Here is a 70,482-nt window from a genome sequence, read left to right on the forward strand (position 1 = left end):
CCCCTCCCCGCTTCCCCCTGGGCCGGGCTCCGGGAGATGTGCCGGGCGGGGGGCCCGGCTTCGCGGAGCCGCCGGAGGAGCGCGCACGGCCGACCCCGAAGCGCCGCTGGACAGGTGAGTGTGCGGGAGTCGCAGGCCACGCCGCACCTGGGCCAGGTGTGCGCGGCGAGAGGGGCGGGGGAGGCACCCTACCCCCGCCCGCCGGGGGCTCGGTGGGGGTGCGGATGGGCGGCCGCAGGGTGCCCTGCAGGGGGAGGGGACCGCGAGTGTGCCCGCGCGTGGCTGCGTGTGCCCGCGCGCGCGCCGGCCTTTGTGGGGAAGCGGCGCGGCGGTGCCTGCGTGTCCCCGGTGCGTGTGCGCGCGGGTGCTTGGCGCCCTGTTTGTGTAGGTGTCTGGGTGTGAGTGGAGAGGGTGCGTGTGCGCGCGGCGCGCGGGCCCCGGCTCCCCAGAGAAGCCATGTCGGGGGGCCGGCACCGCAGGATGCTGGGTTTAGGGTTGTTTTTCTCCGGGAGGCATGGCGCGGGGGGATGGGGAGCGGGCTGTCTGGGTGTCGAGAGGGTTTCAGCCCGGAGGGGCGCCGTGGGCAGGACCGGGTGCAGGCGTGCGGTACCCGGTTAAGCACCGATGGAGGCTGTCAGGTTAGATCTACCCAAACGAGCTCTCCCCTCTTCCAGGTGTTCCTGAAATAGAGCTGTGTGGTTCAGCTGTCATCGTCCAGTTTGAGGGTCCTGGGATGAAAGTCCAGTTCGTGTGTGTGTGTGTGTGTGTGTGTGTGTGTGTGTGTGTGGTGGGAGGGTCGTGTGTACTCCAGCAGTGGCCAGAAAATGCCCTCAATGGCATCACTTCAGTGCGCCCCAGGCACCTATGTGAAGACGGCACCCCGCCGGCAAACAGCCCCTAAGCTCCCACATCCAGCCCCTACACTTCTCGTCTAGGTCGGCTCCCAGCCCTATCCTTGCCCAGCATCTTATATACTGTACCCTCCTGGTCCCCTCACCCCGCCTTCTCGGCCTTGGCATCTTCGTGGGTGTCCCTCCTGTCCCAGTGTGAACCAGATCCCCCTTCTTTCCCAGCCTCTGTGGGACCCAGAGCCAGGGTTTGTCTTCCCATATCCAAACATGTGGTGCGTTTGGGGGAGTTGGGGGAGGGGTTCAAGATGGCCGCCAAGATGGCTGGCAGCCTCTTTATCTCTGTCTGTCTCCCCCTGTCTCTGCTCACCCTCATGCCTCCGATAGAGTGAGGGGTTACCGTGGAGAGGGAGGTGGATGGCGTGGGGACAGGTGTGGAGGACACCTGAGGGTGGATGTCTGTTCTGGGCCTGTTGACCTCCAGTGCTGCTGAGAGACCCATCGGTACCTGTCTCTCTCTCCTGCACCCCAAGGGCAGGAATGACCCGAAGTCCAACTCCATTCTGGCCCCCAACCTGACGGCTCCTTGTGCTCCACCGGCTTCCTAGACCCTGTACTACCCCATCAATCATGGAATGTCAGGGTGTTCCATTGAGGGTCCCCCTAGCATCCTCTTCTCCATCTGCCCACAGTCAGGCGCTGGGGACCTTGGTGTGTGTATGTGTTAGGGGAGGCCGGCTAGGACAGGTCCCAGCTTTGGGGACAGATGACTTCTTCTCCACACCCTGCCCATTAGTGCCGAATTTATTACTTAAAAGTAGGATGGAAACAGGGAAAATAAGAGACAGAATACAACCTTCATTATCATATCGAGAAAATTATCTGTGATTTTCCTAACTAGCAATTTGTCTGCCACGCCGTTCAGATATGACTTGCCCATTAATTACAGAGATGAAAACTCATCTGGAAGGCGGAAAGGGGAACTAATCCCATGGCTGGCGGCCTGGCACCTTTGCACCGAGCCACAGCCACGGACGTGGATGTGTGGGTACTGGCCCTCCTGCTGGTATGCCATCTCCCTCCTCTGGCTTGGGCCACCCTGTTGCTCTGCCTTCTGACGTGCGTCCTGACTCCTGTTTGTGGGGACTGGCATAGTCCACTATCACGTGTGCCGCTGGACACCCTTAGGTGTGGAGATAGCCCCCAGAGTTGGGGGAGGGTGGGGAGCTGGAGACCAGTGCACCTGGGCCACTGAGCCCGGGAGGAGGAGGTGGGAGGCCGGAGACGCGAAGCTAGGCTTCTATTCCCAGCCTGCCCTGGGGAACCCCCTTCTCCTAGGGGGCGCTCTGGAAGCCCCACGAGGGGGGAGGAGCCGCGGACGCCTGGTCCAGGCGGAGTCTGTTTGCATCAGGCCCTCTGGTTTCCACCTGCACGTGGGACTGTCTGCCGCCTGTGTCTCTTGTGTCTGTGTGTCGGCTGTCCCACCAGGCTGGCCAGAGACCCTTTGGTGCATCAGCCTCGGCTTGGGCATCTAACAGGAGAACCCCTGGAGTGTATACCCCTAAAGTGTTGTAGGAGTGGGAGCCGCCTTCCACTGCAGACGGGGAAGCTTCTGGTCTCTGTTCCCGCCCTCTGCCGGTTCTCCAGCCAGACGTGGCCAAGGACACTGAAAGCTCTGGCTTCTGTGTGGGCTGCTCTCAGGGATCAGATTTCCAGTTGCCAGACACTTCCCCTCCTCCAGCTCCTCTGTGGGGATACTGGGGGAGGGGCTGACCAAGGTGGGGGTTCCCTGGTGAGCTGAAGGTGCCCAGCAAGACAGCATGCCTCTCTGCCTGGGATGGAACCAAATGGTTGCTACTGAATACAGAAATTGGGGTCCTGGGGTTGGGGTGGGGGCTCTCCACATCCCGCTGGTTTCCACTTCTGCCTGCATCCGGGTGTGTAGCTTCTTGCCCCTGTGGGTCCGAATGATGCATCCCTTGGTGAGTTTTGCTGAGGGGTGACTCTGGGGCAGCTGTCTGTGTGCACAGGACAGGAGGGCTCTCCTTTGCCCACACCTGCTAGTGTAGGCTCAGCTGTGTGTCCCAGAACTGCTTGGAGCAAGCAGGATTGGCGCTCCTCTCCAAGCAAGCTGCAAATACAAGTGCTTTTTCTGCTGGGTGCCAGGCGTGAGGTACCACTGTGACAGTGGCCACTTCTGTTCCCTTGGCTCACAGCTTGACAAAGAGAAGGTGTGCTCGTGTGTGTGTGTGTGTGTGTGTGTGTGTGTGTGTGTGTGTGTGTGTTCATTCTAGGGAGGATGGCCCTAGACTGCACACAGAGACCCTCACCCCTCAGGCTGCACCTCGGTGTAGAACGTGATGTCACCGCCTCTCACCCCACTCCTTCACATCTACCATGCTCTTGGAAATCCCACCTTCTCAAAGGCAGTTCCGTCCAGGACATGGCCTATGCACTAGGCTTCGAACTGCAGCTCCCACAGCACTCCTGGCTTTCTGTGGAGCCTGTGGCTTTCACACCTCTGTAATTTCCTAATTTATTGCGCCTGTCTGTTTACTGTCTGTCTGCCTGAGTAAGATTCAGAAGTTCGGGGATCTTGTTGCTAGGTGTGCTCTTGGAGCTCGGGGGCCCTGGAAGAACTCTTGGCTGAGCTGCATGTGGTGGTACCAGCCTACCCTCCCAAGACTTGGAGGGCTGAGCATGAATTCAAGGCCAAGCTAGGCTGCAGAGGGAGACATTTTAACAATTGAGAGAGAGAGAGAGAAAGTGAGAGAGAGAGAGAGAGAGAGAGAGAGAGAGAGAGAGAGAGAGAGAGGTGGCTCAGAGATTAAAAGAATGTGCTGCTCTTGTAGAGGACCAGAATTCAGTTTCCAGCACCCACATCAGTTCATAGCTACCCGCCACTCCAGCTCCAAGGGACCTGATGTCTCTAGCATTCACGAGCACCTTCACTCATGCTGTCCCCCGCCCCCCCCCACGTAAACATGATTACAAATAATAAAGACGAGGTTTCTAAGCTGAGGGAGGAAGGAGGGAGTGAGGCAGGTGGACTGGCACTCTTGACTGAACAGGAGGGTTCCTTAGAGCTGGAGAGGAGCCCTGTGTGACAGCTTTGACCTGACCCCCTTTTCAGAAGTAAGGCCTGGGCTGGGTTAGCCATACTACGTTCTTTGCATGCCTGTGCCCACCTGGGGACAGTCTCGCGGTACTCACAGGTACCTTTGTGTGTAAGGTTGTCTTTGTGGGAACATGGATCCAAATTACTGTGTGCTACAGGGGTTAGGTCCTGGAGTGGCAATTCAAGGAATACTTACCCTCCCCAGGGGGCTGGGAGCCCCTGAGTCAAGGTCTGAGCAGTTGCTCCCAAGGTCCCTTGGGCACTGACCCTACTTCTCCCTGAGATGGGGCCTTCCCCATGATTTCGGTTTCTCTGGGCCTTGGGGAGCTAGTAACCAGAATTCTATGTCTTGCTCACCTCCCACTCCAAAGTGTGTGGGGGGAGATAACAATTCAGTCAATAAATTGAAGACTAAAAATAGTTCAGCAACCCCCCCCAGCTAAAAATAAACAGTGACACCCCCCCAGAAGCTAAAAAAAAGCTTAAAAGTCACAAGTGGACTGTGGGCCACTGGTGGCCCAGTGGTGCCCCCGATGTTGGATCCTGATGTGCATGCTAGCTCTTTCTCTCTTGGGCACCCTCTCTCTCCTCCCGGTGTGTCCCAGGCTGGGCACACACCTTCCACTCTCTTGCCTCAGCTTCCTGAGTGCTGGGATGACAGGCTTGGGAACCCACAAGCTCTTCGTGGTGTTTTTTTATGAGACTGCTGTGCAATCTGTAGGGTGCCTAACGACACCTTAGGGCTACCCCTACCCAATGGCAGCAGCATCCCCCCCCCCACACACCACTGCACTACACTCAGTAGCCTCTCCAGACTGACCCCAAGGCAGAATTGCCCAGTTGAGAAGTATATTCTATGGCTCTGAGCCCAGGTTTGGTTACCCCCCTGCCCCAAAAAGCAAGATAGGAATTTCTGTGGGCTTTGTGGAACAGCTCTATTACAAGTTCATCATCCTCTTCACTGTAAAGAGGATGTAAGAAGCCCTTCTTAGCTCACCAAGAACAATAATGGCCCAGAATATCAACTGAGAGGGACCCCCATTTGGGGACCACAAGTGCTTCGGGACTCAGACATAGTCTGGCTGCCTCCCCACTGTTTTGATTTCCTCATTCTCCCTGGACCTGTTCTGTAAACAGGACCTTTGCACAAACCACGGATGGCCTAGAATACTTTTTCCTTCCATGGATTTCTGCGTGACTTAGCTGAAGTGTCGTCTCCAGGTAATTACCCAGAGAGATGGATCAGTGGTTAAGAGCACTGGCTGCTCTTCCTGATGACCTGGGTGCAGTTCCTAGCACCCACATGGCCACTGACAGCAGTCTGTAACTCTAGTGACGGGGTCCCTCACCTTCTCTGGCTTCTGTGGGCACCGAACATGTATGGGACACAGACATACATGCAGGAAAACACACATACATACAGTAAAAAGAAAATGAAAAGGCAAGCCCTCAGGCTCCTCTCGCTGGCATTGTCTTCAGTTGCACTAGCACGTGATCAAATCGACCTCGTTACCACCATCTCCCCTGCCCCAGTGCCTGGCTGACATATGCTAGATGCTCAGGAGAGCAGGAGTAAAGACTGCTTATCTGTCTGTCTGCCTATCTATCTGTCTGTCTATCTATCTATCTATCTATCTATCTATCTATCTATCTTAGGTGGTGGAGACAGGACCCAGGACTTGTGTATGGTGGACAAGTGCTCCACTATGAGATCCTGCAGCCCCAAATCAAATGTTATTTCGAGCCTTACAACCCTATTAAGTCACTGGCTCTGCCCCTGCTGAGAGTCAGAATTCCCAAACTGTGACCTGCATATACATCTTGTCATTAAGCTGGAAGTGTGGACCTCCAGGATTTGAACCTTGGACCCGGGGATGCTATTCTGGGGCTTTGTCCTTTTGCCCTATTGAGAATCCATCTCAGAAATTTCCCTCTCTGGGCTTTGCACTCTCGCCCTGCCAGCATGCATCCATCAGAGGGCCAGGAGCATCCTGTTCACCTCGTCCCGGGGTCTTGGCTTCTAGCACTGATTTCTGCCATGGCATGGGAGGTGAAGCCTGGGTGAACAGGAACACTGGGAGGTGGACCCCGCCACCCTGGTACTAGCTTACCATAGCAGAGAGCAAAGTGGGCAGGCATGTAGGTCAGAGCTTCCTGGAGGAGGGGGCTCCCCAGCTATGGCCTGGAGGAGAAACTGGCTAGAGAGCTTGGAAGGAAGTCCTCCCTAAGGTGAGAAAGACACAGGGCTCATATAAGGAAAGAAAAGGTATTTTGTAGCTGTGGATAGGAAGCTGGGCTGGACCTCGGTGTTGTCAGTTAGGTTTAGAGAGGTCCGGGGTTCACCTGTGGAGTGTAGAGAGGCTCAGCATGAGATCCACTGCCCAGGTCTGGTAGCATTCCTGGACTGAGCAAACTTAGGGTGGGCCTGGCCCAGGGTCAGGGCCCACGTGGGAGGAGTCAGAGCCCTAGGGAATAAAACCCTCATAGCCAAAGGCGTTGGAGTGGGGGCCAGAAGCAGCTAGCTTTTCCTGGCCTCAAGATATGGAAAAGGTGCAGTGGCCTCAGACACAGGGATGAGGTGGCACAGTGGCCTTGAGACCGGGATGAGGTGGTACGGTGGCCTTGAGACCGGGATGAGGTGGTACGGTGGCCTCAGACACAAGGGTGAGGTGGTGCAGTGGCCTTGAGACCGGGATGAGGTGGCGCGGTGTCTCTGGGGCAGAGTTGAGAACACGGTTGATAGGCAGGGAGGGGAGCGGATGGGAAAAATAAGTTCCTAGGTTTGGTGGGGGGTGGGGAAAAGGAAGGAATAGACTGAGGTGCCCCTCCAGTCCCAGGACCACAATCCACACAGTCTACTCTCCAGCGGAGACCTCTGCAGCAGAAGTGAATACCTTTGCAGCAGAGGTAAACATTCACATGACATCTCATTCCTCTTTTGCTTAGAAATGCTTCCACCTCACGCACAGAAAAGGCCAGGGTCATCTCAGAGGCCACAAGTGCCACCTTCAGTCCCCCTTCATTTGCTGACTGCCTGCTGTGTTTCAGCACATTGCTGCCTCAGGACCTTTGCACGTCCCTGACTGCAGTGGCACTCACACATATGCCCCAGTCTTGAATGTCACCTCCACCCCGCGTGCCTGGCTCTTTGCGCCTGTTCTAACAATCACCTACCCTGTGCCCAGGGCTGGGTTTGTGGTAGTTGAAGATAAGACCTTCTTCTCTGAGACCATCAACAACTGGGCTGAGTCCAACTCAGGGAGAAATCAGAGAGACAGTGTGGGAAAGAGGATGAATTACCTTAGGGAGAGACGGGGTCAGGTGTCGGGTTGTCAGAGCTGCATGTATGAGGCGGAGTTGGAGGAAGGCCCTGTGCAGGGCCCCTAACAAATGAGCCTGGCGTGCTATATTAGGTTACAGGGGCAATGGGGAGCCATTGAGAATTGTGGGCAGCAAGTGATATAACTGGGTCTTCACTTTGCAGATATCCTGGACTTAGGGTAGAACCTGGGTATAGGGGAGGGGTAGATTGATAGGAGACTAGAGAAAAGGTGTTCAGGGGTACAGGGTGTTGTGGGTAGCTCTGGCCTCTCTGTAACACAGGGATGCCTGGTGGTCAGCTGGGTACACCCCCAGCCTTTACATTTTTAAAAGTCTATTCATTTATTTATTTTGAAACAGAATATCACAATCTATTTAATCCTGGGTGGCTTGGTTTCACTTTGTAGACCAGGCTAGCCTTGAACTTGTGACACTCCCCTGTCTGCTTCCAGTAGGGCAGCATTCTGAAGCCTTTCTAGTGAATAATTACACATGCAGTTCCTTCCCTGGGTGTTGGGACACAGACTCATACACAGCCCTGCAGAGCCAACCTCTGGTTGGAGAGAGAAGCATGTAATGAAACATCCAGGTTCCTTGACATAAGAACCACAAGGAAATAAAGAAATAAAAGCAGGGTAGAGCACTGGGGTGATGCCATTGACAAGGCCTTCCTGGGCCCTGAGAAAGTGTGAGCAAAGTCCAGTAGACAAGGGTAGCTACGGGGCAAGGGGGCAGTCTGTGCAAAGGTCCTGGGGTAGGGCCATGCAAGGGAGTTCATGTTGCAAGGTTTGGGGGCCTCAGTGAGGTCTGAGGAAGGTGGCAGCCATGGAGTATTCTGAGCAGAAAGACAGAAATGATTCAGCTGCTAGCTGGCTAGCCCTGGCCTCACTGGAGAACGAGGGTAAGAGCCAGGGGTTCAGGGAAGAAGTAACTCCTGAGCAGAGGTGGCCCAGGGACCCAGGACAGCTGTCTGTGGGGCAGGGTCTTGGAAAGGACTAGGCTGCTGTCTGGTGAGTCTGAGGTACTGATGAATATGTAGTGGGAACCCTGTCCTCACCCCCAATCTCTTGGAGAAGGACATGTGCCCAGCACTCTCAGGCACCTGCTCCATCTCTGCAAGACACCCTCGCTAGTTCCCATGTAGGGCCCAGGAGATGGGCCCAAAAGGCCAAAAGCCTGATCAGTTGATCCACTGCAGACTGGCTCTGGCACTGGCCACTGTGTCTACCAGCCCTGGCTTCCTGGAAGTGCAGGCAGAAGTGGGCTCACAGCCAGCAACAGGGGACAAAGGTGCCTAAGGGATGGCTGTTCTAGGGACGGGCAAGCGAGGCCAGGAGGGGCCCAGCGCCCCCTTCTGGTTGCCTACCACCCCTCCTTAGACACTCAGACTCCCACTCACTCAGCATACAGGTTGCCGTGGCAACCGCAGGCTAGGGCAGGCTCCAGGCGCCCCCTCTCCTCCAGCAGCCGCTTCTCCTCCTGTCACACTCCTGTCCCCGCCCTAGGGCACTCGAGGACAGACCCTGCTGCACATGCCCTCTCTAGGCTTAAGGCAACCGTCGGACTCAGACACAAACATAAAGGCAGGTGTGTGGCCCCTGGGGTACACGCCAGGGTCGAGTTCCCACTGAGGGTGAGTCGCCACCCTCGTTTCCCCAGGGTCACATGGTATGAAAAGGAGATGGACACAGGTGTGTGCACACCTGGTTCCTTGAGCTGCCACACTAGTGTCTCATTCTCTCACAACACTTGAGCACAGCTGGAGCCTGGGAGGGGTTTCCTCTTCCTCCTGGCCGCCGCTGTCTCAGTAGGGCACTTTCTGCTCTGGGCCCGGTGTGGGTGCTCAGTGAGGGCTTTAAGCTTTTGGTCTAAGGAAGGTGGGAGCCATGGAGTGTTCTAAGCAAAGGAGGGACAGAAATGATTCAGGTGCTAATGAGCACCCTGTGACCCACAGGGGGTGGGGGCAGGCCGGAGAGAGTGAGGGTAGGAGTCAGGTTCAGGGAGGAGGGGACTGTGCTGGACAGAGATGGCACCCAGGAGGGAAGGGACCCATTCCATAAAATGGGTCCTGCAGCCCCTGGCTCCGTTGGTGGTTAAATGAGATACACGGCAGCCAGGTGTGATAACACACACCCTGTCACCCAGCACTTTGGAGGCAGAGGCAGAGGGATTGCCACAAGCTCAAGGCCAGCCTGAGTTTGAGATCCTAGGTGTGGCAGTGTGTCTCCATAACCCCGGTGAGGACAGGAGGATTGAGGTGTCGGAGTGAGCGAGGAGCTAGCCAGGCACATGAACTCCAGGTTCTGTGAGAGACGCTGCCCTAAAGTAAGATGGAGAGTGAGTGAAGACAGTGTGCTCTACCGTGCCCTGACCTTTTAAAAACTATTCCTTTAAGAACGGGAGAGATGGTTGGTTCACCTGTTGGGGCATGTGTTCTGCTTTCCCAGAGAACCCAAGTTCAGTTCCCAGCACTTACGTCAGTTGCCTCAGGGATCCAGTGCCTCTGGCCTCCCTTGGTATCAGCACTCATGTGTACATACCCTTACACACACACACACACACACACACACACACGGACATAATGAAAATAAAATTTAAATTTATATTTTCAAGACAATATCTTACTATGTAACCCTGGCCTGGGACTCGCTATGTAGAACTGACTGGCCACAAACTCGTGGAGATCTGCCTATCTCTGCTTCCAAAGTACTGAGATTAAAGGTGTGTACCACTGCATGCAGCATAAATTTTATTTTGAAATAATGTCTTAGGTTATCCAGGCTGACCTTGAACTTACTCTGTAGCTCAGAATGGCCTTCAGCTCAAGATCCCCTTGTTTCCCCCCTTTTGCACCCACCACCTCCCTGGAGAGAAGGTTTGGGGAGCTTTTAGTGGATTGCTAAGGTTAAGTGAGATCCTATCATGGGCCTCATGGAGGTGGTGGTGAAAACAGGGCTATGATGTCCTTGTAAGAACGCAGAGATACACAGAGACCTCTCCCCTACACACCCGGGAGGGCTGAGGGAGGACAGGGAGAAGCAGTCTGCGTGCTGGGCAGGGAGCCCTTGACAGAAGCCTGGCTTACAGGCTTCTTGAGCTCATGCCTGGCCCTCAGAGCAATGAGGAAGTTAGTTTCCGCTGCCCAGGACCCCAGATACCACAGTCGGGTGTTAAGACTGTGTGTGAGGGAGTGTGGCATTCCAAGACCCTGCGTGGTCCCTCCTGGACCTGCCCAGGACCCCAGATACCACAGTCGGGTGTTAAGACTGTGTGTGAGGGAGTGTGGCATTCCAAGACCCTGCGTGGTCCCTCCTGGGCCTGCACCGATTGCTGACCCTGCATCAAAGCTATTGAAGACTCAGTAACTAATCGTTAAGGGGATCCAACACCCTTTGTGGGAATCCGCACACACGTGGTATACACACACACACACTCTCACACGCACACTTTATTTATTTTCTTTTGTTCGTTTTTTTAGAGAGCAAGGTCTCACTATTCATCCCTGGCTGTCCTAGAATTTACTCTGTAGCCCAGGCTGGCCTTAAAATCGTAGAGAGATCCGCCTGTCTCTGCCTCCTGTGTGCTGGGATTAAAGGTGTGCGCTAGCATTCCTGGAAAAGTCCTGACGTGTGACTCAGTGTTTGCCCAGCATATGGCTTCCTAAACTTTTCTACTCACAATCCCTTTTTACCTGAGAATTGGACACATGAATCTAGTATGTAGATACACAAATCATACACTAGCTGGTCGTAAACCATAAGGGAATTTCAAAACAATTCTTTGGTATGCATAATAATAATTTCACCATTTTTTAAAGATGAACTCACTGCAGGACACAAAGTCTCCTGTGTTGTCCCCAGTCACTTGGAACAGTTACTTCAGAATCAGTTTCACGTGAATACACAGTTCAAAATGGCAGAAGCATGTTTGGGAGTGTTGAGAACTTGCTGGAAATTCTGACCTAATCTCAAGCCAGTATTCATTCAGTAATTTATTATTTTTAGATTATATGTCTGTGTGTGGGTATGTGCATGTCCATGCAGGTACCCACGGAGGCCAAGAGACATGAGATGCACTGGAATAGAGTTAAGGTGGTTATGAGCCACCTGATATGGGCGCTGGGAACCCAACTCTAGCCTGCTACAGCAGTACACTTTTTTTTTTTTTTTGAGGGGAAGGGGGGTGTCAAGACAGAGTTTCTCTATGTTTCTCTATGTATCCTTGACTGTCTTGGAAATCAATTTATAGACCAGGCTGGCCTGGAACTCACAGAGATCCTCTTGCCTCAGCCTCCAGAATGCTGGGATTAAAGGCATGTGGCCACCATGCCCAGCAGCAGTATACACTTTTAACCACTAAATCATTTTCCCAGCTTCCCCTCAAACAAGTTTAAAAATCAAACAACATAATACAATCCAAAGACATGCTTAGGAATAATAGTAGGAAAATAATAAAAGTTCTTATTTTCCCGTAATTAAACCACTATGTTTTCATAAATGCAGAGAACTTTGTAAGGATGGTCAACACTGCAGAGCACACCTATGGCAGTCTGGTCTGAGAGACAGGCATACGCTGCAAATGCTGTGCCCTTGGAACCAAGGCTCCAGTAAAGTCAGAGTGTAGTAGCCCAGGCTAGCACTGTCAGAAATGCCTCCGATTTGTGATCTATTTGATTTGAATTAGTTTTTGGTCTTTGCACATTCAGACAGTTGATGAAGAGCTAGCAACTTTTTCACTACCCCGACTTCAGTTGTGAGGCTACAACCCATCGTGTGAGAAACTGGCTTCCCTGGCTCGCAGAGCCTTGGTCCATCCTTAGCACTCAAAGGAAGAAGAACCAGGCATGCGCACACAATTCCAGCCTTAAGAAAGCTAGAGTAGCCGGGCGGTGGTGGCACACATCTTTAATTCCAGCACTCGGGAGGCAGAGGCAGGCGATCTCTGAGTTTAAGGCTAGGCTAGTCTACAGAGCAAGTTCCAGGACAGCCAGGGCTACACAGAGAAACCCTGTCTTGAAAAACAAACAAAAAAGAAAGCTAGAAAGGCTGGGTGGGTGTGATTCCTCGGACTGCAGAAGCAGCAGCTGCTGAGGGAGGCTGGCACACTGGCAGGTGTCCGGAGTCCCGGCTAGAGGGAGGCTGAAGCAGGGGTGTCACTTGAGCCCAGGAATTCACAAAATCCTGGACATCAGAGTAGAGCCATGTCACAAGGTAATAGAAACCAGGTGTAGTACACACACTTGCAATCCCAGCTTACGGGAGACTGAGACAGGAGGACTGCTGTGACTGTAAGGCCAGCTTGGGCTACTAAAAACTAAGCCTCAGAGTGACTCTGTAATTAATTCCACTTATTGTACACTTGGGTGGTTTGGGGGCTGGGGGTACAGGTCACAGGTAGAATGAATGCTTAGCATTCGGGAGGTACTAGATTCTATCTGTACACCAGAAGAAAACCCATGCTTTAAGTATGTCATATTTTGTATATATAGGAGTTTCACTCATGTGTTTGTGCACCCTCTCGGTGCCTGATGTTTTTGGGGGTCTGAAGAGGGCACTGGATCCCCTAGATTCGAGTTACAGGTATGGGTGCTGGGAGCTGACCGATCCTGTGCGGGAGCCGGTCCTCTTGACCTTTGAGCCCTCTCTCCAGCCCTATGTTGCAATTAAAAAACAAACAAACAATGATCCCTCTGCCTGCTGGTAGCCTAGAGTATTTGGACAAAAGGGAACCATGGGGACAGACTCCTGCCTCACTCCTGAGCTGGGACAGGGTGAGGAAGAGCAAGCAAGGGTCTGGGGCTTCTGAGATCTGGACCTGGAAGGTGGCTGCCACTGGTGGGTAGGAGGGCTTTTTTGTGGTCTGGTCCTGCTAGAGAGTACACTTGTAGCCTCCTTAGATCATGAGCTGTATGCGGACCCCCTCTGGGGTCTCTGCATCATGGGTGCAGCCTTGGGGAGGAGAGCCCCCCGTAATTACTTCCCACCTGATGAGGTTCTAAGTGGAGGCTGTTGGTCTTACAGCAGTCTAATAGTTTGCCTCCCTGAGGGAGCGGGGCTGGGGAGGTGGCGGAGTACCTATAGGTCTGGCCTAGATTGTTTCAAGCTGACTCAACTTTGGGGACCTGGACCCACATGGGGCAGGCAGGGGCTTCTAGAGCCTCCTGTGAGGGCAGTGAACCAGCCTTTGCGGTTGCATTTCCTCCTGCCTCTGAGGCTAGCTCAGCTGCAAAGAAAGCTCCGGAAGAGGCCGGTGAAAACTGCCGGGACCGCCTGGGATGTAGAGGTGGGTGAGTGCCAGGGAGGTTCCATCTTCAGTACAGAAGTGACCTGCACTGTCCCAGGCCACCCATGTCTGGGCAGGATGAGGGAAGAAGGTGGCTAGATGGTCAGGAGCCTGGCGGTGAGAAGAGAAATGGCCGTGGCTGGCACACAGGGGACCAGACAAACCTTGAGGGGGTTACTGACAGATTGCCACGTGGGAAGGCCACATCAGGGGTGGCTTGTAGCGGGAGTTAAAGGATGAGCGGATGGTGAGTTTATGGCACAGGATCAGGGACAGTTGTCCTCAGTCTGAGCCCCAAGTAAGAAGCCTGTACCTAGGAATCATGGGAGACTGTCCCAGACAGTGCTTGGAAGCTGGGAGCTTCAGGGAGCGGGGGAGGGGCGGGGGGGGCAGAGAGGTGGGGTTAACAGGCCAGCAGGGTGGCACCTGAGGAGTAGAAGGAAGCTGAGCCTGAACCTCATCCCACATCCCTTAGCTCTGGTGGGGGAGGGGCAGAGGGGACCATACACAGAGGTAGACCTGCCTTGGAAGGGAGTGGATAGGTCTGAGATTCAGTCAACAAATAGAATTTCTCAGTATGTAGGGCCTGCTCTAAAAGTTGGGTGTGGTGGTCATGAACCAAGCACTCTAGATCCCCAGATGGGCAGTTTCCTAACCAGATAGACAGTTACATCTGAGCAAAAGGACAGCCAGCCCTGTGGATAACTCAGGAGCTGAAGCTGCAGCAGAGGGAAGGACACATGAAAGGCTGGGCAGGGCCCAGGCGGAGCAGAATGGGATGGGTCGTTGGTAGGTGGTTTCTCAAAGACTTTAAAATGGGAGGAACAGGACGGAGGCTGTGCTGGGGGATCCCAGACGGGAAAAGAAGAGACTTGGAACATACTGGATTGGAGTGGAAGGGGCAGGCTAGGTGACAGTGGTGGGGTGAGGGTACGACATGGTGCTTCCGCTATTATCAGGTGAGGTAGTAGGCCCTGAGAATGCAGAGGGGGGGGGGGGGGACAGCAAGTCAGAACTGAGGTCCTGGGAGAAGCTCATGACACCATGACCCCAACTTCCTCTCCTCAGCACTCCTCCCACTCCGCCTGCCTGTCTCCAGCTCACCCCGAGAGTCCCCTAGAAAGGAAAGAGGGGACTTGGGTGTCCCTGATCCCCTATCGGTGGCGCCAGCCAGCTGGATTCTAATTAGCTGCCAGAGCGGAGAGACAGGAAGCAGAGGCTAGGGGCGGGGCTGGATCCCTGCCCGAAGCCAAGGCTGAAATCAAATTGGACACCCCTCGCCCTCCTTGAGGGATGAAGATCTTGGTGGTGGAGAGGAGTGGGCGGGGCAGGGTTTAGGGGTGAGGGCTGAAGCAGCTTTGGTGTGGGTGGGTGCATGGCAGCCATGCTGACCTGTCAAGCTGCCCCCGGGGAGGTTGGAGAAGAGGGACCAGAGCTGGTTAGAGTGACCCCAGAACAGGGCAGTGTGCACCCCAGTCCAGGAAGCAGAAGACAGACTCCCACTGGGCTTGCTGAGGTCAGCTCCTGCCCAGTATCACTCCGCTGTCCTCCCTCAGGCTGGTGGGCCAGGCCGTGGTACCCTGGTGATGCGGGGCGAGGCCCCCCCCACAGTCCGCTGAGAGCCCTGCCCCCGCCCCTGGCCTTCGCCATGGCCCGCTTGGCCGCAGCACTCTGGAGCCTGTGTGTCACCACAGTCCTCGTCACCTCTGCTACCCAAGGTAGGTGCTGTCTGGGCCGGGGAAGGGCTGGGTCTCCAAACCCAGATGGAAGGTGGGAAACATGAATTCTCTGGACCACAGCCTCCACTCCAGATGAAGCTGGACCAGGCCAGAGGGAACCTGGTGATGCCACCCTTGGCAGGCACCACTGAGGGGTGTTGAACTCCCAGCAGGCCAGTGCACTGGGTGCTGTCTTGCTTGGGGACCCCTAGGACTAAGACAGGCCTTCGGGGGGGCCAGCTATCTTTCTCTATCTCTCCCTCCCCCCGTCATTCATCACATCTCTGAGGCTCACTGGGACCAAGGCTTAATTAAAGCATGCCTGCTGACGTTTATTTAAAAACAACTAATTACCCAGCTCCGGCCTGGGATCCTGCACATGCCACAATTAGTGCCCTGAGCCTGCTGCCCACTGTTGACATTACCTAGTTACCATCCCCAGGTTGGGCACCAGCTGTGTGCAGGACAACAGAAGCTAAGAAGGGGTCTGCTGCCTGGCCCCTTCCTAGAGGGCTCCCCTCCCCACCTTGCCGGGCCCATCCTCTGGAGAGTCACTGGGATATTGTCAGCCTTGTTCTGAAGCCTTGTCAGGGTCCTGCTGGCCAGTGACCCAATCTTTCTAGTGCCCAAGTTCCAGGCCCAGCCCCTGCAGGCCAGGAGGGGCTGCCTCCACCCCCAGCCCCATGTGAGCCAGCCCTCCACCCCCGGCCTCCCTCCCTGACAAGGAAAGCTAAAATTAGGGGAGGAAGCAGATGGTACGACAGGAGCACATGGGAAACTTTTTCTCAACTGGGGCTCTGCTCACCCCCAGAAACCCGAAGGCCTGGCTGCTAGAACCCCTGGGGACCCTGTCTCTGAAGAGGGGCTGACTTGGCTCTGCACCTTAGTACAAACACCTTTCACAGCACTTAGCTTACTCCCAGCTGTGGCCCTCCCCCAGACATCTGTAGCTTCTACCTTCCTGTACCCTGTGTGGCTGGGCTGCAACCAGTATCCCAAAGTGGTTGCCAGGGCAGCCTGGCACATGTCAACCCTGGATCCTGAGAAATACCCATAACAAAAAAACGAGCATCTCGTCAGCACATTAGTAGGTATTAACTGTAGATTAACCTCTGCGGTAGCAGAGAGACCAGGGACCCAATAGGTGCCTTGGAGCCATCAGCCAGGCCAGGGAGCAGCAGAGCTGGGACTCAGAGCTATACTGTGTAGCTCTGATTGTCATAGGGGGTCCCCTCATGTGAAGCATGCTGCTGCACCTGGGGATGGAGTGGGAGGATCAGGAGTTTAGGGCTAACCTTGGCTGCTTAGACTGTGAGACCACCTAACTATGTGTGATCCTGTCTCAAAAACCAAAACAGGCCGGGCGGTGGTGGCACACGCCTTTAATCCCAGCACTCGGGAGGCAGAGGCAGAGGCAGGTGGATCTCTGTGAGTTCGAGGCCAGCCTGGTCTACAGAGCGAGATCCAGGAAAGGCGCAAAGCTACACAGAGAAACCCTGTCTCGAAAAAAAAAACAAAAAACAAAAACAACAACAACAAAAAAGCAAAACAGAAAGATTCCTTTGGTTTAGAATCCCTGCTGTCTGGTCCTGACCTGTGGGTGAGTGCCCATTTTACAGCTCGGGAAAACAAGGCCTGGGAAAGCTACCACCAGTAGTTATCTGAACTTAAGCATGCAAAAGTTAGACATGGTGGCACATGCTTGTAACCTCAGAATTTGGGGGAGGCTGAGGCAAGAGGACACCAAGTTTCAAGCCAGGCTGGGCTACACAGCAAGACCCTGCTCCCAGTAAACAAACAACAGGCAGGTATAGCTCATGGTAGAATTGTTGCCTGGGTTCCATCCACTCCTTGTGTGGTGTGTGGTGGTGGTAGGAGGTCTCCAGACCACTCCCACTTGTGACAAGGACTAGCAGCACCCACAGACGCTACTGTACTTAGGGACAGCTTTTTGCAATGGGAAGACAGATTCAGCCCAGTCTGGTGAAGGTGTTTGACATGGAAGAGTAAAGTTCTGTGCGGTTCTGCTATGACAGTATGTCCTGGTGTCCCCAGTCTCAGAAGTCCCATCGTAGACTTGATTGATGGCCTTCACGGCAGCCACCCGCCCCTGCAGAGGCCCTAAGTTCTGTCGTCAGGGCACTTGTCTGCTAAAACTGCCACAGCCTTTGTCCCACCAGTGAGGACAACAAAGGCCCGCCGTCGTGGTACCAACCCAGCTGGCTCCTGCCGAGGTCTCCTCGGCCTGCTGGGTTCCCCCCCCACGTCTGCGCACAGTCTACCTGGATGACACTGTGTCGGACCCCCTCTGTAGTGCAGAGTGACGGCCCAGCCCCAGCGTCCTAGCTGTTCAGGAGGCTGAAGCGGGACCACAGTTCCAAGGACAACCTAAGCCACTCAGTAAGATGCCGTCTCAGAAGGAAAGGCGTGGTAGAGCACTTCCCGAAGGTGTGTGTAGCCTCAGCTCTGTTACCAGTATTGCAACAGTAACAATAAAATACACCCTAAATGCTCCCTTTTGTTAGGACCCTAGCCAGACTGCATCAAGGCCCTTTGACCCCTCATTTTTAAATTGATCTCCACTGTAAAAAAAAAAAAAAGTCATCTCCAAGCCAGATGGGGTTGTGCACACCTCTCATCCCAGCGCTTGTGAGGCTGGGGCAGGGAGGAAGATCATTGTAGGGTTGTGGCCAGCCTAGGCTACCTAGTGAGTTCAAGGTCAGCATAGGCTACATTGAGACCTTCAGAGGAGGAAAATTTGTGTGTGTGCGCTGGGTGTGTTGGCACGTGCCTATAGTCCTAGGGAGGTAGATGCAGGAGAATCAGTTCAAGGCTATGTTGCAAGTTTGAGGCTAGCCTAGGCCACATGAGACCCTTGCCTTAGTTGGGGGTTGGGAGAGAAAAAAATCCAAAAGACACTATCTCCAAGTACAGTCACTTGTGAAGTACTGGGGCTTAGTTCTTCAATTCAGCATAAGATTTTGGGGGACAGGGCTAGTGAGATAGCTCAGGGGAGCTAAGGTGTTTGCCACCAAGCCTGTCCTGAGTTTAGTCACCAGTATCATTGGCAAAAGGTACAAGTGACCTCCACATGCCCACCCTCAAACAGACAAAATAAATGTAGAAGGTTACTTTGAAAGGATTTGGGGTTACACAGTTGTGACTGGCCCACAACATCCAGGGTGGTGTTCACTCTTACCAGGCAAGGCATTCATTACAGGATGAAGAAGGGTCAGCTCTCTCTGAGCCAGGTTACTCCTTCCTCCACAGGGGTTAAAACTCTGTGCCACTTTATAGCCGAGTAGTCCTGAAACTCCCATAACCAGCTTCCCAGCCTGGCTAAGCCAGCAGGTCTTTTCTTCCCTGGTGACTGTGACACTGTCCCCAACTGTTCTGCAGGCCTGAGTCGTGCCGGGCTCCCATTTGGATTGATGCGCCGGGAGTTAGCATGTGAAGGCTACCCCATCGAGCTGCGGTGCCCAGGCAGCGACGTCATCATGGTGGAGAATGCTAACTACGGGCGCACGGATGACAAGATCTGCGATGCCGACCCTTTCCAGATGGAGAATGTGCAGTGCTACCTGCCCGACGCCTTCAAAATCATGTCACAGAGGTGAGCCTGCTCCAGCTCCACAGGCCTCACGTCGGCCCCTGAACACAGACAGCAAAGCGAGACTGAGCTGCTCCCACGGACAGTGTCCCCCAACTCACTCACCCCCAGAGAGCAGTGGTTCTCCATCTTTCTGATGTTGCGACCCTGTAATACAGTTCCTCGGGTTGTGGTGACCCCCAACCATAAAATTATTTTGTTGCTACTTCATAACTGTGATTTTGCTGTTATGAGTTGTAATGTAAATGTCCGACATGCACACCCCCTCTTGGGGTCTCAGCCCATGGGTTGAGAACCACTGCCATAGACCTTGCTCATCCCTCTGCTACCTCCAGAGACTTATTCAAGACTGTTGGTGGCGGGTGGGAGCTTGCAGAATCAAAGCAAAGGTATGCTTCCCAAAGAGAGACAGCTACTCATAACTTACAGAAGTGTGTGTGTGTCTGTCTGTCTGTCTGTCTGTGGCAAGGTGCTTTGGTGTGCAAAGTTGTCCTTGTGCATGTTGCGGGTATATAACTGTACAGAGTGTGATTTCGTGTCTGAATATGTGTGTCTCTGAGCAGCTGTGGGTGTGAATAAGGGTGTACTTGTGTGACTAAGGAGGTGTCCCAGGCTGGGGCAGCCCACATAGGAAGCTGCATAACCTACTCGAATAGTCTGTCTAGAGCCTTCAGGTTCTCCTCCACAAGCACCCCTCCGTGGCACAGGGCCCCCTGCCTGCTCTCCTTGCCTCCACCTTGTCCCTTATAGTCCATTCTTCCTACATGGCAGGCATCAGTGAACACCTGAGTCAGATCCTTTCCCTCTGTTAGAACGTTCTCAGGTTCCCACCTTCTTGTGAAAGCCAGAGCCTTCCTGAGGCTAGACCTGCCTGTGTGACCTGCCTTGACAACTGGCCCTCCTTTCCTGTGGGCTCAGTTCCAGCCTTGCAAGGCAGCTCGCTGTGGAGTGTTGCCTGGGCTCAGTCCTTAGACTGTAGATACTTGAGCATGCATCAGAATCTGCATCCTGGTAGCCCAAAGGCTCCCAGTCTCCGGTTCTGCTCTGTCACACCCTGATAGGGTCTATGGGCCACAGCTAAGTGGCAAAGCCAACCTCTGGGTTTTTCTAGAAACATGAGCCTATCCCTGCATTCCTTCTGCCTTAAATGCTGTCCCTGGGATCCAAGTGGCTGTTCTTATACTTCTTTGTGGCTGTCTACCTAACTTTCACACACTCTGAAATTGCAGGCCCCCTTCCCTCCTCCTGACCCCTTCAGGGCCCTGCCTTCCATCCACATTTCCATCAGATATTTTGTGCTTGGTATTTTATCCTGTGTCCTCCCGACCCTAACCCATTGGCCCTACAGGAACAACAAGCCTTTGTCCCTCACCACTGTGGCTATAGCCAGGTCTACAGCAGGCATTCACTGGATGTTTGATGCCTGAGAGGTCAGAGTTCAGGGCCCGCTCCCTGGCCTGTAGCATGGGAGGAGGAAGGGGAGGCAAGAGCTTCATAGGACATCGGGGAGGCGGGGTGGTTCAAAGTGTGCAGGGTCAGAGCTGCCTTGCCTCCTTCCTCCATTTCTCCTGACACCTCATCCAGCCTTCCAGCCCTGACAGGCCCCACCCCCTTCCTTGGTCCCACAGTCTCCACAGCAGCTAAAACAGTCATGTCTGCACACCTCTACACAGGAGGCTGTGTGTGCAGTTGCTGGGCCAGGGAGCGAGATGAGACCTCAGGAGCCTTGTGGGGTAGGGCTTGGGGGCCCTTAGCCCTGCTGCTTCTCCTAATGCTCCCAGTCTTGAAGATCTCTGTGTCTATCAGGGTCACAGCTAAGCTGCTGGTGACAGATACCACCACTGGGTAGTTGTCCCCAACCTTCGCTGGACTTAGTGTTTCCACCTCCTTCAAATCCCACCCCTTAAAGACAGATGCCACGCCTACAGCTCCAGGGGAGTCGGGGTGCAAAGCTGGGGTGCTGAGGGCCTTGCACATTCTAGATGAGCACTCTGCTACTGGACCACACTCATCCCTGAAATTAGTGACATTTTGTGCATTTACCAGCTCAGCTTAGTTGCAGAGCATTCCATCACTCCAAAAGGAGACTCCATAATCTTCACAATCTCCTGTTGTCCTGCTCTGTGTTCTCTGCCCAGAGGTTTGCCTAGACTCTCTCTCCATGCCCACCAGTATGCCCTGTGCAGCCTTTTCATACACTTGTTACATTGTGGGTCAGCCACCATGTCCTTTTTCCTGGCCAGATAGCGTTCCATCACGTGGGCAGGCCACATTTTACCAACATACCATCAATATCTCAAAACAGACCATGTTTTGTTCTGCCATTCCTCATGGGCAGACTTTTGGGTTCTCTCCCCCTGTTGGTGGATGTGGGCAATGCAGCAGTGAACATGTGTGTTCAGTAATTGTTCACACTTGCTATAAATTCTAGGGCACATTGCTGAGGACCAGGATTGCTGAGTTGCGTGAGGCCCCTGTGTGGTTTTTTGTTTGTTTGTTGTGGTGATTGGTTTTGGTTTTGGTTTTGGTTTCTTTGAGACAGGGTTCTCTGTGTTAGCCCTGGTTGTCCTGGAACTCTGTAGACCAGGCTGGCCTCGAACTCGCAGATCCGCCTGCCTGTTTACTCCCAGCCTCCTGCTGTTTTCCTCTTTGCACTTCCTGGTCCCGGGAAGAACTGAGGCAGATTCAAGGTACTTACCACTTGTCCACACCTTGTCTGCCACTCCAAGGACCTGGGATGATGTTGGCTGCATTTCTTGTCTCTGATCGTGACCAAACACTTGATAGAAACAACGTAGGGAGGAAGGGTTCATTTTGGCTCTTGGTTTCAGAGTTCCGTCCATTGGAGCAGGAGTGTGCGTGAGTGTGTGCGTGAGTGTGCGCGTGTGTGTGCGCGAGTGTGCACGCATGTGCGTGGCATGCCAGGGCTCTTCACATCGTGCTGCCGGGAAGCACAGAGGGAACTGTGGGCACTCTGCTGCCTTTCTCCTCCCTCACTTTTCTTACATTAGTCTAGACCCACGTGTACGGTGGATCTGTTTGCCTGGTTAATCCCCTCTAGCAGTACCCTCACAGACGTACCTTGAAGCGTACCTAACCAGTCTCCTAGGCAATTCTAAACCCAGGCTAGCTGACAGAGAGGATGAACCATTGCAGGCACCTTGACTGGACACAGGCAGCTGTAGGAATCTGAAGGAGTGGACAGGCAGGTGACTAGAGCTGAAGATGCTCCTGCAGGTGGGCACAGGCTGTGGGGTAGGAGAGCAGCCACCAAATGGGAACAAGTATCTCTGATGGTGTCTTCTGGTTGTAAAATAGACCTCCTTTTCCATACTAGCCAGACCCCCGAGAGGCTAGCAGGGGCTTGGGGTCAGGGGACCCCCATGGATTCTTCCTGGCTGTGCTGCTGCAGGTTCAGTCAGTGTCCAGAGTGTGGCAGTGTCCATGGAAGAGCCAAGGTAGACACAACAGGCACTCAGTCTTCTGTGAAGGTGCCCGTCACATGTGATACTGTGTGTTTTTAGTGACTGGCACGGGGGCTTTTAATTCAGTTTAAAGGAAAATGCCAAAGATGTACCGGGAAAACCTGCCTCACAACTGTGGAGGGCTGTGGGAAAGAAAACAGGCAGGAAGCAAAACAGACCTCACCCCAACCTGTGCCCCACACATTCCGACCTGGAGCTGTGCGCTAGCTTCTGACCTGGAGCCTTCTGGGTCTGAGTCAATTTTCCTGTCCCTGTAGGTGCAATAACCGAACCCAGTGTGTGGTGGTGGCCGGCTCCGACGCCTTTCCTGACCCCTGTCCTGGAACCTACAAGTACCTGGAGGTGCAGTACGACTGTGTCCCCTACAGTGAGTCACCTTGTTCCTCATGCTGGCTCGGGCCCTTCCCCCACAGAGCAAGGAGCCTGGCACATCTTGATCCAGCACACATGTGCACACGTGTGCACACATCCATGGGGCTGGGCACAGAAGCTAGCAAGCTCACTCCCACTTTTGACACATATTTTTCACAGACACTTGCCACATTTGGTGGCTGCTTTCCCACACAGATGTGTCCCTCCTGTAGGGGCATCTTCAGTTCTAGTCACCTGCTCGTTCCTGCTCCTTCACGTGTCCTTCACTTGCTCAAGCCCTTCACAGCCACACACCTACAGCATGCTGGCCCCTCTCGGGCCCTCCAGCTGCTCTCCCACCCTCCTGTTTCACACGCTTTCTCCTCCTGACCATGGACACACCTGACTTTCTCCACACACCCCCTCCTGCCCCTTCCACATCATGAAAGCCAAAGCTTTCATCTTCCAAGGTTCCTAACTATTGGTTGGTTTATCGCTTACTCTGAGAACACTTCCTATCTGCAAAGGAAGTACTGCCATGTTGGAATGGCAGTGCCCCCAAGAAGATGATTTTGGGGAGCCAAGAGCCTGACTCCCACATCTGACTGAGGGGGGCACATAGACAGGGTTGCTCATCCTCAGCACCAGCCCCTGGCATCACCAGTCTTCCTGCCCACTCTCTCCCTCCATCACCCCTCTGTCCTCTCACCTGCCTTCACATAGCCAGCCCGGAGGTAGGGAGGGCCTCTAGGCAAAAGGGGAGGAGGCAGGACCTTCGGGGTGTCCAAATGAGGGGGCAGGGGAGCAGGAGACCTCCTAACTCTGCCTCCTCTCCCCTCCTACCCAGCTTTCCCTGCCCCACCCCTCCAACCTTTGATTTCTCCTTGCAGGTGAAGCCAGGAGGATGGGCGAACAGATCACTCACTGCTTGTGTAACTTTCTCCTTTTAGTCTCTGCCCTTTCCTTTCAGTGCCTGAGGCCGCCTTCCACCACCTGAGGGGGATGCCCGTCCGCTCCCCGAAGCCTCCCCACAGCACTGGGGACACTGCCCATCCGCAGCTGGGGCAGCAGGGAGGGAGGTGGGAAGTGACGTGTGTCTAGGACAGAGGGCTGGGCAGGTGGCGTGAGGCTCAGCTGTGGCTCCTGACTTGTCTGGCTCTGAAACCTGCAGCAAATGACTTAAAATCTCTCCGGGTGCTGCAGACGGAGGCGTGAGTCCTGGAGACCGGGAGTGACAAGCACTCGGCCCTGCGGCCAGCGTGCTCCCAGGAGCACAGCCCCGAAGGCAGAGGCCGCGACTTCACCCCCCAGCGCCCAGCCCCGAGCCTGGTTCAAGATGTGCTCAGTGATGGTACGGACGCTCTTTCCCGCCACCTGAGCCTCTTAACTCCTGTGTGATGGGGGAGGGGTGCTTCGAGGAATAGCGACAGCATGGGACCCAAGCTGCTTTGTGCCCCGGGCCATAGGTTCTAAGGGAGTGGCAGCTGCATGGCCCCCTCTGTGTGGCTTCACTTCTCTGAACCTCAGTTTCCCCAGCTGTAGACAGGGTCCTGGAAGGCCTGGCTGCAGGGGCCTGCACTGTTCCCGCGCCCTCATGAGCACTGGTTGCTGTCGCTGTGACTACACTTCACTTCTAACCAGTTACGATTAATGTCATGGTCACTGGAATAGCAACATATAATGAACACAATTCTCTAGAACAGACAGGACGCGAGGCTGGAAAAGTCCCTGGTCCAGGTTCAAAGGTCAAATCAAGATACGAGAAAAAAGAAGAGGCCACAGATCCTGAGATGGAGCGTAGAGACCTAGAGCCCTGGGCCCCCTTGTGTGGTCCAGGAGCACAACCCAGAAAGATGTGCTGTGGGGTTGAAGTGGTGCGGGCCAGGGATGGCAGCTTTAGACTGAGGAGAACACAGACCTGAGCCTTGCAGACTGCGCCCATGCACAGGGTGGAGGTCATGGACAGGGCGAGCCACAGGTGCTCCTGGTCAGGCAGAGCTAGTCAGCCCAGGTGAACCATCTCCTGGCCCCCCCAGATAATCGGGGTTCAGGAATAACTAAAGCTAAGAAGAACCCAGACACATGCTTCATGACTTTCCCTGAGCATATCCTGAGTGCTGGGTCCTGGACAAGGCGCTGGGGGGCCAGAGTTCCTGCAGAACCCAAGCAGGGTGCCTGGAGGGGACCGGTCTGGTCAGCCACAGGGCCCTGGGCTTTAGAGGCTGGGGTGACCCCAGTGCTGGTGAAGGGGGGCAGGGTGGGGGGCAGGGATCCCACAGTTGGGGGATCACTCGAGTGTGGAAACCCCAGACATTGGACTAACACTGGATTTGCTTTGCAGCTGAGCACAGCCTAACTCTCCCTTCCTCCCCAGGTGCCACCCGTGCGTCATCAAGGGCGGTGGGCAGGGCAGGGTGCAGCTAGGGCTCCTGGGCCCTTGGTGGATTGGGCAGAGCAGCTGAACCTTGAGTTCCCCCCCCCCCCCCCCCGGGAGTGTAGGAGCCTGTCTGCCACAATCTGTCCAGCCCAGTCTGTGTCCCCTCCAGTTCTGTGCCTCTTGTCTCCCCTACCCTGGCTCTGTCCGAGGCCAGGGGCGCCTGCCTGCCTGCCTGCCTCTGTTGTTCTGTGTCTGGCTCTACTGCCCTCCCTCTCTGTGCGTTTCGGGGGTCCGGAGGGCTTAGGGGAACACAGCTGGACTCAGGTGGGGCCTATTCAGAGGGGAAGGGGTCGGGCTGTGCTCTCGGCTGGGGGGGTACCCAGGCCCCAGAGACACTAAACCCCTTCCCTCGGCCCCTGGTTCTAGCAGGGGGTTAGCACACAGGGTGGAGAGGAGCCCTGCGGTTCCTATATCCCCACTGCCTGGTGTCACCCTAGCCAGAGTTCAGCTCCTAGCTGGGGCTCCTCTACACCGGGGCCCTCCTGCCTGAGGGCCCTGTCGACCTGCCTGTCTGTACCATACCAGTCTTTTCGTCTCTTCCCTCCCGTGTGTCTCCCCTGTCCCTTCTCACTGTCTCCTCAGCACCCTCTTACCCCACCCCACCCCTAGAAAAAGGGACTTGGGGGTGGGGGCTGAGATGATGCTACGGAAGGGGTTGGGAAAGCGGAGGAAAGGCAGGAAGAGGGGGCGTGTGGCCAGAAAAGAAACGAAAGCAATTTAATCTTTTTTTTCTCTTTTTTTTCTTGCACATTTTTTTCAATTTGTTTTCTCTCTCTCTTCCGATGCTTAAAGTAGAAGTGGAGCAGAAAGGTAAACGCACTGTCACCACCACTGCCGACCCCAACTCACACTTCGTCCACTGTCCATACTCATGTGGCCCGCCCGCTCCCCCCCCCTTCTTCTCCCCCCCCACTCGGTCCAGGGATCCCTGCCCCGGTGTCCCCCCAGCACAGCTGGGCTGGGCCTGGTGCTGCAGCACCACCAAGGCCAAGGTCACGGCCATGGGCTTCTCCACCCTCCAGATACTCACCGAAGCTCCTCTCAGAGCCTGGGCAAGATACTCACCCCACTCCTCCACCTCTCTCTCTCTCTCTCTCTCTCTCTCTCTCTCTCTCTCTCTCTCTCTCTCTCTCTCCCTCTCTCTCTCTCTCTCTCTCTCCCTCCCTCCCTCCCTCTCCCTCTCCCCCTCTCTCTTCACTTCTCTCTCTACCTCTTCTGGTCCCTGGTCCCTGCAGGGCACCTGACCTCATCTCTCATTTCTTTTGCCTTCCTTAGGAGAAATGTGTAAGCGTCCAGGCGGGTGGGGAGGGAGGGACTCCCCAGCTTCCACAGGCACCGCTAGAGGCCTCTCTGTCTCTCCTGCCCCCCTCCCTCTTACTCTCTCCCCTCTCTCTCCTTTCCTGTCCCCTTGTACCTTTTGCCAAGTGTTTCTGGTAGAGGGTGGTGGGATGGAGGGACACTCTTTCCTTTGGGGACCAGATTTCTCCTCTCTCTCTGGCTCCTGGTGGCCTCAGTTCCTCTGGTTTGGCGTTTCCAAGGCCCAGAGCTGTTATGGAGCACAGAGAAGAAGTCTCCACCCTCCACCCTTTCTGACCAGCCGGGGCCAGTCCTGGGGAGGGTTGTCAGCCATCCCAAGCCCCTGGGAGGGGGCAGCCTGCCAAAGCCCTGGGGTGGGTTGGGGGTGGGCCTCCTGGAGAGGGTGGGAGTGGGTTCTGTCTCGGCACACTTGCAAAGCTGCAGTCAGGGTTTCTTCCGGGCTGATGTGGGAGAGGACCAGGGAGGGGTGACGGGGTCACAGACTTGCTCTGGGGACTTCCACAGGCCCCATAATTTCTTGCAGGGAGCCCCATGGTAGTAGGTGTGGCTGTCTGTTATGGGCTGGGGAGTGGAAGGTGCCTGGCTAGTGGTAAGGCAGGAGGCAATGGACGAACAATGACACGGCCTTCAGGGTCCCTTTCACCTTGAAATTACGGTGGTCTGTGGAGGGCCCCTGCCGGGGAGGTGGGCGGGGTCCCTCTGAGCTGCTCCCCTCCCTCTCCTTCCCGCCTTGCCCATCTCAGAGGCCTGGGCACCCTCTCCCTTGCTCTCCTCGGTCAGCCCTGCACTAGCCACTCTTCTTGCAGGCTTGGAACTCCGGCACTGGATCTCCTCTCTGGGTCGGGCTGGGGGAGGGAAGAGATGTTGGGAGCTGGGTGCTGAGGTGGGGTCCTTGCTGCCCAAGGCCCCTAGCAGACCCTTCCTCATCTCTTCCCCTTCCTTGGGATGACCTCTAACTGTGTTTTTCCTCCCTAGTACCCTCTGACCAGCTCAGGCCCTCTTTATGAGCACACACCCCTGGCAGGGGTTTTTATGGGGTAGAGGGACCTGGGGAACAGAAAAAAAGGGTAGGGGCCAGGTAGTCTGGTCAGAGGGTACAGACATAACTGATGGGAATGCCAGGGCTTAGAGCCCAGGGTTAACTCATGCTAAAGAGGCCGTCCTGCTGACGCCTTGGGCCTAGGGACCTAAAGCCAAGCTGCCCTAGTGTGTGTGTGGGGGGGGGCACTACAGATTGTTCCCCTCTTCTAACCACGTTAGCCTGCTGATGAGCCAGGCTAGAAATAGGCACTAGGCCTGGCTTCTACCCAAAGGTCCCTCACTACTGAAGCTGCCCACCATGCTGGTGCCAAGTTGTCCCAGCCCTCCCTGTGCCCCTGGGGCTAGCTGCTTTGGTGATGGACCAAGCAGGAGCAGAGAATTCACCATAGACCCACAAACACACACCCTACAGCCCTGGCCTGCCTGTGGGTTCTATCGTGGAGAAATGAGAGGGAGGTGCCAGCCCTCGTGAAGGGAAGGGAGTCTGTCCCACAGTGCTCAGGGAAGAAGAGAGGGTGGGCCACACTGACCTGCTGGATCACTAGGGTAGGCTAGGAACAGGTGGTGCTGGGCTGTGAGGGGCAAGGGTGGGCAGGCCAGTGGTGCCAACGAGATGCAGTTGAGGTTTTCCTCTTTTCAGGGAATGGGGGGGTGGGGCGGGGCCCCCCACCTTTCTGACATCAGCGCTGCCTTGGTCCCTCCTCCCGAGCCGGGGATGGTCACAGGTAAATCGGGGTCCGGGGCAGGGGAGGTGGGGGGCTGGCTGGGGCGGGCTGGGGCTTTATCCTAGCACCTGGTTCCCTCCCTTGCCCCCTCCGAGCTGGACCTGGGACTGCCCCTGGAAGGGACTCTCAGTCGGGCCTGGGCCTTGGAGTGAATTCTCTGCTCACCCCCTCTCTCCTCGCCAGCACTAACCCTCTCTTCCCAGGTGGTCTCCAGAACGTCTCCTTTGGAACCAGGACTTGTGGACACACACAACCCTCCTTGTCTCTCTTCCCTCTGCGCAGCTCCCTCACCCCAAATGTCCCGGGAGTCCTGTCTTTCTCCATGTCCCCACTCCACCCTTGTACACCAGTGTCCATGTGCGCTTCTGAACCTGACCCCACCAGAGACCCTGCCGGCTGGGGCAGAGCTGGACTTCTCCCTAGCCTAACCTGGGAGCTGCTTCCCTCCATCCTCTCCTCCGCTACCTACTTGACGGGTACCAGCTGAGGGAAGCTCAGACAGCAGCAGGGACCTGAGGAGAGAGTAGACAGCTCTAAGCCTCCCTGCCAGAGTGGGTGTGGAAACATCACTCTACCTTGCAGCTTTTGGAGGAAGAAAGTGAAGTTGTTTTAAAAAGTCCATCCCTGCATGGTTGGTGAAGGATGGGATCCCGGCCCCTAGTTCTTCCACAGAGGCAGAGAAGGCAGGCCAGGGTGCTGATACCTGAACCTTGAGGCTAGCTTGCACTACAGCAGGGGTCCCCACCTCCTACCCCTGGAGCCCAGTCTGGGAGAGCTCTGGCTGAATCCTTTGTCTCCAGCCTGTGGGGTCTCTAGCAGCCAAGGAAGGGAAGAGAGCACCACCTCCCCACACTAACCCTGCTCTTGATGGTCTCCAGGGGTCACAGCTCCAGGGAGAGGGGCAGCTGGGCAGGGCGGGACTCCCCGCCCACAAACCCCCTTCCCATCACCAGCCCGACCAAGCAACCATGACTGCAGCAGCAGGAGGGGACAGCATGGTTTCCTCCCCCCGCCATGTGACCAACTTGCCTCTCTCTCCCCTCTCTCCTTGCCTCTGCCCCTCCCCACCTCCTCCCTGCCTACCTACCCACCCGGCCCAGTCTTCGTGTGCCCAGGGACACTGCAGAAGGTACTGGAGCCCACCTCCACGCATGAGTCAGAGCACCAGTCTGGTGCATGGTGCAAGGACCCGCTGCAGGCAGGTGACCGTATCTACGTCATGCCCTGGATACCCTACCGCACGGACACACTGACTGAATATGCCTCATGGGAGGACTATGTGGCTGCACGCCACACTACCACATACCGACTGCCCAACCGTGTGGATGGCACCGGCTTTGTAGTCTACGATGGCGCGGTCTTCTACAACAAGGAGCGCACGCGCAACATCGTCAAGTATGACCTGCGGACCCGCATCAAGAGCGGTGAGACAGTCATCAACACAGCCAACTACCATGACACCTCACCTTATCGCTGGGGAGGCAAGACCGACATTGACCTGGCGGTGGATGAGAACGGGCTGTGGGTCATTTATGCCACCGAGGGCAACAATGGGCGCCTGGTGGTGAGCCAGCTCAACCCCTACACGCTACGCTTCGAGGGCACCTGGGAAACGGGCTACGATAAGCGCTCGGCCTCCAACGCCTTCATGGTGTGCGGGGTCCTTTATGTGCTGCGCTCCGTGTACGTGGATGACGACAGCGAGGCGGCCGGCAACCGCGTGGACTACGCCTTCAACACGAACGCAAACCGCGAGGAGCCCGTCAGTCTCGCTTTCCCCAACCCCTACCAGTTTGTGTCCTCCGTCGACTACAACCCCCGGGACAACCAGCTGTACGTGTGGAACAACTATTTTGTGGTGCGCTACAGCCTGGAGTTTGGACCCCCAGACCCCAGTGCTGGTGAGGATGGGTTTTGAGGGGTGCGGGCCTCTTAGCATCTGTCACACCTTGACACCAGAATGTAGGCTCACTGTACGCTGCTGAGGATTGGGAGGTAAAGCAAGTCGTAGCGCGTGGCACACGCTGTCCTCATCACCGTTGCTCCTGCGGGGTGTGCCTGTCATCTTCGGGGCATGAGGTTCCTTGCACTGTTTTACAGGCGAAACCCGTGCACTGCGTGGCTGAGGGATTATCTTACTTGAGGACTGAACCCCAGGATTCTGGGCTCTACCCAGTGACCTGTGCTGCCTGGGCTCAGTAGTTTGGGGTAGTTTAGGGGGATGCAGAATCGGACACTTGCTGTGTTCTCATTTTAACTCCAGCTGATGTTCCCATCACTAACCTAGAGCATCCCCAGAACTCTGGAGAGCCTTAGCCAACCATTGCAGAAGGGGAGTTGGGCACCCAGGTTCCAGACCCCACAATCAAGTGTGTCACGGATGAGAGGTGATTACATCCAGACACTTTGACACACATGTCCAGTCCCAGTTCTGGGAGAGACACCTTCTGGTGCATAGTAGTACATTTTTTTACCCTCTTCCGAGTATATGGTCTGATGAACGTAGCGTGCCCCTGAGCACAGAAAGGCCAGGGACCCAGGACAGCTTTCCAATTCAATGGATAAGGAGGATGTCAAGGTGCCAAGGGACCCTGTGCTTAGGCACATTGGTGGGCCTTAGGCGTGGGTATGACCCTGTCCTATCCCTTTTACCTTCCAGGCCCAGCCACTTCCCCACCTCTCAGTACCACCACCACAGCTCGGCCCACCCCCCTCACCAGCACAGCCTCGCCTGCAGCCACCACCCCACTCCGTCGGGCACCCCTCACCACACACCCAGTGGGTGCCATTAACCAGCTGGGACCTGACCTGCCTCCAGCCACAGCCCCAGCACCCAGCACCCGGCGGCCTCCAGCTCCCAATCTGCATGTGTCTCCTGAGCTCTTCTGTGAACCCCGAGAGGTCCGGCGGGTCCAGTGGCCAGCTACCCAACAGGGCATGCTGGTGGAGAGGCCTTGCCCCAAGGGAACTCGAGGTGAGTGCTGGGAGACACACAGCTTAGCTATACAGGTGCTGTCTGCGGCCTAGCACCCAGGGAGCTGAGGCAATCCGGCCACCTGCGTCAGGCTGAAGTAGCAAAGCCAGTTTCAGGACAGATGTGGGACAGCTAAGCAGCCCAGGTGCCCTGGGGGTTCCAGGCAAGGTTGGAAGAGGCTTAGTGGAGAAAACCTTCCATAGTGGATCTTGCCTAGGAGGTTCTAACTCTGCGAGGCTAGGGCGGGCTGCCTTGTGCCTTTTCCCGTGTCCCTCTCCTTCTCACCCTCTGGTCCTGTCTCCTCCCTCCTTCCTTGGCCTCTCTTCGTCTTCTTCTCTTTGACTTTCTTATCTGTCTCTACAGGAATTGCCTCATTCCAGTGTCTCCCTGCTCTGGGTCTCTGGAACCCTCGGGGCCCTGACCTCAGCAACTGCACCTCTCCCTGGGTCAACCAAGTAGCCCAGAAGGTACCAGTAACTGCTGCCCTTACAGGCAGCCATCCCGTGCCCAGGGTCAGCAGTGGAGGAAAGAGCTTGGGAGACACAAGGGGTCTCCTGTTACCTAACCCTTGCGTGGGAGGGGGCCAGCAGAGGGAGAGGGCCTAGGCAGGTGGGGTGTGTGAAAAGGGAATGGAGAGCAGGGCCAGCCAGTGCCCAGTAGATCTGAGGCCCTGTCCTCCCGGCCTCATACAGATTAAGAGTGGGGAGAATGCAGCCAACATCGCTAGTGAGCTGGCTCGTCACACACGGGGCTCCATCTATGCTGGGGACGTGTCCTCGTCAGTGAAGCTGATGGAACAACTGTTGGACATCCTGGATGCCCAGCTCCAGGCCCTCCGGCCCATTGAGCGCGAGTCAGCTGGCAAGAACTACAATAAGGTAGGCACCTGCACCTGCTGCCACCCCACAGTGACCAGTGAGGGACACCACACCCCAGGGGCTGCTGGGCCTCACTGCTGCGCTGCCTTGAGTAGTCCTCAGAGGTGGGGTTCCTCTGGGGGAGAGAGCGCTGTGGTGGGGAGCAGTCTTGGAGTCCCTACCTGTCTACCTCCATCTCTGTCTCTAGATGCACAAACGAGAGAGGACCTGCAAGGACTATATCAAGGTGAGCTCAGTGGGGTACAGCTTGTGGGAGTGAGGGGAAGGGAGAGGAGAGGACATCAAGACTATCCCAGGGAACTCAAGAAAGTGGAGGACTCATGTGTATTGTCCCTGCTACACACAGGCTGTGGTAGAGACAGTGGACAACCTGCTTCGGCCAGAGGCACTTGAGTCCTGGAAAGACATGAATGCCACAGAACAGGTGCACACAGCCACCATGCTACTAGATGTCCTGGAGGAGGGGGCCTTCCTGCTGGCCGACAATGTCAGGGAACCCGCTCGCTTCTTGGCTGCCAAGCAGAACGTGGGTGAGTACTGCAGTCACCCCAGGACCAATCCCAAACTCTGAGTATGTTGGTTCCCCGATTCCTGGGCCTGTGATTTTGCTGCAGGCCTCATGGTATAGCATGAATCCTGTCTGGGGATAGACACTGATAGCATGCCCTTTCTGCCCCTGCCCCCACAGTCCTGGAGGTGACTGTCCTGAACACAGAGGGTCAAGTGCAAGAGTTGGTGTTCCCCCAGGAATACCCCAGCGAGAACTCTATCCAGCTGTCCGCCAACACCATCAAGCAGAATAGCCGCAATGGTCAGTGTTCCGTGGGGTTTGTCCGAAAGCATGTACACACTGCCCACTTGGCACCTTGACCCTGACTTTATGGAACACAACGGTGGTGTCTTTTAATTACAGTTTATCTGCCACTGGTATGGACACCCCAAAGCCCTGCGGAGGCCTGGGTTTGCAGAGGGGAGCCCTAGCTCTAGAAGTCGTTGTGCCATTTGAGGCTGAGATACAGAGAGGCTAGGGAATCTGCCCAGGGTCACACAGGAAGTAAAAGTGGGTCAGAGAGGCAGCCTGTATTGTATGTCCTGGCCACCGCTGGACAGTGGCCTTGTGGAAATGGCTTCTGAGTTGGTGCTTCACCTGGGACACTGCCCACTCTCAGTGTGTCTGAGAGCCATGGAGCCCAGAGAGAAGTGTGTGTGCCTGAGGATAGCCACTCTATCTCCCTGTGCCCATCTTCCTAAGGTGTGGTCAAGGTTGTCTTCATCCTCTACAACAACTTGGGCCTATTCTTGTCCACGGAGAATGCCACAGTGAAGCTGGCGGGCGAGGCAGGGACCGGTGGCCCTGGAGGTGCCTCCCTGGTGGTGAACTCACAGGTCATTGCAGCATCCATTAATAAGGAATCCAGCCGCGTCTTCCTCATGGACCCTGTCATCTTTACTGTGGCTCACTTGGAGGTGAGCTCAGGTGTACCCCTCCCTCCCTGGAGGTCCCAGCATCCTCTGTTTCTGGACTACATATCCCCCACCATGTGTTCACCCACCTGCGAGTAAGTTTCAGCTTCCCTGCTTCAGCTTGGACCATATGTCCCATAGAGCTGGTGGTCACCTCGGGCCCTAGGCACTTGTCACACCTGTCACTGTCCCCGTAGCTGGTTTGAGGACAGGAATAGCGCTTTGCAGTCTTGACACCCTGTCCACCATGTAACAGGCCAAGAACCACTTCAATGCAAACTGCTCCTTCTGGAACTACTCAGAGCGCTCCATGCTGGGCTACTGGTCAACCCAGGGCTGCCGCCTGGTGGAGTCCAATAAGACCCATACCACATGTGCCTGCAGCCACCTCACCAACTTCGCAGTGCTCATGGCTCACCGAGAGATCGTAAGCTGCCCGGCGCTCTGCGGCTCTGGGCGGGCCTGCTCGCTGCTGGCCTGGCTTTGCATGGCATCCTAGCGAGCACACGGCATGGGCGATGCCTACAAGGCCAGTTCGTGGGCATGGGGGGCCCCCAGTCTTGCCTGGGGCATGAGGCCTTGCATCTGGCTCCCTCTGGCCCTGAGGCTCTCTGGAGAAGCCATTTGTCATCTCTCCACAAGCCTTCCAGAGCATGAGGAGTGGAGCCGCACTGTCTGCACAGGGGCAGGGGCCAGCTTGGTGGCTGGGTGGGTAGCACTGGAGGGCCTTGTGGCCCACAGCCTTGCCTGGGTCCTTAGCTGCAGCTGTCACCTAGCCAGGCCCTGAGTGCCTCCCTACTGCTGTCCCCAGTACCAGGGCCGCATCAATGAGCTGCTGCTGTCAGTCATCACCTGGGTTGGCATTGTCATCTCCCTGGTCTGTCTGGCCATCTGCATCTCCACCTTCTGCTTCCTGCGTGGCCTGCAGACTGACCGCAACACCATCCACAAAAACCTCTGCATCAACCTCTTCCTTGCGGAGCTGCTCTTCCTGGTGGGGATAGACAAGACTCAGTATGAGGTGAGCCAGACTTGGGGCCGGGGCCAGGCAGCGGGAGGGACCGCGCCGCCGGTAGAACAGCCTCTTACTGATGTGCTCTCCCAGGTCGCCTGCCCCATCTTTGCGGGCCTGCTGCACTACTTTTTCCTGGCCGCCTTCTCCTGGCTGTGCCTAGAAGGTGTGCACCTCTACCTGCTGCTGGTGGAGGTGTTTGAGAGCGAGTACTCACGCACCAAGTACTATTACCTGGGCGGCTACTGCTTCCCAGCCCTGGTGGTAGGCATCGCAGCCGCCATTGACTACCGAAGCTATGGCACCGAGAAGGCGTGAGTGTCTCTGTTGTCCCCATGGTCTTCATCTGATTGGCTCTTGAGTGGCTGGCTTTCCTTGGGCCAGGGCTGGGGTGGCTAGCCTTCCAGGCATTTCTCCACTCTGATTGTGTTCCGTTTTAGCTGCTGGCTGAGAGTGGATAACTACTTCATCTGGAGCTTCATTGGGCCCGTCTCCTTTGTCATTGTGGTGAGTGGCACTCCAAGTACCGGGGTTCCTTGCATTCTGGCTGGTCTAGACCCTAACCTTGGGCCCCTTGCCAGCTTTTCAAGGCACTAGTGTAGAAACTCTATCAGAACCAAGCAGAGAGGCCAGGGCATGGCTCAGGGGTGGACACTTGCCCACTGTGCAAAAGGCCCTGGGTTCTAGCCCTAAAATCACACACGCGCGCGCACACACACACACACACACACACACACACACACACACAGGCCTGAGCAGTAGCTAAAAAGACCAGGGTGACTGAGTCCACAGTCCCCAGCACTGAGGCCAGTGCACCAGCAGCCGTGGTCCCAGCCCATTTCATGCCGAGCCGTGACCCTTGGCCTCACAGCGGTGACAGCAAATAGCAGACCCAGGTAGTGGGCACTTTGGGCCCCTGAAGAGGGAGTTGGAGCAGAAACTGAGCCCACTTGCTATACTCCTACGCAGGTGAACCTGGTCTTCCTCATGGTGACCCTGCACAAGATGGTCCGAAGCTCATCAGTGCTCAAACCTGACTCCAGCCGCCTTGACAACATCAAGTGAGACCTCGCCCTGTGGCCCCTGAGGTCCCCAGAGCACTGTTCCCCACTGGTGCCGTGCAGTGGGGTTTTCAGCAGGAGGGTATTTATGCATGGTGTAGGCCCTACTTACCAGGGTCAGGAAGTGCAGCAGTCCATCCGACCTGTGCTCTCCGGCCTGCAATTAAGATTCAGTGCGAGTCTGCTTGAGGGCACCTTGAAAAGCCGGCACAAAGGGAGTTTGAGTGGACTGGAAATTTGGCCAAAGTGATAAAGTTGGCAGGGAATGAGCCATCACCTGGAGCCAACCCTCATTGTCAACCAATAGGCCTTCCCAAGGCCTCCCCAACCTTAGGCTAGGTCTTTCAGGCGGCACCGGAGGCCTAGGGGCTGGGCTGTCTTCCCTGGTGAGCACCATGACTGCCTGTCCCCCTGGCCACCAGGTCCTGGGCACTGGGTGCCATTGCGCTGCTCTTCTTGCTGGGCCTCACCTGGGCTTTTGGCCTCCTCTTCATCAACAAGGAGTCAGTGGTCATGGCCTATCTCTTCACCACCTTCAACGCCTTCCAGGGGGTTTTCATCTTTGTCTTTCACTGCGCCTTACAGAAAAAGGTGAGGGTGGCGGAGCTGTCCTCGGGGACATTCGGGACCTGTCAGGGGAGGGAGGCCAGGGTGAAAGAGCTCGGGGCCCCCTGGGCCCTCAGTGTGCCTTCTGTGGAACCATCTAAGTCTGATGGGGGCTGGGGATTCAGCCAGCAGTGAGAGTCTAGAAGTGAGGCAGCTTATAAGGGTGTGGGAGTGCAGAGCAGGGGCCTGCCAGACACCTGGAGCCACAGTGTTAAGATTCCTGCCCTAACCATTCTAGGAAGAACTGGGTTTTGTAATGATAGAAGGAATGGGTCCAGGGGAACCCTTGTCTGGCTTCGGATGCTTAGCACACACGGTGCACATACATACGTGCAGGCAAAACGTCCATGCACACACAAGGGCTGAGCATGTGGCTGAGGTGGTAGAATGCTTGCCCAGCATACATGAAGTCTGGGTTCCATCATCAGTATCATGATTTGGGCATAGCGGTGCGAGCCTAGAATTCTAGCATGCAGGAGCCGAGGGCAGGAGGGTCAGGAGTTCAGAGACGTAAGGTTCCCTGTGCCTGGCGTGTAGTACATGTTCCTTAAAGATGTGTTGAGTTGGAGAATGAAGAAATGAAGGAATGAGGAAGTGGTGGCGGTGAGGAAAAGAGACTGGGCCAAAATGATAGCCTGAATGCGGGGCCCCGGGTGTGGATGGCACAGGGCTCCTGTGGCCTGCCCGCTGACGGTCCCCTCCGCAGGTGCACAAGGAGTACAGCAAGTGCCTGCGTCACTCGTACTGCTGCATCCGCTCCCCGCCCGGGGGCTCACACGGCTCCCTCAAGACCTCCGCCATGCGGAGCAACACCCGATACTACACGGGGACCCAGGTAGGGGAGGGGAGCATGTGCAGCAGGTCTCTCTGGGGCCAAGAACCTGGAGAGTGGGGTGTTCCTACAGATCCCCTCATGTTTGGGCTGTGTCCCCAGAGCCGAATCCGGAGGATGTGGAACGATACCGTGAGGAAACAGACAGAGTCCTCCTTTATGGCAGGTGACATCAACAGCACTCCTACCCTGAACCGAGGTGAGGTCTCCCCTGGCCCTGGCTCCTCTCTCCAGAGCTGCTCGCCCCGAGTCTCTGGGCTGCCTTGTAACCTCTGACCCTTCCTTCCCTTGGGCAGGTACCATGGGGAATCACCTGCTGACCAACCCTGTGCTACAGCCCCGCGGGGGCACTAGCCCGTACAATACACTCATCGCGGAGTCTGTGGGCTTCAATCCTTCCTCGCCCCCAGTCTTCAACTCCCCAGGTGAGGACGCTTGGGCTGGCTGGATGCCAGGGACGAGCAGAGTCCCAGGTCGGGAAGGCCCAAGGGCAGGTCCGGAGGGGCCTCTGCTTAGCTCACACTTGTCTTCTCTTCTCTTGCTGACTGGCATCCACAGGAAGCTACAGGGAACCCAGTGAGTACCACTGTCTCCTGGAAGCACTTCCAAAGGGGGGGGGGGGACAAAGGCAGACCCTTCTCCTGTAAGCCTCTCCTAGGAACTGGAAACTCGGGGTGTCCCTACCCACAGGCTCTGGCATGGCAGTCAGGTGGGGACCTTCAGTAGGGAATGAAAGTGAGGGGTCCAAGCGTAGGGGGGTGTACCTGACCACACAGGCCTCCACTTGCTAAAGTTCTGAAACTTAGGGGGGAACCCTGGAGAACCGGTCCTTACACACCCTCAGGAGTCTGTTGCTAGGCAGCAGGCCCCGCAGGAGGAGAGAGAGGAAAGTGAGGTAGGAGGCTCTGGGACAGACCTCTCGGCCCCCTTTGCCTACCAGGCCCATCCTTACTGCCCCCCTCTGCCCTGCAGAGCACCCCTTGGGAGGCCGGGAAGCCTGTGGCATGGACACCCTGCCCCTTAATGGCAACTTCAACAACAGCTACTCGTTGCGAAGCGGGGATTTCCCTCCGGGGGATGGGGGTCCCGAGCCACCCCGAGGCCGGAACCTGGCCGACGCTGCCGCCTTTGAGAAGATGATCATCTCAGAGCTGGTGCACAACAACCTTCGGGGGGCCAGCGGGGGTGCCAAAGGGCCTCCGCCGGAGCCCCCTGTGCCGCCCGTGCCAGGGGTCAGTGAGGACGAGGCCGGCGGGCCTGGGGGTGCTGACCGGGCAGAGATTGAACTTCTCTACAAGGCCCTGGAGGAGCCTCTGCTGCTGCCCCGGGCCCAGTCGGTGCTGTACCAGAGTGATCTGGATGAGTCGGAGAGCTGTACGGCAGAGGACGGGGCCACCAGTCGGCCCCTCTCCTCACCTCCCGGCCGGGACTCCCTCTATGCCAGCGGGGCCAACCTGCGGGACTCGCCCTCCTACCCGGACAGCAGCCCCGAAGGGCCTAATGAGGCCCTGCCCCCGCCCCCACCTGCCCCCCCTGGGCCCCCAGAAATCTACTACACCTCCCGCCCGCCGGCCCTGGTGGCTCGGAATCCCCTACAGGGCTACTACCAGGTGCGGCGGCCCAGCCATGAGGGCTACCTGGCAGCCCCCAGCCTCGAGGGGCCAGGGCCTGATGGGGATGGGCAGATGCAGTTGGTCACCAGCCTCTGAGGGGCCTCATGGACCAGAGGCCGGGGGCCTGGCCAGGGAGGGAACCCAGGAGGGGCTCTGGTGGGAGCAGAGACTGACGGAGGCAGTGGCTGGTGGGCCACTCTCTCCAGGTGCCCCTCAGCCCGTGGGCCCCACTGTCCCCTCAGGGGCGCTGACCTGGGCCCCAGGTGCCAGGGTTAGACAGGGTTTCCACCAGCCACACGCCCCAGCCTCTCTAGGGGAATGCAATGAGGAAAAGCCACGCCCCCCCCCCCCCTGGGCCCTGGGAGTGAGGGCGAAGCTGGTAGGTGTGACCAGCTTCTGACACTCCCTGCCTATGGAGGAAGAGCAAGGGGTAAGGCTTCCCTAGGTCTTTAGGGGGTTGCCGCTTTTGAGGTGGTCAAAGCCTTGCAGGATCCAGTCTATCAGCTGCTCTTCTCCATCCATCAGAAGGGAGCAGCAGGGGAGTGGGACAGATGGACAGGATCCTCCCATGCTACAGTTCCCTGTGCCCTGGAGACTGGGCCTTGGACCACAGCCAGGCCCAGGGAGTGGGCAGTGGGGGCTGGTGGTTAACGTGGAACTTTCTCTGAAGCTCCTTTATCCCTTGCTATTGGTCCCTGTCTCCCAAGCAAGCCTGCCCCTCAACCCCCAGAGTGCACCCAATGACCCCCTCCCTTGGGGTGACTCCTGATGAAGCACAACTCCCCGCAGGGCCCCAACCCACTGGGGTGGCCATATTTGGGCAGTTCCCAGTCCTGTGGGCTGGGCTATCTGGGGAGCAGATTTGGGGTCTGGGGCTCCCTGAAGAGTGGGTCCTGGGTTTGGATCTTTCCCTAGGGGGCCCTCTTACCCCTCTCTCTTCCTCCCCTATTGCTGTAAATATTTCAACAAAATGGAAAAGGAAAAAAAAAAAAAAAAGACAAAAAAAAGTAAGAAAATCTCATCACTTGAAGCCACCGGGCACCTGCAGCCCAGGCCAGCCCGGACTTTCTCCGGAACAGAGCAGCGGCCAGCCCTGGCGACCAGGACTTCCTGTGTGTGTACATCCCAGCCAGGGTGGGCAGCCGCCAGAGCAGCTTTTACACTCCAGAGACAAAACCAATCTAGAAGCAACAGCAAAACAAAGAACCTGTCCTTCCCAGCACTGGTCCATCGCCTCTGCTCTGGCCGCCCTCCTGGGGCGTGTACCTCACTGCCTGCCCCAGGACCAGAGGCCTGTCTCCCCTGCCCCGCTGGCCAGGAGACACCCTCACACCCAAAGATGCTTTCGCCAAGATGGCTGCACTACCCCTTTGAGTTCCTGCTTCTTGTAGATCACTTCAGGACTCATGGCAGGCAGGAGGAGGCTGGCATCCCACCCTGAGAAGGGAAAGAGGAGTGGAGGGCAGAGAATGGTTCCTGTGGCAGAGGGCAGGATGGCCGTGGTGAGGTCATTTCTGAGGGAGGGGCAAGAGAGGTGAGAGGTCACTTTCCCTTACCCCCCACTCCAAGCCCTCTGACAGGCACCCCAGCCCTCCAGCCTGGCCTGCCCTTCCCCAGTTTTTTGGGGGTAGCATAACCCTGCTGCCATCTTCCAGAGATGGCAGCACACCTCTGCTGACTTCACCCTCTTTTCCTGCCTCCTTCCTCACAAGTGCCATGAGTTTTCAAGCATCCTCGGGTCTCAGCTTGCTGCTGCCATGAACTTCTTTGGGTTATGAGGGAGTGACTCTAGGAAGGAGCTGAGGAGGTGGGTCAGTGGCTAGGAGGACCCTTTCTGCTGCTAGAAAGCCCTCTCCCTTCTGGGGAGCTGGGACTGGCTTGTCCCCATCAGTGAGGGGCAAAGGGGCCAGACCAAAGATGATGGTTTGCCCCATGGAGGGGAACAGATGTGAAAAGGCAGGGTTTATTCCATCTCTGGTCTTTTCTGGTGGTAGTATGTTTTAGCCTATCTTGCCAGAAGACCAAGGGTGAAGTCTAGATAGAGGAGAGGATGGGGATAGTCTTGCTAGGCGGGCATGGAGAGTAAGAAATGGCTTGTGGCCCTTGCCTAGCTTCCACTGGACCTGGAGCTTGCTGTGGCTATGTGGAGTGAATGGCCCAGGAGCCAGAGGACTTGACTCAGCCCAGGCCTGAGGCCCATCAGACATCAATAAAGCTGGAAGGAGGGGTGGGGTGAAGAGCTCCTCTGGGATTGGCAGGCACAGGAGTCCTGCTCCCTCTTTCCCTGCACAGCCCTTCTCCAAATGTGGACACATGGAGGGTAGAGGGTGTGGTGTAGCAGGCCCTTGGTTCCTGCTCTAGCTGGAATTGCTAGCAGAGTAAATCCCAGGCCTCAGAGCTACATGGCAGGTCCCCCAGTGGGGCTGGATCCACTACAATCCAGCGCAAAGCCACCCAGAGAGCCCAGGTGTCCCCTACCCTAACCAGACCTGGTGCCTTGACGCCCCCACCCCAGCGGGGACGGTACAGAGAAGGGTCTGGTCTCCTCCTACTCCCTTCCTTGGGCTCCTGAATTCATTTGCTCCTAAATCTTGCTCATTCTTTTTCTCTGCATTTTCCCCCTTTGGGTTTTCCTAACCAACCTCTTTTGTTGTGTCCTTTTGCTGTCTCTGTGTTCCTCTCATTCTCAATTTTTCTGTCCATTTGGGCCTCCTCCCTGCTCCCACACCCTGGCCCCTTCTTTCCTTGGTCTCCTTTTCGATATGCCAAACCAATTTTGGGTCGAGTGCATTTAACGAGAATAAAACAAAAGGCTCATAAGAACGTTTCAGAAAAAAACAAAAAGTTTAAAAAAATGTTGAGTCAAAAAGTCAAACAATAAAGAAATTAAGATTTCTTGGAATGATAAGAGTGGTGTGATTCAATTGGGGGGCAGGAAATGTAGGGCGTAGTTCTCCCAGTCCCTGGAATCTGAACTTGAACACTGAACTTAGATGACCATGGTCTTAAGGCCTATAATTTCAGCATGTGGGAAGCTGAAGCAGGAGGATCTATCAGTCAAGGGCAGCCTGGTTTCCCATAGTAAAACCCTGTTTCAACAGAATTAGGGAACTGGGGGAATGGTTCCACGGTGAAGAGCACTCGCTCTTGCAGAGGACCCAGTTTCAGTTCCCGGCACTCATGTGGTGGTTCACGACCACCTATGACTCCAGTTCTAGGGGGTCCGATCCTTCTGACTCCCACGGGCACGCATGTGGTGCACATACTTACACAAGCAAAACACTTAGACATAAAAACTAACTAAAAAATAAACTTGTATGTGGAGTGCTCTTACACTCCTGGTCTGGCTGAATGTTTCTTGAACAGTTTCCCCCAGTCTTGCACCCACAATTCAGGGTGCACACTACAGTTAGAATGTCATTTTACAGATAGTGATGCACACATAGACACATACCCAGGCCTCTGGCCTGGCCACTGTGTCATGCTCTCCTAGAGGAGCCCTTCTTGGCAGATCTCTCTGAGTTCGAGGCCAGTCTGATCTACAGAGTGAGTTCCAGGACAACCAGAGCTACAAAGAGAAACCCTACCTCAAAAAAAACTAAGGGGAAAAAAAAAGCATCAAAAGCTTGTCTAAATAGTTGGCTGAAACATTTGTCAAAGATGGCCCACTAAAAAGAAGCTGGAGATGCCTGATGTCCTTTGGCTTAGTGTTGATGAAGGGATTTTAAGGCTCAGGTATCGCAATGCTAGTGAGTCCTTGTAAAACCTAATCCTCCACAATGGGAAGGCCCAGAAGACACGCCCTCCACAAATCCTGTAAGGCACAAGATGGTGAGGGCCACCAGCACATTGGAAGAGCTTCATTGTCATCTTTTCCGTGTGCCAGACCTTGGGGTTGCTCAAGGTCTCAAAACAAAACAAAAGCCTCCACTGGACAGTGGCAAGAGGGAATCCATCCCTGTGAGCCCACTTCCAGACTTGACCCATTTTGCAGGCCCACACCCAGAACCCCTTGAATGAAAGGGCAGGTTCCCCTTGCTAAAATACCTAAGGGTTTTATTGTTAGCCTTTCTCCAGTCCTTCCCCAGAGGGACCTGAAGTTATAAGGGTAACTGTACGCTGAGGGAAAGGAGGCGATCAGATTTTCTGGGGTCTATTGGAGACTGGTTCCGTGAGATCTCAAGAATTATGGCCCTCCAGTTAAATCGGGGGCTTATGGGCATCAGGTTATTAATGGAATTTTGGCTGAATTATGACTCAGTGGGTCCAGTGGGTCCCTGAACTCATCCTACATTATTTCCTCAGTATATACTTGGGATACACTTAGAAACTGGAAGGATTTACACCTTGTTCCCTGACCAGTGCAGTGAGGGCTGTTTTGGTTGGAAAGGCCAAACGGAAGCCACTGGAGCTGCCTCTGCCAGAAAACAGTCAACCAAAACAATACCACATCCCAGGAGGAACTGCAGGAATCAGTGTCACGCTCAAGGACTCGAAAGATGCAGGGTGGTGGTTCCACGTCTTCCTTCAACTCTCCCTGGCCGGCGCAGCAGACGGATGGTGGAGAACAACAGTGACTACTGAAAACTTAACCAAGCAGTGACTCCGACTTTAGCTGCTATACCGAATGTGGTGCCCTCACTTCAACAGATTAACGTATCTCCTGGTACATGGTATGCAGCTATTGATCCAGTAAAGGTTGTCTTCTCGGTACCTGCCCAGATGGACCTACAGAAACAATTGGCTTTCAGATGGCAAGGCCAGGAATATACATTTATAGTTTTACCTCAAGGATGTATTAACTCTTCTGCCCTGTGTCATAACTTCGAAGGGATCTCGATCATCTGTCTCTTCCATGAAATATCACACTGGTGCACTATATTGATGACATTATGCTGAGTGGACCAAATGAGCAGGAGGCAGCAACCACTTTGAACTCATTGGTAACACATATGCAACATCAGAGGATGGGAAATTAATCCAACCAAAATTCAAGGCGTTCTATCTCAGTGAAATTCTTAAGTGTCCACTGGTGTGGGGCATGCAGGGATATCCCTCCTGAAGTAAAGGATAAGTTATTACACCTGGGCCCTGACACCATAGAGAAAAAGCACAAGACTTCCTGGGCCTATTTGGATTCTGGAGACAGCACAGTCCTTACTTGAGTGTGTTACTCCGGCCCATATACCAAGCGACTTGGGAAGCTGCTAGCTTTGAGTGGGGCCTGGAACAGGAGGAGGCTCTCCAACAGGTCCCGACTGCTGCACAAGCTGCTCTACCACTTCAACCATATGGTCCAGCAGACCCGGCAGCACTTGAGGTGTCAGTGACAGACAGGGATGCTGTTTGAGCCTTCGACAGTCCCATAGAGGTGAATCGGAGACTTTGGGATTTTGTATCAAGGCTGTACCATCATCTGCAGCCATCATCTGCAGACAGCTGTTCTCCCTCTGAGAGACAGCTCTTGGCCCGCTATTGAGCCGTAATGAAAACTGAGCATTTCACAATGGGTCACCAAGTTACCATTCAACCTAAACTGCCCGTCACGAGCCGGGAATTATCTGACCTACCGAGTCATGATGTAGGACGTGCACAGCAGTAGCCCGTTTTCTTTTTCCTTTTTTTTTAGTTTTTCGAGACAGGGTTTCTCTGTGTAGTTTTGGTGCCTGTCCTGGATCTCGCTCTGTAGACCAGGCTGGCCTCGAACTCAGTAACCCATTTTCAAATGGAAGTGGTAGATACATGTTTGGAACTAAGCAGGTCCTGAAGGCACAAGCAAGTTACACAAATCTGTTGCCAAAATGTCAATGATTTCTACTCCAATTACAATGCTGTCTGCTCTCAAGCATGCTCCTATGGCTTCATGAGGTGTTCCCTATGATGAGGAAGAGAAGACCAGGACCTGGATGACTGACGGTTCTGCGTGTTATGCAGGCACCACCCAGACATGGACATGAACATTAATCTAATTAATCTTTATCAATAAAAAATTGGGAATCAGATATCAGGGTAAAAACCTGGAAGATCAGAGAACAGGGAGCAGCTGCCAGTTGCTTCCTACATCTTCCATTCCTCCTTCCAAAAGGGCCGAGATCCTCTCTCAGGCCCGCCTTACCACTTCCTGTCTCTTCTCTCTACAGTCCTCCAAATCTCTATGGTCAGCTAATGGCTAGCTCTGCCCTCTGACTCCAAGCAAGCTTTATTTGTCAGAACACAATCAAAATATCACACATTTCCTCCTTTTTGTCTAAATAAAAATTGAAGGTTTTATCTAACATAGTAAAACTATATATAATAAGTACATCAACTATATACAAATAGATACAGGCAATAATTACATTAACAACATCTAATCCATTTGCATTTGACAAATTCAGAGAAAATACTCCATTATCTGTCCTATCTTGGTAAGTCCCAAGTGTTGTACCTAATTCATTTTCTATCCTAACTTGCATTATCAGCCCCAAACTATCTTTTTATGTCTTTTGAACTTACACACTTTACACCTCTTTAGTGAGTTTTTTCTTTTTTTCTTTTTCTTTTTCTTTTTCTTTTTTTTTTTTCTCAGACAGGGTTTCTCTGTGTAGTTTTGGTGCCTGTCCTGGATCTCGGCCTTGAACTCACAGAGATCCACCTGGCTCTGCCTCCCAAGTGCTGGGATTAAAGGCGTGCACCACTACTGCCCAGCTAGTGAGTTTCTTTTCTGAATTTGGTAACAAAGAAAACTATAACTATCTAGTCTTCAACTCCATCAGAGACCTGATAAGGAAATAATATTACCTGAGTAAACAGGAACTGCAGAACAAACAACTTCCAAAAATAAGAAATGACAGAAACAGCTCACTGCCTGGATAGTGATCCAAGATTCCTCTGCAATGTTGGGGCATCCATCTTCAGCCTGCAGGCCTACAATATATGACAGGCTTTTCTGTGAAGCAGGATATTCTGAAGGACTGCCCTGCTTTGTCTTGGCAAAATTCAGCACTCACTTACTTTTGTGTCCTGCTTGTCCAATTTGGACAGTATACTGTCAGTAGTCAAGGCAAGGCATTTTCTAGCCCAGTGGCTAACTTTTGCCATAAAGGAAGTAGGGCTGGAGAGATGGCTCAGGTGTTAAGAGCACTGGCTGCTCTTCTAGAGGTCTTGAGTTCAATTCCCAGCAATCACATGGTGGCCATAAAGAAAGTAAACTCCATATGGAGTTTCTTCTTGGATGCCTATCATTTTCTCTTAAGTAGATGGTGCTGCCAGGAGCAGACATGTCTCATTGTCATAAAAAAAAAAAAAGAACCAATTTTATTAAACCATCTTAAGTGCCATATTCTGTAGGTCTCTGAAGTGTTTGAAGACCATTTATCTAAAATATATCTCTGTTTGTCCTTGAAAACATACTTAACATGACTACAAGTCTGATTGTAATAGGTGACTAACTACTAACCTGTATTTCTTTATTATCCTAAATAGTTTTTAATAATAACTTTCAAAGACTAGAAATTTACATTACATTGTTAAATGAGCTGTATAGATACAATACCTTGAACAAGAGTAAAAACATAAGCCAGGCAGTGGTGGTGCATGCCTTTAATCCCAGCACTCGGGAGGCAGAGGCAGGCAGATCTTTGTGAGTTCGAGGCCAGCCTGGTCTACAGAGTGAGATCCAATGTGGGTGCAAAGCTACACAGAGAAACCCTGTCTCAAAAAACTAAAAAAAAAAAAAAAAAGTAGAAATGTATGTACAGTATGTTCTAACAAAAATAACCTTAGATTTGTATCAATATACAAAAATATCTTAAATAAGAGTAAAAACAGATACACAGTATAATAAAAATAACCTCAAATTTATATCAAAATACAAAAAATCCATACCAATGTGAAATATTTAAGACTAGTAGTTGCTTTTTTGGGGACTGGAGAGATGGCTCAGGGGTTGAGAGCACTGGCTGCTTTTCCAGAGGTCCTGAGTTCAATTTCCAGCAACCACATGGTGGCTCATTGTCGCGTCCACCTCAACCAGCAAGGAAGATGCGACCCCAGGCTCTTCTCCAAGCAGTTTATTCAGAAACCTTGAACAATCTTCTGACCCCGGGGAAAGCCATCTTCTTCTCCACTCTCACTCTCACTCTCCCATTCTCTCTCTCATTCTCTCTCTCATTCTCACTCACAGTCACCCTCTCACTCACTCTTACAGTTACTCTCACAGCCACTCTCCTGGGAAAGTCAGCCCACGCCCTTTATAGCCACTGGGCAATCAACCCCGTGGTGCCACGTGGACAATGCCGCTAGGGTCAAGCAAGCCAGATTAGGTCCAGGTGTGCAGAAGCAAGCCAGATCCTAGCCTTAGCCAAATAAGGAGCATCTGCCATCGGGAAGGCAGAAGCCAGACGCCGTGCCATCCTTGAGGCACGGCCGTGCACGGCTCTCTACAGCTCATGACCATGTACGGTGGTGGGATCTGATGCCCTCTTCTGGCATGCAGATATACATGCAGAGCACTCATACATAAAATATAAATAAATTTAAAAAATTTTTTAAATAGATTCAATAATCTACACCTTTCTCCAGGCAGTGGTGGCACACACCTTTAATCCCAGCACTCGAGAGGCAGAGGCAAGTGGATCTCTGTGAGTTTGAGGCTAGCCTGGTTTACAGAGTGAATTCCAGGACAGGCTCCAAAGCTACACAGAGAAACCCTGCCTCAGGGGGAAAAAAATCTTTTTATCATATCATTTCTATATCCCACCTTTTTCTTTTCAGAACAAGATCCCTGAATCTAATCTCCTTTGTTCAGTTTTTTCCCTGATGATTACCAATAACAACTTGTAACCAACCTGTAGGGAAATGGAGCCAGTCAAAGAAACCCACCCTGGCCCTGAAACCAGAGCCAGTGAAGGAAACACACTTTAGCCCTGACACCAGAACCAAAGAAACACATGCTGACCCTGAAACCAGAGCCAAAGAAACACACTTTGGCCCCTGGAACCAGAGCCAGTGAAAGAAATATGCTCAGGCCCTAAAACTAGAGCCAAAAGGCTAAAAAGGGCCAGTCAAAGAAAACAGTTTGGCCCTGAAACCAGAGCTCATCTGCCCCTGACCAACTGAGCATGAAACCAACCAATCCCTGAGCACAAAATCTAGCCAATCTGAGCTTGTCCATGATTAAGGGAACTGAAATTCAACCAATCCCCACCCTGAAAATCTTCTTCCTAGAAAAACCCGGCCGCTAAGAAGCCTTGTATAAGCCCTGAGCCTGTTGAGTCTGCTGCTCCCTTCTCTACCCTGGCAGAGGCAGCCACTCTCCTGGATAATAAATTCTTGAATGAGGTTTGGGTGAGACCTTCTTTGGCCAGAGCGGAGATGGAGCCTGGGCAGAGCAGAGCGGAACACAGCTATAACAATCACTCTGGAGAAACCTTCCTCTAGGTGAGCCGAGTTGTTACACCTAAGTAGAACTGTAACGACTTTGCTGGGGAAACCCTCCCCTGCAGGAGCAGAGTTGTTACATTGGGGAAACCTTTCCCTGGAGCAGGGCTGTAAGCTGTCGTGCTTACAGTGACTTGTATTTCTTGGCTCCCAACCACCAGCATCCCTTTCCGTATGGGTTGCAATGCTTACACAAAGTATCTATAAACCACTGAATGTCCAAAACCACCCACCCCACCTCTTGGGAATGTGGGCATCATGTTCTTAAAATTACTTCCTGCTGTCTGGGGGTGATGGCATCTTTAGGGGATCCTGAAAAAAAAAATTGGGATAATTGTCAAGTCCTGGGGGAGCTAGTTGTATCATTTGTTGTCCATCTCTGCCTAATGGGAAAATGCAAGGCTTATCTCAAGTCTTGGCTAGAGTAGTCTGTGAGGCCTGTGAGGCTGGATCATCTCAGCTAAGCCACTTTGAAACTGTCCTGAGCAGTTTGTAGTCCAAAACTGATTTTTGGGGTGGTGTTTGTCTGCTTAGTGGCATTACCATTGTCCCAGTGGAATTGTTGTAGGGCCCCATCTGCCTTTTGGAGACTTCAAAGGTCACTGTTAGGCATGGTTATGGTTCACTGTAGAAAGCTTAAACATTTTAAATGTCATATGCAGCAGATCTCAAAGAAGTTAAAGGACCATAATTTGTTATGTATATTCAGGGTACAAAAACTTAATTCCTAGTTACCTGATAGAGATTCAAACCCAAAGTCATGTACAGGAAGCTAGATAAAGCCCTTTTCTAGAATTAATTAGTACTCTATATGACCATTAATATCATGACAAAAAAGTTATATATATATATATATATATATATATATATGTTATATATATATTAATCTTATAAATTTTGAGAAAAATTTTAAAGAATCAAAATAAAACCAAAAGATTATGAGATTAGTGGCAATAGAATAGTCCCTTAATTTTGGTTTTTCTTCTGTCCCATATCAGCTGGGTCTTCTGACATAAGACAGAGATTTTGCTTAGGTTTAGCATGCTCCAACTCCAAAACCAGCTTTAATTTTTAATTGAACTGGAACTACAAAAAGACCATTTGAATTATATGTATGAGAGAACAGCAGAAACAAACATTTGGGAATATATCTGAAATTTTATCCTGTTGGAGATGTGATATACTAATAGGCCATTTTATTCTTTTTCTTGGGACATTTTCTCTGGATAATTTATCTTTTTTCTTCAGATGTCTCATTTGTCCAATGGTCTTCAGATTCCTTAGCTGGATGCCTTCATTCTCCTGGAAAAACAAAAATAAAACCCTGCCCCAACCCTAACTTTGGGGAGTTCCCCTTTTGGCAAGTATATCTGATCAAATGAAAAGCATTTGTTAGTTTTATAGGTTAGTTTAGATTGAATGGTCACACTGGCTGATGAACTCTATTACCTCTTCTAATTAAGAGGTCTCTATTGTTCAAATCTAACCTTTATCAGTTTTTATGGTATCCATAGCTTATCTTCTCCTGTGGAAAAAAAAAGCAAAACCTCTTCCCCAACGTAGCATATATCCTGGTTTCCATTCTGAGGTCAGCACATCTTTAAAGCATACAAACTGATTTAATTCAGTAGTTTTTTTTCTATTATCCAATGTCTCTCCACAGCTGTTGTTTCTTTCTCATTAACATTTAGAAAATTTAAAGTTAAGAAAGCATTGTGTAATCTATTTCTTGGGGGTCTTTACTACCTCTTTCTGTTTATTAAGCATATCTTTTAGAGTTCGGTCTTTCTATAACTGCTTGCCCTGTAGGATTGTGTGGTATATGCTTTATGTTTAATATGTAAAAAGAATTTATTTTACTAGAGACATATGCTGGATTATTGTCAGTCTTAATTTGTACAAGTATCCTCATGATGGCCATAACTTCTACTAGGTATATAATTACAGAATCAGCCTTTTTAGAACTCAAAGCAGTTGCCCATTAAAATCTTGAATAAGTATCGATGGTGAGGTGTACATGTTTTAATTTTACAAACTCTGAAAAATGAAAGACATCCATTTGCCAAATTTCATTTATTTGAGTACCCTTTAGGTTACTTCGTGCAGGTAATGGAGTTTGGTTATACAAAGAACAATTAGGACATTTCCTTATAATTTCTTTGTCTTTTGCCAAGTAATAGAAATATCTTCTTTCAGACCCTTGCTATTGACATGGTGTTTCTTATGAAATCTGTAGCTTCTAGCACATTTCCTACCAATAGTTGATCAATTTCATCATTATCTTCTGCTAGAGGGCCTGGTAGACACATATGTGTTATATATGGGATGATTTCTATTTCTGATTATTTATTGTAACTAGGTAAATAACAAAGTCAATTCTGAATCATCTGAATAAACACAACAACTTTCTGCGTATTGAGAGTCGGTAACTATATTAAGAGGTTCTGAAGAATCTAATAATACCATGAGAATAACATATAATTCTGACTTTTGAACAGAATCATAAGGGCTTTGAGCCACTTTTCTTAAGTTTCTCACCTTTCCTGATTTGTTTGCATCTGTAATTTCCTGACTTATAACCTGCTTTTCCTGATTGGTTTTTATCTATATAGAATGTAGGGGCTTGAGAAATTGATGTTTCCCATACAATGTGAGGAAAGATCCAATTAGTTCTTTTTATAAACTGAATTCTCTTGCTTTTCAGATATTTGTTGTTACTCTCTCTCAAAAAATATTCATGTTCTGCCCACAAAGAGGAAATTTCAGCATTAGTAAAAAGGTACTACAATTTCAGCAGGGTCTATTCCTGCTGATTGACTACAAATTCTCAATTTTGCTTTTAGAATAAACTCAGAAACCTTTTCTGCATAGGTCCTCGTTACCTCATAAGGTTTGAAATAAATCACTCAGTTCTTGAGTTGTTAATCTAATTGTGGGCTATAGCCAATTAATATCTCTCAGCAATTTTTGAAAGTCATTAGGAGTCTGCAATCAATCTCTCCTAATTGTAACTTTTGGGGTTGAATTTTTGTTTGTTTGTTTGTTTTTTGAGACAGGGTTTCTCTATGTAGTTTTGGTGGCTGTCCTGGATCTCCCTCTGTAGATCAGGCTGGCCTCAAACTCACAGAGATCCGCCTGGCCCTGTCTCCCAAGTGCTGGGATTAAAGGCATGCACCAGGACCACCACCCAGCCTGGGGTTGAATTTTTGGTAAACCTATTTTATATCCTAGGTAATTAATAGAATCTCCTCTTTGCATTTTTTCAGGAGTGATTTGTAATCCCCAACAAGGTAAAATTTTCTTTACTTCTTCAAACATTTTCTCTAAGATATCTACATTTGAATCACCTACTAAGATAATTGTCCATATAATGATAAAATATAGATTGAGGAAACTAATTACAAATTATTTCCAATGTTGTACAAAATATCGGCACAAGGTAGGGCTGTTTAACATCTCTTGTGGGAGAACTTTCCACTGATATCCTTTAACAGGCTGGGAATTATTATAAGTAGGCACCATGAAGGCAAATTTTTCTCTATCCTGTTCTTGCAAAGCTATAGTAAAGAAATGGTCTTTAAAATCAATTACTATAATAGACCATCCTTTAGGTAATAGAGAAGGCAAGGGAATTCCAGGCTGTAAAGAGTTCATTGGCTGAATCACATTATTAATAGCTCTTAGACCTGTTACCATTCTCCATTTTCCAGATTTCTTTTTTTTTTCAGTTTTTTTTCAAGACAGGGTTTCTCTGTGTAGTTTTGGTGGCTGTCCTGGATCTCACTCTGTAGACCAGGCTGGCCTCAAACTCACAGAGATCTGCCTGGCTCTGCCTCCCAAGTTCTGGGATTAAAGGCATGCACCACCACCATCCAGCATGTGCCACCACCGCCCAGCCAGATTTCTTTTTAATGACAAATACAGGAGAATTCCAAGGACTGGTCAATTCCTCGATATGTTGAACATTTAGCTGCTTCTGTACCAGTTGTTCTAAGGCCTGTAGTTTTTCTGATGTCAAAGGCCATTGTTCCACCTAGACAGGTTTTCCATTTAACCATTTTAAAGGTAAGGCTGTTGGTACCTTTGAAAGATCAGCAGTTGTTGCGCTTGACTACGCTGGATCACTTCTTTTGTGGAAAGGACAAGGGTAACTGATCCAAATTACCAAGAGGAAAATGGATTGCTTCTTCATAAAGGGGGTTAGGAATACTATGTCTGGAGTGAAGGCAATTCTTTAGGGTATCTCTTGGTGTTACCATGTCCTGTGACTAAAGTCAATGGGAAACTATAACAACCCAATCCAGGCAGGATGACAAAGGGCACAGAACCTTCTGGAATGAAGGTATGGGTCACTCCTCCAGAAAAACAGCCAAGACCTGCTGATGTGCTTTCAAGAGGAAATACAGAATGGGTAGTAAAGGAAAGTAATTATAATACCACCTATGATCCTATGACCAGTTGCAGAAACAAGAATTATAATTGACATGAGTGTTTCTATCATGTTTTGTTAAGATCTTTTACAGATATTTGTATTTTCTTTCCTTGATTTTTTTTCATCATGTAATATAACATCAATTGAGATATAATATCAGTTATCATATTTAAGTTTTGAGATACTAAAAGAATGTCACTCAAGGGACATGCCACCAATTCTAACATATGTAATGCATCTGTGGTTATACATGGGATAGTTATATCATGTTAGGTGCAATAATGACCCAGTTATTGTTTTCATTTTGAAATTAAGCATGACATAAGGAGATATGATTGTGTCGAGTTGACAAGGGGTGGACTTGTGATGGCTATTCTTGGTTGTCATCTTGACTACATCTGGAATGGAATGAACTAAAACCTGAGCTACTGGTTATATCTGTGAGGGATTTTTCTAGACGAGATCTTCTGAAGTGAAAAGACCCATCTTAAATCTGGGCCACACCTTCCAGTGGCAGCCTATATAAAGGATATGAAAAAAGGAAGTTCTTTTTTTCCCCTCCTTCAAGGCAGTCTTTCTCTACGTAGCCCTGGCTGTCCTGGAACTCACTCTGTAGACCAGGCTGTCCTTGAACTCAGAGATCTGCCTGCCTCTGCTTCCCGAGTGCTAGGATTAAAGGAGTGTGCCACCACCACCTGGTGAAAAGAAGTTCCTGTTCATTGCCTCCTGTTCTCACTATCACTGGTAAATTCATTTCTTCACTGACTAGCATTAGAGCCTACTTATTCAGGATTTCAGTGTATGCTGAAGACCACTTGAAACATCCAGCCTCATGGACCAAACAGTTATTGGATTCTTGGACTTTCCATCAGGAGACAGCCATTGTTGGACTAGCCAGCCTCCAAGCCACCCTAACAAATCCCATCTATATGTGTGTATATATATGTATATAGCTTTTGAAACAGTTTGGGAATCCTGTGTGCCTTAATAACCTTACTCCTGTGTCTCTACCTCTTTATATATGATTTGAAATCTAATCCCATAAAAAATGAGAGTCTCTGCCTGGCCAGTTCTGAGTAAACTATGTTCTCCTCTTTGCACATACAGCGTAAGTAGAGTGTAAAGCCACACCAAAATATCAACAGTCCATGTACAGAGGCTAATTTATACTTTCTTAAAACATGGTTAACTGTTTTTGCATCAAACACATTTCACTTTTGTAACAGAAAAAAAATATTTGTGTGCCCCATTTGTTATGCAAGAACAAAGGGTGTAAGACCAACACAGTTGAAAGACAGCACGAGCGGCCAGAGCAGGACTGATTATACTCTGGTGATACTTAAGACAATGAAGTACTGGTACAGGCAGAGACTTGAGAGAACTTGAATGGATGGTGACCTGCTCTACAACAAAGGAAGTCTTAGAAATTGCCAGAGGAAGAACAGCTCTGCCTACAAGGTCTCAAATTACTTCAACAGCCAGATGTAGTGGCACATGTCTTTAACCCCAACATTTGGGAGGTGAATGAGCTCTCACCAAATGAGCCATATCTAGCTCTCAAGTACTACTGTTTATGAGGTCCATATTAACATCTACTGTATTAGAAATTAAAACCAGGAAATTTAAAAACATACTAATACAACACAACCCCCCCCCTTTTTTTTTATAGACAGAGTCTCACTATGTAGTCCTGGTAGGCTTGGAAATAATTACGTAGACCAGGCTGGCCTGGCACTCATAGAGATCCTCCGGTCTCTGCTTCCCACATGCTGTGACTAGAGGTGTGCCCTATCATGTCCGGCTTGAAATTACATTTATTAAAAAGTAACGAAAGCCTGGAGAGATGGCTTAGCAGTTAAGAGCACTTGTTTTTACAGAGGATGTGGCTTCAGTTCCAGCACCACGTGATGTCTCACAACTATCCATAACTCTAGTTTTTAAGGGGTCTAATGCACTTTTCTGACCTCTGTGGGCACCAGGCAAGTGCACGGTGTACATACATACATGTAGGCAAAACATTCATACATACAAAATAAAATAATCTCTCAGGCTTGTTGGCCAAAGCCTGAGAGATTATTTTATTCTCCAGAAGCAGAGGCAGGCAAACCTCTGTGAGCTCCAGGCCAGCCTGGTATACATAGTGAGTTCCAGGAAAGCCAGGGCTGTATAGAGAGACCTTGTTTCAAAAACCAAACCAAACCAATCCCCAAAACAAAACAAAAACTAATAATAATAATAATCTAAAAAATTTTGACACCCCCCACCTTTTGAAAAATTACAGTTTATTAATTTATTGTGTACATGTGTGGGTACCTCAGGCACATGCATGTGTGGGGGTCAGAAAACAAGCTGAGGAAATCAGTTTTCCCTCTTCACTGTATGGGTCCCAAGACTAAACTCGGGTTCTGCGGGATTGGTAGCAGACACCTTTACCCACTGAACCCTATCAATGACCCCCCCACCTCCCGTTGTTGTACGGCTGTTTACAAGCTGGCTTAACGGGAGACAGCTGGATGCCTTTTTGCTGTTTTCATTTCCTGGCTGGAATTTACTATGCAGCCCAAACTGGTCTCAAACTTGCAGCAATCTTGTCTCTCTCAATCTCCTGAGTGCCGGGATTACAGGCTGGATTCCCATACTGGCTGGCCTCTGCAGTCTGTTACAATGTTACAGGCTGGCTGGCCTCTGCAGTCTGTTACAATGTTACAGGCTGGATTCCCGTACTGGCTGCCTCTGCAGTCTGTTACAATGTTAGAGGCTGATTCCAGTACTGGCTGGCCTCTGCAGTCTGTTACAATGTTACAGGCTGGATTCCCATACTGGCTGGCCTCTGCAGTCTGTTACAATGTTACAGGCTGGATTCCCGTACTGGCTGGCCTCTGCAGTCTGTTACAATGTTACAAGCTGTATTCCAGTACTGGCTGGCCTCTGCAGTCTGTTACAATGTTACAGGCTGATTGCCGTACAGCCTGGCCTCTGCAGTCTGTTACAATGTTACAGGCTGATTGCCGTACAGCCTGGCCTCTGCAGTCTGTTACAATGTTACAGGCTGATTCCCGTACTGGCTGGCCTCTGCAGTCTGTTACAATGTTACAGGCTGGCTGGCCTCTGCAGTCTGTTACAATGTTACAGGCTGGATTCCCGTACTGGCTGGCCTCTGCAGTCTGTTACAATGTTAGAGGCTGATTCCAGTACTGGCTGGCCTCTGCAGTCTGTTACAATGTTACAGGCTGGATTCCCGTACTGGCTGGCCTCTGCAGTCTGTAACAATGTGCCATTTGAGGTTTTTATAATATAGTTGGCAAAGAGAGCAGTGTTTTAATGACCTTTCTAGATAAGGATATTCCTTTTTGTTTTCTGTACCAAATCTTAACAAATGGTGCCGTGTTAGTCAGCTGGGGCACCAGAAGGAACAGCTCGGTGTGGAATACTTGCCTAGTGTGTGTGGCTCTGGGTTCCACCCCAAGCTGGGATTGGAGAATTTATTGAAATGTGAACTATGGGGCTGTATTAATAAACTTTTCACACTCTATAACCTGAAAACCCATTGCACATGTTCCCATTTAGTTTGTTTTTTGAGATAAGGTCCCTTATAGCCCGAGTGGCCTTGAACTTACTATGCAGTCAAGGATGGTCTTGAACTCACAATTCTCTGGCCTCAGCCTTCTGAGCACTGGGACTATAGGCATGAACTACCATGCCTGGCTCCTTCCAAATTATAATTTAAATGTATTTAGTACCCATTTGTGATTTTATGGTCTTCTGGGAAATTTTTAATCTATTAAATTACATTTTACTATATAGTATCTTAATTTTTAATTATTTTATTTTATTGTATTGGTATTTTGCCTGCATGTATATATATGTCCTATGTGTGTGCCCTTCGAAGCCAGAAGAAGGTGTTGGACTCCTACAAGCACCAGGCACACGTGGTACACAGACACATACAGGAAAACACCCATAGACATGAAATAAAACATTAAAATAAAATAAAATTGTATTTGTTAAGCTAATCACAGATTCAATCAGAAGACTTTAAAAAAAAAAAACAGAGTCTCACACCAGGTGGTGGTGATGCACACCTTTAATCCCAGTACTTGGAAGGCAGAGGCAGGCAGATCTCTGTGAGTTCGAGGCCAGCCTGGTCTACAGAGTGAGTTCCAGGACAGCCAGGGCTACACAGAAAAGCCGTGTCTGCCTCCAAATTGCTGACAAGAAAGGACCGCCACACTTAGCCAGAGAATATTTTAATATTAAAAAGATGAATGAAGCTACAGAGATGCTCAGTGGTTAAGAGCACTGACTGCTCTTCCAGAGGAGCCAGGTTCAATTCCAGCACCCACACGACACACAACACACGACACTCCAGTTCTAGGGGATCCAACACCTTCTTCTGGCCTCTTCACACTAGGAACACATATGGTGCATAGAAATACATCCCTGAAAAAAAAAAGAAAAGAAATACATCCCTGAAAAACAGACATACACATAATATTTTTTAAAAAATAAAATAAAAGCCAGGTGTGGTGTCACAAATCTTTAATCCTAGCACTCAGGAAACAGTGGCAGGCAGATTTTTGAGTCCAGGCCAGCCTAGTCCATAGAGTAAGTGTGAGGCCAGCCTGTGTCGTCTATATAGTGAGACCTTGTCTCAAAAACAAAACAAAACTTTGGAGCCAGCGTGATGACTCAGTGGTTAAGAATTAGTTGCTTTTACAAAGGACTCCAGTTCTGATCTCAGCACCCACATCAGGTGGCTCAGAAATGTCTCTAACTCCAGCTCTTGAGGATCAAATGCCCTCTTCTGACCTCCAAGGACACTTGCACTCAAGCACAAACCTACACACTGAGATGCACATAATTTAAAATAAAAACCTAAATGTCAAGAAGCTGCTTATTTCTTGGTATTATCAACAACTTAGTTTTCCTGGTTGCTGTCCATATTCTAAGTACTATATATGGATTTATCCTTTCTTTAAAAAAAATTGGCAGATTTTTATCTGTGTGTCAGGTCCTATGCTAAGCTTTTGAGCTACAACAGTAAGATGGGAGCCAGGTGAGATTTCTGTTTTCAAGCAGATTACAACCCACTGAGAGGTAATAAGACAAAGCCCAGTTCAAACCTAACGTAAGGGTCTAAGGCTGGAGCTCAGAGGTACAGTGCTTGCCCAGCACACCTTACATAAGGGTCTAAGGTTGGAACTCAGAGGTACAGTGCTCACCCAGCACACCTTACATAAGGGTCTAAGGCTGGAACTCAGAGGTACAGTGCTTGCCCAGCACACCTTACATAAGGGTCTAAGGTTGGAACTCAGAGGTACAGTGCTCACCCAGCACACCTTACATAAGGGTCTAAGGTTGGAACTCAGAGGTACAGTGCTTGCCCAGCATACCTAACATAAGGGTCTAAGGCTGGAGCTCAGTGGTACAGTGCTTGTCTAGCATACCAAAGGACCAGGAGTCCATCCTCATCACTGGGAGGTGATGAGGATCCTTGCATTGACAGACAGCCTGCTACAAGGTGAAACCCTGTGCCAAAGAAAAAAACTGATGGGGAGATGGCTCAGTGATTAAGAGCACTTGTTGCTCTTGCATAGGACTCAGGTTCAGTTCCCAGCACCCACATGATAGCTCACAGTCACCTGACACTTCACTTCCAAGGACTCTGACGTGCTCTTCTGGACTCTTTGGGTACCAGGCCTAGCACACAGACAGACATGTAGACAAAACACTCATACACTTACAGTAATATTTTGGAAGTAACTAATAAATGTAATAAATATGATAAAACTAAGGCACAAAGAGGATTTAAGTAGTCTATCAGACTGACAATCAAGCAGTAGATCAAGAGTATAAAAATAAAGGACCATATTAGACAGGGTTGTCCGAGGAATCTTCTGAGGACATTTGAGTTGGTTCCTTGTAGATGTAACCAACGGTCTTATTAAATAAGAAACACAGAGCCGATTCAGAGAAAAAAACCAAGAGGTCAGAACTAAGAGCCTTACCCTTCCTGCTTCAGCCAAGAGAGCTCTCTGAAAGGGGGCTACTTCCTGTGTGTTTGTCTTTATAGCCTTTCTGTTCTGCCTTCTCATTGGTTGTAAACCCAAACATATGACTGCCCTCGTCACTGCCTGTCTGTAGAGACTTCCAGGTCTTCTATGGTTGGTATTGAGATTAAAGGCATGTGTCTCCAATGCTGGCTGTATCCTTGAACACACAGAGATCTACCTAGCTCTGTCTACCAAGTGCTGGGATTAAAGGCGTGTGCCACCACTGTCACGTACTTGCTATGGCTCTAATAGCTCTGACCCCCTGGGCAACTTTATTTATTAACACACAATTAAAATCACATTTCAGTACAAGTAAAATACCACCATATTTCCCCTTTTCTATTTTAATAAAAAGAAAAAAAAGAAAAAGGTTATAACTAACAAAAGAAAAACTATATACAAAAGTACAATAACTATATACAATATATACAAGTAATAAATGTCTAAACAATGTCTAGTCCATTTTTATTTCACAAATTCAGAAAAAATAATTCCATTATCTATCCTAATTTGGTAAGTCCAAAATGTACCTAACTCACTTTCTATCCTAACTAGTCTTCAACTATAACTAACTAACCTTCAACTATAACTAACTAATCTTCAACTCCCTCAGAGACCCAAGAAGGAAATAATATTAGCTAACAAAAATAAAAACTGGAAGTGCCTGCGAGAAACTTTCAAAAAATTTGTGAGTTGACAGAAACAGCCAGCTGCCTGGACAGTCACCTGAGGTTTCTCCACAGTGCTAGGGCATCATCTTCAGTCTATAGGCTTAGCGTATCTGACAGACTCATTTGTGAAGTAGGATGTACATAAGGTCAACAGTTCAACCTCACATTGGGTGAGAGCAGTCCATGCACCAGAAACACCTGAATTCCACTAGTGTCATGTCATGATTCAGGATTTTAAATTCTGGAAATTGTTGATGGTTTTTTAATTCAGCTCTCCATTCTTCTTGGCTGTGTATATGTGGCTTCATCTCAGCATCCCGTTCTTCTCCACATCCCTCTATTAAATGCCAGTCTACTATTGAGAGGCGTGAGCTTAGTTACTCTTCAAGAATAACTGTTTCAGCTGCTGTTCCATAGCACATCAGAAGCCATCGGCCCACTGCCTGTTCAGCTGCCTTCGAAGAAAAGGGCACTGTACCTTTTCCGAGTTGCGAAGGCCACTTCAGGGAGTGTGCCATATTGTCCTGGCCTCAGAAGATGCCTTTTGATAAAGCCATAACCACACTTGTTTTGGCAAGAATCAGTAGTCCTTTGTTTCATGTCCTGTCTGTCCATTTTGTCCTGTTGATTCAAGGATACTTTGTTGTCCAGTGGCTAACTTTTGCCACAATGAAAGTTAACTCCATATGCAGTTTCTTCAATGCCCATATTTTCTCTGAAGTAGATTGGTACTGCCAGGAGCCGACATGTCTCAAAAAAGAAAAATTTTCTAAGTTATTAAAATATTTTAAATGCCATATTCTGTAGATCTCTGAAGGGTTTGAAGATGACCTGTCTAAAATAAATCTGCTCAATTTTTAAAACATATCTAATATGACTACAAGTTCTATTGTAATGTCTAACTACTAACCTTCATTTCTTTATATCCTAATAGTTGGTAAAAATAACATTCAAGGCGGGCAGTGGTGGCGCATGCCTTTAATCCCAGCACTCGGGAGGCAGAGCCAGGCGAATCTCTGTGAGTTCGAGGCCAGCCTGGTCTACAGAACGAGATCCAGAAAAAGGCGCAAAGCTACAAAGAGAAACCCTGTCTCGAAAAACCAAAAAAAACCAAAAAAACAAAAAACAAAAAACAAAAAAAAACAAAAAAAAAAAAAAATAACATTCAAGGATCAGAAAATTGCATTGTTAAATGAACGGTATAAGTACAATTAGAAATATACATATAGCATTTTCTAACAATATCAATTTCAATATATATAATTTGTATACAATATAAAACAATCCAATCCAATGTAAAGTATTTAAAACTAGTAATTGTCTTTTTCTTCTTTTCTTTTCTTTTTCTTTCTCTCTTTTTTTTTAAACAAGAACCTTAAATCTAATCTCCTTTGCTTAGCCTTTTTCCTAACACTTGACAACAACTTGCAACCAACCCCCTTAAACAATGAAAATTATCCCAGACCCAAAACCCATTAAAAAGACCAAAAAACCACCCACCCCACACCACCTCTTTGGGAATGTGGGCGTCGTATTCTTAAAATTGCTTCCTGCTGGGTATGGGCAAAGATATCTTTATCCTGAAAGAAAAATTTTAGGTTAATTGTCAAATTCTAGGAAAGGTAACTATATCCTTCATTATCCAGTCTGTGTATAATGCCAAAGTTCAGGGTTTATCTCAAGTCCTTATTCAAGTAGTCTTTGAGACTGGATCATCTCAGCTAGTCATCTCAAAATTGCTCTGAGCACCTTGTAGTTGAAAGCTGATCTGTAGATGATGTTTGTCAGTTTAGTGATATTATTATTGTCCACGTGGAATTGTTGTTGTTGTTGGGCCCCATCTTCTTCCTGGAGACTTCAGTTGATGTTAGGCCTGGACGTGATTTCCTGCAGAAAACTGATAAGAGACTCGAACACAAAGACATATATATGCAGCTAATTGAAGCCTTTTTTCTAGAATTAGTACTCTATATGACCATTGATATCTTAACAAAGTTTAAAATGTATATATATCTATATATCTATATATATATTAATCTTGTAAATATTGATATAAAATTTATAGCATTTAAAGAAAAGTTTAAAGAATCAGAATAGAATCAAAGAGTTGAGATTAGTAATAGAATAGTCCCTTAATTAATTTGGCTTTTCTCCTGTCCCATAGCAGAAGATGGCTCTTTTATTCTGGCATGATACAGGGAGTTTGCATTTTCCTTTTAACAACATGCTTGAGTTTAAAGAAGGAGAGAGCCATTCTCCAACTCCAAAGTCAGCTTTAAATTTTAATTGAACTGGGACTATTAGAAGACCAATAGTGTTAAATCTTTAGAGAAAAGCAGAAACAAACATTTAGGAAGACATAAAATTTTTTAGATAATATATACCCATACGCCGTTTCACTCTGTTTCCTGAGATAGATGATTTGTCCCTTTTCTTCAGTTGTCTCATTTGTCCAGTGTTCTTCAGATTTCTTAACCTTCATTCTCCTAAAAGACAAAAACAAAAACCTTTCCCCAAGACTAATTTTGGGGAGGTTCCTTTTTGGCAAGTTATTATCTGATTAAATGAAAAGGCATGTGTTACTGGTATAAGTTAGTTTAAGTTGGATGTTCATGTTGGTTGATGAACCATTACCTCCTCTAATTAAGAGGTTTCTCTTGTTCAAATTGAACCTTTATCAATTTTGATGGTACCCACAGCTTATCTTCTCCTGTAGAAACAAAAGCAAAACCTCGTCCCCAACGTAATATACATACCCTGGTTTCCATTCTGAGGTCAGCACATCCTTAAAGTATATAGGCTGATTTAATTCTGTAGGTTTTTTTTCTATTATCCAATGTCTCTCTGCAGCTGTTGTTCCTTTCTCATTGGCATTAAGAAAATTCCAAGTTAATAGAGCATTATGCAGTCTATTTCTGGGGGGTTTTGTTACCCCTTTCTGTTTATTTAGCATATCCTTTAGAGTTCTGTTTGATCTTTCTATAACTGCTTGACCTGTAGGATTATGTGGTATGCCTGTAATATGCTTTATATTGTAATAAGCAAAAAAACTGTTTCATTTTAACAGAGACATAGGATGGAGCATTGTCAGTTTTGATTTGTGCAGGTATACCCATGATGGCCATAACTTCTAGCAAATGAGCGATGACAGAATCAGCTTTTTCAGAACTGAAAGCAGTTGCCCATTGAAATCCTGAATAAGTATCAATAGTATGGTGTACATATTTCAATTTTCCAAATTCTGCAAAGTGAAACACGTCCATCTGCCAGATTTCATTCCTTTGAGTACCTTTTGGGTTACATCCTGCTGGTAATGGTGTTTGATTGTAGAAGGAACAAGTAGGACATTTCTTTACTATTTCTTTGGCTTGTTGCCAGGTTATGGAAAAATCCTTTTTTAAACCTTTACTATTGACATGATGTTTTTTATGAAATTCTGAGGCCTCCAGCACATTTCCTATTAATAATTTATCAATCTCATCATTGCCTTGTGCTAGAGGGCCTGGCAGAGCAGTATGGGATCGAATGTGAGTTATATATAGAGGATGACTCCTTTTCCTGATTGTATCTTGTAATTGAAAAAATAGTTAAGTTAATTCTGAACCATCAGGGATAAATTCTGCAGTCTCAATATGTAATACTACTCTTTCAGCATACTGAGAGTCAGTTACTATGTTGAGAGGTTCTGAAAAATCCATTAATACCAACAGAATAGCATATAATTCTGATTTTTGAACTGAATTATAAGGACTTTGAACCACTTTACTTAAATTTTCTGATTTGTAACCTGCCTTTCCTTGTTTGTTGGCATCTGTATAAAATGTACAAACTCGCCGGGCGGTGGTGGCGCACGCCTTTAATCCCAGCACTCGGGAGGCAGAGCCAGGCGGATCTCTGTGAGTTCGAGGCCAGCCTGGGCTACCAAGTGAGTTCCAGGAAAGGCGCAAAGCTACACAGAGAAACCCTGTCTCGAAAAACCAAAAAAAAAAAAAAATGTACAAACTCCAGATATGGGTTTTTCCCGTACAATTCGAGGCAAGATCCAATCAGCTCTCTTTATAAGATCAAAATCTATCGCTTTTGGGATATTTCCTGTTAATTTCTCCCAAAAAATTACTGCAAGTTCTTTGCCAAGGTTCACTTTCTGTCCATAATTTTTCAATGTCCTCCTTAGTTAAAGGTACGACAATTTCTGCTGGGTCTATTCCTGCTAATTGACGAAGTCTCAATTTTCCTTTCCAAATCAAGTCAGAGATTTTTTCCACATAAGTTTTTAATTTTTTATTTGGTTTATTTGGTAAAAATATCCATTCCAGTATAATATCTTCCCTTTGCATTAATATTCCTGTAGGAGAATGCCTAGAAGGTAAAATAACCAAAATGCAATCCAGCTTTGGATCAATACGATCCACGTGCCCTTCATGTACTTTCTTTTCTACCAAGGCCAATTCTTTCTCAGCTTCAGGTGATAATTCTCTTGGACTATTTAAGTCCTTGTCACCTTCTAAGGTTTTGAACAAATTATGCAGTTCATCATTTTTTACCCCAACAATAGTTCATAGATGAGAAATATCTCCAAATAATCTTTGAAAGTCATTAAGAGTCTGTAGTCTATCTCTCCTAATTTGTACTTTTTGGGGTCTAATTTTTTGTAGCTCTATTTTATATCCTAAATAATTAATAGAATCTCCTCTTTGTATCTTTTCAGGAGCAATTTGTAATCCCCAGCAAGGCAAAATTTTCTTTACTTCTTCAAACATTCTTTCTAAAGTATCTGCATTTGAGTCAGCTAGTAAAATATCATCCATATAATGATAAATTATAGATTTAGGAAATTTTTTATGTATCACTTCCAATGGCTGTTGTACAAAATATTGGCACAGAGTTGGGCTATTCAACATTCCCTGTGGGAGGACCCTCCATTGAAATCTTTTAACCGGTTGAGAATTATTATAAGTAGGCACTGTGAAAGCAAATCTTTCTCTGTCTTTTTCTTGTAAGGGTATTGAAAAGAAACAGTCTTTTAAATCAATAACTATGAGAGGCCATCCTTTTGGTAACAGAGTAGGCAAAGGAATTCCAGATTGTAGAGAGCCCATTGGCTGAATTGCTTTGTTAATTGCTCTAAGGTCTGTTACCATTCTCCATTTACTGGATTTCTTTTTAATAACAAATACAGGAGAATTCCAAGGGCTGGTTGATTCTTCAATATGCTGAACATTTAACTGTTCTTCTACCAGCTCTTCTAAAGCCTGGAGTTTCTCTGTTGTTAAAGGCCATTGCTGGACCCATACAGGCTTGTCTGTTAACCATTTTAAAGGTAGAGCTGTTGGTGTCTTTGGAAGATCATCAGTTGTTGTGCCCTGTTCTTGTATAATATGGATGGCTGGTGACCACTCAGAATAATGCCTTCTAATACTTCTCTCAGAAACATGTGCTAGTTTATGATTTGTTTCTGAGATTGGAGGGATGTTAATCTGAGTATTCCATTGTTGCAACAAGTCTTGACCCCACAGGTTCATAGCTATGTTAGCTACATATGGTTTCAATTTTCCTCTCTGTCCTTCTGGACCTATACATTCGAGCCATCTTGCACTCTGTTTCACCTGAGATAATGTCCCATTTCCTAACAGCTGAACGTTTACCTCCTGAAGAGGCCAAGTTGGATACCAAAATTCTGGTGCAATTATGGTAATGTCCGCACCTGTGTCTACCAGACCAGACAACAAAACACCATTTATTTTTATCGATAATTTTGGTCTTTGTTCATTAATAGAAGTTTGCCAAAAAATTTTCTTTGTGTTTTCTCCTGAATTTTCTATTCTCTCTGTTTCATCATCCTGACCAGCATGATTTATTCCAATAGGCATTTGGTTATTTAATTGCTCTGAGTAGGGGCTTCCTCTATGACTGCAGGAAAGGTTTGAACTGAATTTGCTATTGGGGCCTACATGAGGCCCCTCTGGGAGTTTCCTGAAGACTGAGGCAAAGGATTACCCTGTCTGTCCCTTGTTGATCTACATTCATTGGTCCAGTGTTTTCCCTTACCACACCTTCTGCATACTCCAGAAGGAAGGGGCATTCTGTTGCCATTGTTCCTTGAATAAACAATGTTTCTAGGAATGACCTGTTTACAGTCCCTTTTCAAATGTCCTTGCTTTCCACATCCAAAACATCTAACATTCCTCAAACCTTTTGAAATTGCTTCTCCTACCCACATATCATCATGGTCATGGGCTTCAACATTAATCGTGTCTCTAATCCAATCTTCCAAAGGTGCAGATCTTGCCTTTTTTTTTTTTTTAATCATCATGTGGTTGCTGGGAATTGAACTCAGGACCTCTGGAAGAACAGCCAGTTCTCTTAACCTCTGAGCCATCTCTCCAGCTCCAGATCTTGCCTTTAATGGCCTGATAATTCTTTTGCATGCTGCATTCGCATTTTCAAAGGCCAAAGATTCAATTATTATCTTACTAGCTTCTGAATCCGGGACCATTCTCTTTACTGCTGAAGCCAGTCTTTGTAAAAAAAATCTGTGAAAGATTCTTCTGGGCCTTGTATAACCTTTGTAAATGACTCAGTTTTTTTTCCTGGTTCCTCAACTCTGTCCCATACATTCAAGGCTGCCGTTTGACATAAAATTAGGGTTTGGACATCATATAAACATTGTGTTTGTGCTGAAGCATATTGACCTTCTCCAATAAGCTGATCCTGGCAGACTTGTATTCCTTTATCCCTCCACTGCTTTTCTATGTTTTTAGCTTCATCCTTGAACCAAGTTAGCCACTGAAGCCTTTGACTGGGTTCAAGAACAGCTTGTGCCAGCTCCCGCCAGTCCTGTGGTACAATCCTATTATATGTTGACCAAGAGTTTAACATTTGCTTTACATATGGGGAATGCATGCCATAAGATACTATTGCCTCCTTAAACCTTCGTAAATCTAACATTTCAATTGGAGCCCAAATATTTTGTGTAGTCATTTGATTAGGCAACTGCTGTATGGTTACTGGACAAACTAAGGGTGACTGTGTGAAAACAGGCTTTCTTTCTGTAACCCTATGATCCTATCTTGAAGCAACTTCACTGTTAATTTCTTCTGTCTAAATTTTTACAGATTTAACAAGTTTTTCTAAAGTTGTCATCCTGGCACTTAAATTGACTATCTTTTTAAATAGTAAAATGAGGATAAGCATAGTAATAAACTGCATAATTCGATCAACATTAATCTTCTCATATAGTTGTTCCATTGTCAGACTGCCTAAAATTGCAAACAAAGCCCAATTTTCTTCCAATGTACACAGAAAACCCATCTTTTTTAATGTGGAAAAAAATTCTCTTTTAAATAGTTTCCTTTAAAATAGCTGATATGTTAAGTGACTTACCAAGTCTGCGTAGAACAGTAGAAATCCGAGGTAATTTCAAAACAGCCACCTAGTGTCCAAGGTGTGAATCCAGAGAGAGAGAGAGAGCAAGCACAGCCACAAGTTCTGCCTAAGAGCTTGAATCCAGCCACGTGTTCCCGATTGAGCCCAGTCAAGGCTTGGCTCTGGCTTCCTTAAGCTCCAACCACGTGTGTTGGCTTTACAGGCAGGGGCCCTGTTGGCAGGGCAGGCCTGAGTTGTTTGTAGCACCTGCTTTAAGCAAGTAGCTCAAGGTTAGTCCAGCCTGAGGCCAAGCCGACCTGGGCCCGGGCTAGGGAGCCGGCAGCCCAGGCGGGAAACCAGACCTGCCGCCAAGCCAAGTTAAGTGTTTCTTAATGGATTCTTGTCACGTTGGGCGCCAAATGTAGATGTAACCAACGGTCTTATTAAATAAGAAACACAGAGCTGATTCAGAGAAGAAAACCAAGAGGTCAGAACTAAGAGCCTTACCCTTCCTGCTTCAGCCAAGAGAGCTCTCTGAAAGGGGGCTACTTCCTGTGTGTATGTCTTTATATAGCCTTTCTGTTCTGCCTTCTCATTGGTTGTAAACCCAAACACATGACTGCCCTCATCACTACCTGTCTGTACAGACCTCCAGGTCTTCTATGGTTGGTATTGAGATTAAAGGCATGTGTCTCCAATGCTGGCTGTATCCTTGAACACACAGAGATCTACCTAGCTCTGCCTACCAAGTGCTGGGATTAAAGGCATGCGCCACCACCGCCACGCTCTTGCTATGGCTCTAATAGCTCTGACCCCCGGGCAACTTTATTTATTAACATACAATTAAAATCACATTTCAGTACAAGTAAAATACCACCATAGTTCCTAATAGTGAGAATGAGGCAGCGAGTGATTACCCAGAGAAAACATATTCTGTGCAAAGGGAACAGCAAGTGCACAGCCCCCAAGCAGGAAACAGATTGGTATCCTGAAAGAGAAGAAATAAAGCCAGCAAGGCTTTGAGTAGTGACAGGAAGGGGACTGGAAGATGAGGCCAGTGAGATTAGCCAGGGCCACCATGCAGGGCTGACAGGGCCACCACACAGCACTTCCTGAGCCACGGTAAAGATCTTAGGTTTCATTCTAAGCAGGATAAGCCTTTGAAGGTTTTAAGCAGAATAATAACTTGATCTGGTTTATGGCTGAAGATCATTTAGCTAGCTGTACCAAGAATGAAATGGACAGGAGTTTCTTTATAAGCACCGCAGACTGCTGTGGCTAAGCTTTTCTGGGGTATGAAGAGAACAGGGCTGGGGATAAAGAAGTCCACAACGCAAAAGGAGAGGAATTTGGCTTACGCCTAGGAAACTCATGGCAACCTCATCATTAAATTGATTTTATTTTCTGAGAAAGCATTGCTATACAATGCAAGCTGGCCTCAAAATTGTGTACAATCCCATCTTACCCTCCCAAAGTAGACCTGGCTACTTTATTCAGTTTGGGGGGTGGAAAGCTCTTAAGTATGTGAGTGTCTTAGTTACCTTTTCTGTTGCTGGGAGGCACCACAACCAAGGCAATTTATAATAGTTCAACTTGGCTTAGGGTTTCAGAGTTAGGGTTGGAGTCCATGGTGGAAGCAAAGGCACAAGGCAGGAAGAGCTCACATCTCTATCCATAAAGAGGCATTGAACACACCAGGAATCCTGCCAGCCTTCTGAAACCTCAAAGCCCACCCTCAGTGACACACCTCCTCTAATAACACCACACCTCCTCATCCTCTCTAAACAGTTCCACCAACTGGGGGCCACACATCCAAACATCCAAGTCTAGGAAGGCCATTCTCATTTGAACCACCACAGTGGGTAACATTTGGGATTGAAGTACATTTTTTTCTTTCTTTCAAAAAAATTATTTGTATTTTATGTACATTGGTGTTTTGGCTGCATATATGTCTGTGTGAGGGTGTCGGATTCCCTGGAACAGGAGTTAGAGACAATTGCGAGCCACCATGTGGATGCTGGGAATTGAACCCAGGTCCTCTGGAAGAGCAGCTAGTGCTCTTAATCACTAACCCATCTCTCCAGCTCTTTCATTTTTTTTTTTTTTTTTTTTTTTTTGGTTTTTTGAGACAGGGTTTCTCTGTGTAGCTTTGCGCCTTTCCTGGAACTCACTTGGTAGCCCAGGCTGGCCTCGAACTCACAGCGATCCACCTGGCTCTGCCTCCCAAGTGCTGGGATTAAAGGCGTGCGCCACCACCGCCCGGCTCATTTTTTTTTTTTTTTAAGACAAGGGTTTTGCTGTGTAGCCCTGGCTGGCCTGGAACTCATTATGTCACGGGTTCTTCAAATCCACAGAGATCCTTCTGCCTCTGCCTCCTGGGTGCTGAGATTAAAGGAGTGTTCTACCGCCGGGCGGTGGTGGCGCACGCCTTTAATCCCAGCACTCGGGAGCCAGAGCCAGGCGGATCTCTGTGAGTTTGAGGGCAGCCTGGTCTACCAAGTGAGTTCCAGGAAAGGCGCAAAGCTACACAGAGAAACCCTGTCTCGAAAAACAAAAAAAAACAAAACAAAAAAAAAAAAAAAGGAGTGTTCTACCATGCCCAGCTGTTTTTCTAAAGATTCTTTTATTTTTATGTAATATTGAGTGTTTTGCTTGCCAATATGAATATGCAACACATGGGTGTCTAGTGCACTTGATGGTCAGAAGAGGGCTCTGGATCTCCTGGAGCTGAAGCCAAGGATGGCTGAACCACCATGCCATGTGAGTGCTGGGAACCAAACTTGGGTCCTCTTCAAGAGCACTATATGTTCTTAATTGCTGAGTAATTGCTCCAGCCATCTCAAACACCTTAAATAAGGAAGAAAAAAAAAGAGTGTAGCAGGCTTTCTTGGACTGCCAACCCCCAAATCATGACACAGAGACTTATTATAAATATTTGGTCTTTGATTAGGCTTATCCCACTAGTTCTTTTAACTTAATTAGCGTGTTTATATTCATCTATGTTTTGCCTTGGGGCTTTTTACCTTTCTTTCATTCTGTAGGTCCTACTTTCCTGTTTCCTCTGTAGCTGGTTGGCTGGCTGACCACTACCCCCAACCCCCCCAGGCTGCCTCTGCCCCCTGGCTGGGCTGGCTTCCCTTTTCTCTCTGCCCACCAACCCTGCCTATCCTTCTACTGCCTAGCTTTTTATTAGACCAATCAGGTGCCTTAGGCAGGCAAGGTGAAACAGCACAGTTTTACATAGTTAAACAAGTGCAGCATAAACAAAAGCAACACACCTTTACATAATTAAAACAAATGCAGCATAAACGAATGCAACCCATCTTTACATGGTAAAACAAATATCCACAACAAAAGAGTGCAGATGCTTCCAGAGACCAGAGGAGGGCATCAGATCCCTTGAAGCTGGAGTTACAGGCAGGTATGAGCTGCCTGATCTGGGTGTTGGGACTTAAACTCAGGTCCTCTTCAAGAGCAGTAGACTCTCTAAAGCACTGAGCCACCTCTCCACCCCTCAAATTCCTCATGTATTCACAGGATGGCCTTGAACTCCTGCCCTGCCTCCCAAGTGCTGAAATTCCTGGCTTTCATTTTCAACCATAAATTTTGTAAAACATAAAACGCCAGATTACCTCTTTCAAACCAAAGTGGAGATTCCCTTGCCAGGTTACAAATGTGTTTGAATTTGAAACACACACACAGGATCCCGAAGATTTCTCAGTGAATAAAAGGATGCAAGGCAGCTCATTAGTACTTTTGTACTGATCATATTTGAAATTCGCATTCTTGTTTGAGTTAAATGTACTACTAAAATCAATTTCATTGCTTCTTGGCCTTTTTGCACTGGT

At 49.9% G+C, this 70,482-nt stretch overlaps 1 protein-coding gene across 3 annotated transcripts; it reads left to right on the top strand.

The window, feature by feature from the left end:
* The first annotated feature begins 14,880 nt into the window (after positions 1–14,880).
* On the top strand, positions 14,881–41,595 carry Adgrl1 (adhesion G protein-coupled receptor L1). 3 transcript variants are annotated; one of them, XM_059264378.1, is made up of 22 exons: positions 14,883–15,287; positions 18,687–18,900; positions 22,640–22,749; positions 29,354–30,154; positions 30,913–31,227; positions 31,591–31,694; positions 31,920–32,105; positions 32,293–32,331; positions 32,452–32,635; positions 32,794–32,916; positions 33,358–33,572; positions 33,826–33,996; positions 34,381–34,590; positions 34,675–34,895; positions 35,022–35,088; positions 35,551–35,642; positions 36,065–36,233; positions 36,955–37,083; positions 37,183–37,279; positions 37,377–37,505; positions 37,639–37,656; positions 38,053–41,595. In XM_059264378.1, the coding sequence occupies exons 1-22, from the start codon at positions 14,945–14,947 to the stop codon at positions 38,787–38,789; spliced, it is 4,674 nt and encodes a 1,557-aa protein (XP_059120361.1). In that variant the 5' UTR covers positions 14,883–14,944; the 3' UTR covers positions 38,790–41,595. The 3 variants fall into 3 exon arrangements, with proteins under 3 accessions (XP_059120359.1, XP_059120362.1, XP_059120361.1); XM_059264376.1 differs by having other exon boundaries at positions 14,881–15,287; positions 36,955–37,279; XM_059264379.1 differs by lacking the exon at positions 37,639–37,656 and having other exon boundaries at positions 14,882–15,287.
* Positions 41,596–70,482: the final 28,887 nt, after the last annotated feature.

The sequence above is a fragment of the Peromyscus eremicus genome, chromosome 5 (assembly GCF_949786415.1).
Source record: "Peromyscus eremicus chromosome 5, PerEre_H2_v1, whole genome shotgun sequence".
NCBI lineage: Eukaryota > Metazoa > Chordata > Mammalia > Rodentia > Cricetidae > Peromyscus > Peromyscus eremicus.

Coding starts and splice junctions, on each gene's coding strand:
- Adgrl1 (XM_059264376.1), top strand. CDS start 14,945: ATGGCAGCCATGCTGACCTGTCAAGCTGCCCCCGGGGAGGTTGGAGAA. Junction 18,901..22,639: donor TTCAAAATCATGTCACAGAG/GTGAGCCTGCTC, acceptor CTGTCCCTGTAG/GTGCAATAACCGAACCCAGT. Junction 31,228..31,590: donor TTGCCCCAAGGGAACTCGAG/GTGAGTGCTGGG, acceptor CTGTCTCTACAG/GAATTGCCTCATTCCAGTGT.